This window comes from Gavia stellata, chromosome 13 (genome assembly GCF_030936135.1).
Source record: "Gavia stellata isolate bGavSte3 chromosome 13, bGavSte3.hap2, whole genome shotgun sequence".
NCBI lineage: Eukaryota > Metazoa > Chordata > Aves > Gaviiformes > Gaviidae > Gavia > Gavia stellata.
Window position 1 is genome coordinate 10,799,333 of NC_082606.1, and position 71,819 is coordinate 10,871,151.

At 41.5% G+C, this 71,819-nt stretch overlaps 2 protein-coding genes across 2 annotated transcripts in view; both read left to right on the forward strand.

Annotated features, from left to right (window-relative positions):
- The first annotated feature begins 10,259 nt into the window (after positions 1-10,259).
- Positions 10,260-58,819, forward strand: ATOSA (atos homolog A). Its single transcript, XM_059823948.1, has 12 exons — positions 10,260-10,317; positions 42,558-42,742; positions 43,587-43,789; positions 44,222-44,347; positions 44,618-46,469; positions 46,952-47,068; positions 48,026-48,105; positions 48,890-48,998; positions 49,854-50,012; positions 51,830-51,898; positions 52,745-52,944; positions 58,304-58,819. The coding sequence occupies exons 1-12, from the start codon at positions 10,302-10,304 to the stop codon at positions 58,455-58,457; spliced, it is 3,270 nt and encodes a 1,089-aa protein (XP_059679931.1). The 5' UTR covers positions 10,260-10,301; the 3' UTR covers positions 58,458-58,819.
- Positions 58,820-64,132: 5,313 nt separating this feature from the next.
- ARPP19 (cAMP regulated phosphoprotein 19) overlaps positions 64,133-71,819 on the forward strand; it is a 12,151-nt gene continuing 4,464 nt past the window's right edge. Inside the window, exons 1-2 of the mRNA XM_059823730.1 lie at positions 64,133-64,222; positions 69,201-69,323. Coding sequence (XP_059679713.1) covers positions 64,178-64,222; positions 69,201-69,323 — 168 coding nt within the window. The 5' untranslated portion in view covers positions 64,133-64,177. The remainder of the gene's footprint in view (positions 64,223-69,200; positions 69,324-71,819) is intronic.

Consider the following 71,819-nt stretch of genomic DNA (forward strand, 5'->3'; position numbering starts at 1 on the left):
GCTCTGTGAATGCATCCTCTTTCCAGCTCTGCCACTCAGTCCCTTTCACAAGCAATATATTTAAAGGGGGTAAGGGGTGCGGGGGGAAGATTGCAAATCTTGGTATGATGTTTCTTTCATTTGCCAAGCAAAAATCTGAAAGCATTAAATGTGCAGAACTATTGACTTGGTGAAGCAAAGCTGAGGAATGGCTTTAAATGGGCCACGTGTTTGTTGCTGGAGCTTTATTGCTGATAGCTGATGACAGTTTGCTACTGGCTCCAGACAGTGGAAAAAGTCGTCTCAATGACAGCAAATAAACAGGGACAAAACCTTCCCCTTCCTTAAAATCAGGGCAAGGAAATGGACTCTTAGCATGATGGGTTGTGACTAGGGCCCTGTTTTTGAAACGTGATCCATGTGTGCAAATCCCACACAGATCGGATGCCAACGCTGCAGCGCTTCTTTGACATTTCAGTTGAGAAGGAGAACAAATGTGTTCTGTACTCATCTTTTCTTTTTTTAAGCAAAACAATTAACTTTGAAACAAGGGCTTTGATTGCTATCTCTCTGACGTCAGCTTTACATTGATGTAATTCTATAGACTGGTGGGATCATTGCTGATTTGCACTGGTGTAAGCAGGAGAACAATCAGGCTCTGTGTTTTCCAGGCAGTGAAGCTGCTTACGTTTTGTGCAAAGAAAGAAACTCAGTTAACTTAAAGGGAAAATAAATTAACCAAGAAATTCAGAAGGAGCCAAAAGCAATAGAAGCACAGATACAGCTACAATGTTCTAACTGTATCGCTAGTTTTAAAAAAATACCTAGCCTAATTAAGTAAAGATTGAGTTTGCTATAAATATGTACAGCGATCTTTTTCATTTTCAAGTTTTAATTGACATCCAAAGGTGAGAAATTTAATAACGTACTGCAGTTGTGTTTATTTTTTTAGAATACATACTGTACTTTATTGCTTTTGTTTGAGATCCCTGAACAAATGTCAACTTCCCTTCCCCTTCAAATAATGTTATACAACATGAGAATAAACCAAGTGTAAGGACTAAAATTATAATTGATCTAGTGTGAAAGTAGCAAAGAAAGCAGTACCCCATATAGCCTGAGTTGAAATCCTAGCGCTCTCTGTATGAAGGGGAGTTGACCTTTGCATATGGGCCAAGGATTTCGCCATTGATGACATTTGCCAGGAATGGTTATATATTTTTTTTTTTTACACAGTGAAGTACAATCAGGCCTTTCAGTGTTTAGCTTTTAATGCTTATTTTTTTGCTATAGTTGCTATTATGCTCTCACTTTCAGAGGACATCAGACTCCTGAAAAGAAAAATTGTTTTGGTTTAGGTACAGTAAAGCTTACAAACCCTACGCTTGGGGCGAGAGATGTAGGCTTGGTCTTTATCAAGAAAATTTTGGTGTATGAAGAGAATGGAGCTGGGCCCATGACTGATATAACCAACCCTGCCAACGAGCGTTCTTCACTATGAGCTATACAATTACAGGACAGCAGCTAATGAGTGGAATTTTAGGGAGTACTTTTTTTATCTAAAAAAGAAAAACAAGAAACAAAACTGGGAAGCAGCAAAACTTGAATCTGGGTAATTTTCACATTTCTGTATTGAAAAATCAGTCCTGATGACTATGTGCAACCCTTTCTGTTCAGTGCTGTTTCCATTCGGTCTTTACTGTTAACATGTAGTATATGCCACTAAATAGCCATGAATATATTAGAAGGTCTCTGGCTAATAACTATGCATCTAAAAATTTTAGAACGAGGCCATGGCAGCTTTGCAACAGCTCTGGCATTTACCTAATAAGCCCCAACTCACTGACTACTTTAGTAAATGATATTCAACTTCTCTTGTAAACCATGCATGTGGTTACATTAAATACTGCCCTGTATTTAACAATGTGCTACTTTCCTGCCCTACTGTCTTGTAAGTCTAGTAGGAGTTGTGGTGTTAATTTAGCCTGGGTGGAACTATAGGCTGGGCTTGTTGTTCCAGCAAGGTAATCGCTTCTCTACATAAACGAATTATCCTTTTCATTTATGGTGCCTGTGGAAAGTTGTCTGTAATTTCAATAGACTCAGCAGTGTAGCTGTAGCAATTCTTGAAAGTGTTGCGAACGTGCTCACTGTGTCAGCTTTCTCCTAGGTGCAACAGCTACGCTTGCAGGGTGAGACATACGACAAGATGGCTCTTTGGAGGGATGCTGGCTCTGCTTCACCTGTGACCGCCAGATTTTTCTATGAAATGGGTACTAATGTGACAGAGGATGAGTGCTGCCTGAAACTGGCAAGTCCAAAGGCTGCCTGACAGAGGCTGAATGGGATGGCAAGCCTGCAGACAGCCATGCAGAAAAACTTGGCAAAAGGTGGTGGTGGTACAGACTCCGGATGAGGAGCCAGTAGCAGTGGAGGCACGTGAGGGCAAAGACTGTGAACGTCAGTGCCGCTGTAGATGAGAGCTTGCCCGAGCCAGGAGAAGCTGGCTGGGCTGTGCCACCGACTTGTTTGTTCAGTGCTAAACCATGACCCAGCTGCTGCAGTGGGAGAGCGAAAGTAAACAGGGCTGGCGGAGGCATCAGAAGTTGAACTTCACGAACTCCCACCAGATGGAGTTACACCAGCAATTAATTTGGTGCAATGACTTGTGCAGAACTGTGCTGGAAATCATTGCAAGATAGATCAAGCCATTAGCAATAGGAAACCAGCATTGCAAAACTCTGAACACCTCCTTCCAAGTGTTATGCACTCACTTTCCACTGAAATGAATAGAAATAACATAAATGGAGTGCTTGGATTCCTGCCGGATCACTGCAATGAGTAATTGGGGTATAGCTTCTGGATATACCTGTTCAAAAGTAAACTGAGAGTGCTGAGGGGTGAGAGGTGACCTAGGCTGGAAACAGTTCTTGTGCTTCTGTTTTCCCAAAACCTTCCTCTGTTGGCAACATCTTGCTGTTTCTCTTGGCAAACATCTATCTCTAGCTTCTGCTCAGGGAATGTCAGGGCTTGCTGTTGCTACAAAACCTTCAACTTTAATATGGAAACCTATATATTTTCTGATTAATATTTCCATCTAGCTTAGTTCTGGGTAAACATTGTGTAAGGTTAGCATTCATCAGTGAACTTGCACAATCCCCTTGTAAAAATATTGGAAAAAAACATACTCTTTCCAGTCTAGAATGAACATTACAGTCACGAAAAGATCTTCTATGTAAAAGATAATAATTTCCCTCTCTTTCAGAAATGAATGATCTATTCACAAGTAGATTGTTTACTTTTCCGTGCATCACTGCCTGATTAGTTAAGTGCTGATGCAATGAAACTTAACTGTTGTGATCTTACTGAGTACGTATCCGCTTAGATTGACATTTATACAGAACGGGTGGTTAGCCTTTTTGTAAAACAGAACCTTTACGTGTCTTTATCTTCATACTTCTGTATTTCCATTACTACTAGTCACCACTTCAGATGAGACAGCACTATTCTCTTTTGGAGCTGGTATGTAATTACGCATCGCAGATCAGTTACTAAAGAAGCACACAGCATTTACAAAACATCATTTTAGGAGCTGCTTCAACAAGAGAAGAGATTATACAAGTTACTGTTTCCAAAGTGAATTATGGAAACGCAGGAAGGGCTTAACTTCTGTTGGCAAGAAGACCTGACTGCTAGACCTCAGTCTCTGGAAGTGCGGCAGAAGAAGAGATTACATCCTGAGAGGTGCTAAGCTCCTGTTGCTGCTGCCAGAAGAGTGAAGGCAGCACAGGGCATCCCATGTGATCGGGGGAACTTGAGGAGCAGCACAGGACAGGGACCAGGTTGCTTCCAACTAGAGGAATCTCCTGTATGTAAACAACGTTTAGTAGCAAAGTGTCGAGTCCAGGAAATTATTTCTGGTGAGGAGGATAAGCTTTCCTTTTGAGAGGAGTGCAATTACTGCTCTGTTGTTCTCATAGTTCCCTCTCAACTTAGTCTTGGCTGTGTCTCCAGTGAGAAAGTACTCCTTGGAAAATAAAGGAATTTGAGAGCACGCAGGGAAAAAAACCCAAACCCATGTCATTTTACTAATTTCAAAAAGTGAATTTAGGAGGCAAGAACATGATAATAGCTATATATTTTCACTTTGAAAGGGCCAATTAGTAGTGAAATTAAGCAAGGGAGGTTTTTGGTAGGAACTGTATGAAAAGGTAAATCCCTGTAAGCTGGCAAACACCAGGGTCTAACAGTAGAGCACCTGTTGATTTACACTTGTTATGTTTGTTTACTCTCTTTGAAATATTTAGCACCAGGACCATGATTTGTGTATTTCTAGGAAAGAAAACTAAAATATTGCTGTTCCTACGCTGTCACAGATCCTGATTTTCCAGTCATGAGACAGGTTTCCTGTAGAAGCAACTCCATTGACTTAATTGACGCGTTTATACCAGGGAGAGCTAATGTAACAAGATGAGAATCAAGCCCATTGGCCAAAATTTTCAAAAATAAGTATCTAAAATTAGGTGCCTAATTCCGTGATTAGGAACCTGAGTAGAGGTGGGCTTGTTTCTAAAAACGCTGTGGATTGACAAATTCTGCTGAAGTCAATGGGAGCTGGAGGTGACTTTTTCCTTTGAAAATCAGGCTGTTTTATTTAAATGCCTAAATATTGTTATGGGCTAACGTTGGACATCCTGGGTTGACCGTTTTCATTTCCTATCCCGATGTATAACTGTAGCAGCACGTACCCAGAGTTCTCATCATGTAGTACTCTGTAGAACATGAGTATAGCCCATCTTGCCAGACTTTCTGATATGACAGTCTGTGTTTGGGGACTCAAAATGAAAAGATGAAATGAATTTACTTTCCTTTCTTTGATCCTGAGGCAAGCCCTAAACGTAACTGAGAGAGGCCTAAGGGCTGTTCAAAATTACACTGGTGAGAAGCTTTGTGGAGGAACTTCTGCACGGGCTGGAGATGAATACAGAACAAAACCTCCTCTGTGGCTCCCACCATCAAGGTCTTCCTGCCTCTCAGATCAGCGTGAAATGAAGCAAGTGAGGGAACTCTAGAAGCACTGCCTTAATGCCATTCAGATACCTCTGCATGACATAATGAACCACACTACCTGGAAATTGTAAGGATGGGAAATGCAGTTTGGGCATTTTTAATCTATTTTTGAATCTGGTTGGGTTGATGCTACTAAAATACCTAAATCTAGCTGTTAAATAAAGATGAATGGGGCTAAAACATACTGAGAAGTATTGGAGGCTGAAGCGAACAGCAGTAACATGAAGGTAGGCATACATACAGAAGACAATTTTCTTGAGCTATCTTTGCTATTGTGGTTGTAGGTATCTTAAGAAGAGAATTCATCATAATTCTTTCCATTCAACTAGGCCCACTTATCTGTATACATTAATGAATTAAAAACCAATCCCAAAATGGTTATAACCCCTAAAACTAAACTTTTAGAACATATTGACATTTTAATTATATTTGTTTATAATTCTCTCAGTTTCAGTAACAGCTGGCTCTTCTGTTCTTGCGGACTAATAAATTCCTACAAGCACGTAACTCGTTTCTATTTTAATGCTCCTTCCAAAGTGGTTACTACTGGTGACAATTAAATTACAGTTGACTCTTCATAGGCTTTTTAGCACATTTCAGATTTGTTTCATTGCATACTGTATCTTCTAGTCTATTTCTGATTGTCTTCATCCTTTGGCTATAATATTCCCCCAAGTGTGGTGGCTTTATACCACAGTGGTGGCAGCCGTGTCAAAAGCAGTTGTGCCACATCACTTAAATGACAGTAATTGTCTCCAAGAATCACAGGAATCTTGATCTGCTGCATCAGACATCACTTCTTTGACAGCTAAAGCTGAAAAGACACTTGGGGATATAATCGAAAATACACTCTGTTCCAGGTTGCAGGGACCATGCCAAAAGCTTAAAGTGCTGAAGTTCTGAAAAAAAGCATAGCTGTACATTTATCTTGATTTTTTTTAAAAACACCACCTTCATTTCTGTATGAACAAGGCTTATGTGACAACACTGTGCCATGCTGCCCCAAATAGGTTTTTTTTAAAAATCCAATGGCCCCTTTCAGCCAAGCTTCACACGTAGGTAGTCTTCATAAGAAGAGAAAGGTTTGAAGCATTTCAGGAAAAGAAGGAGGTACAGCAGCTCTGTTTAGGTTTCCACCGTGAAAAAGGCTGCCACCGAAACACACTTTTCAACACTGGAGACTATATGTATGAGAGCCACTGTGACTGCGTGGATGCTGCAGCTTAAGCTCTCACCTGTCTAGACACCAAAGTTAATCAACCATGAGACACAAACTGGTAAGAAACCTGGTTTTGTCCCTGCTTGTGCTCCCAGAAGTACGTGTTGGTCTAGACTTGGCAGTGGAAAGGCAGTTAAAGTTCTATTAGTGTTTCTAAGCTAATCCTGCTTTTGCGTGATGTGTAATGCAGCCATATGCTTTTCAGATGTTTTAACTTGATGTTCAGCTTCTGAGGTCAGAAATACATTTCAGTACTGTCATTGTTCTCTAAAAATTTCCAAGTATGTGTAAGCAAATTCCCATGGTTGAAGCCCCTTATGCCATATTTTCTCTGTGTATTCATGCAGCGCTCATCGTTTGGTTGGTGACTGGGAGGAAAATTATGAGTTCAAGGCCACTTTTAGCCATTTTAGCCAAACTAAGTCCACAAATTTGTTTGGGATTTTTATCCTTATTTTGCTTTTAATATTATACATGAAATATCGTATAATTAGATCTCTCTAATAATTCTCAATTTTCTGTTCTGCTTTTTTCAGATCTGTTATATGTCTATGCGGTCAAAAAGGAAACTGTTCTTTGTCTGAAGTGAAGCAGGACCTGAAGCACGTATCTCAGACACACCTGTTGCTCTCTGGGTCCAGAAATGGTCTGACTCAAGAAGGAAAGCTGACCCTGAAATCTCCTATGCAGTCACGTAGAACAGGACCCTGCACACCAGACCTGGCTTACTCTTGTCATATCCCTTAGAAATTTCTTTTTTTTTTAATGATAAGCGGTTTTCAGGCTGGCACCTACATTTCCCATTGGCTTGAAATCCTAAGAAAAACCATGAAGTAATGGGAAACTGTGCACTTAATGTTTGGCTCATTAATTAAGAAAACATTATGGGAAAAGTGCTCTGAGAGAGCATTTTCTCGGAAGTTGGGCCTATTTGTGTCTGGTGAGCTGTTTAAAAAAAAGTGCCAAAGTGAGATTAAGACTTTAAAGACTATTAAAAAATACTACGTGAAGCATAACAGTTAAATAGCTACAGTTGTAGTTAAACATTAGAAAGGCAGACTTGATTTTGACTGTAAAACCAATATTAGAACAAGCTACGAACTAATTTGCAATGTCTTACAGCAACAATTAGTGGCCTAAAGGATGTGACTTTTTATTAGGATGACTGTCACTGGTAGGAGGATCTGACAGGTGGCTGAATCATGCCCAGCGTAGTCATGCTGAAATTCAGATATACATACATCTACAGTATTTATTGCTCAGTCAAATTCCTCCTTTTATAATTCTGGATTGCCACATTTGCAATTATATTGCATCCGGCAGAGAGCTCTGAGATCTGTAATTACCAAACATGTCTACAGCAGTCACACAGCAACAGAAATTACACTCATGTACTTATGAGTGTAATATCAAAGCACTGTATGTGATACCCTCCTACTTGCCTAAGTATTTTGGGGTATGACTGAAATCACAGATGTTTACTGGACAGTTTATTCTGTGAAGCACCCTCCCAGTATAATGATGTACAACTGATAAACGAGAGGGGGAAATAGGTGCAGTTCATATGAGCCAAACAGCATGGAATTGAGTTGATCTGGAATTTTACGTTCTTTGTAATATTTTCAGTGGTTGAGTGGCTACGCAGATCCTAGGTGTATATGCATCTGCAGGGACTCTGGCACACCAGAAAGGATGGGGAGCTGGCTGACCCGTGCACATTGTTTCTCTACAGAAAGGGCAGAAGACGTGCATATTTATAAATCATCTTGTCGTAGGGAGTGAGTGTCCCCCATAGGGCTCAGTCTATGAGATGGAAGTGTTTGTAAACAATAATCACAGTGGCAGGGAATTGCCAATGTGATGACTGGAGGTGCGGCAGTGTCTGTGTATATCCCAACTACAGGGCCACATTAAAGTAAGCAAGGCCTGTATCATCCCATCTGTCTTTTCTGACTGAGTCCAACTCAGAGTAATAGGGCTGTCTGTGGGGCTTTCCTGGCCCTGGTATGGTCTCCAGGTGAGCTTTCAGGGGAAGACCCATTCCCTCTACTGTCCGAGGCCACGATACCACAGCCACTTTGGCCTGCAAGTATCTGGGCCCCTGGTGAAAGAGGGAGCCCTATCACCACAGCAGCTCGTTCCCTCATTTTCTGCGGTGGCATTAGCAGCGTGCCTGCACCCCGATGGAACAGGCTCAGGGCACCGAAAGGGCCGCAGCCGCAGGGAGCTTCGCCTTCGGCAGCCCCAGTTCCTGACCTGCTTTGCCAGGCAGCCACGCAGGCCTCGAAAAGACGGAGAGCAACAGGCCCGTCCCTTTCGGAGAAACTTGGATTTCTGCTGGATTAAGGGGGTTGTGTAACCACAGCCCAGGTGACTCCATTGTTCCTCTGCACAAATAGTTATCAGCGTAAAATGAGCGTCAAGCACAGCGCTGCCAGGCAGGGCTGTTCAATGGGCTGCGAGGGGAAGGCACCAGGGCAGCGGCCTACCCCGGGGCCAGGGACACAGACAAGGCCCCCTCCCCTACTTCGCAGTTCCTCTGGCCGGGCGGTGTGCGCGGGCGGGGTCACCACCTGCCGCGGACCGGGCAGTTCACACTCGGAATCGCCGCTCGGCGGGCGCCTGTACGGACGTATAAAAACCCCTACAGCGGTGGGCACGCGCTCGTGTGGAAGTACGGGGGCCCAGCGTGAGAGCACCTGCCTGGCTGTTCAGGGCGAAGAAGGAGAGCCGGCGGGCGGCTGACGGCGGTGCGGGAAAGGCCCTTCGCGTGAGCGGGCTGAGGGGCCGCGCCAGCCTCCGCCGGAGCCGGGTGAGTGAGGGGCCGCGCTTCTCCACGGGGCGGGAACGCGCCTGCTAAAATACTTGGGAGGGGGAAGGATGCCTTTTGGGTAAACCGATAAACCGCAGCGGTGCCGTTGCAGTGCAGCGGGGCGGCGTGCCGTCAGGGTAGCGGCGGCCGCGCTCCCCACCGCGGGGCCGGGCCCGCCACCACCGGCAGGCCCCAGCCGGGCCGGCGCTCTGTTGCCCTGACAACCGAGTTGCTCGGCGGGCGCGTAGCCAGACAGGAAGTGAGGGCAGGGGATTGGCCGCCGTGGGGCACGTGAGGCGGGCGAGGGGCGGGGCGGTTGGTCCCGGCCCAGGGCGGTCGGGGAGCGGAGCGGGGCCTCGCCGTCCCGGTGGGCGGCTGCTGTGTTCCTCCCGGTCGGGGGCTGGCGAGGCGGCCGAGCGTGGCGGGTCCCCCGCGGCCGAGCAGCCCTGCCCTGCCCGCCGCCGGGCTGTGATGTGTGTGCCCCGCTCGGCGGGAGGCGGGGAGTGCCCGGCGGAGAGGAGGGGAGTTAGTCAGCGGCGAGGAGGAGGAGGAGGAGGAGGAGGAGGAGGAGGAGGAGGAAGGGCAGGAGGCAGAGCCATGGAGAGCAGCGCTCCGCGGCGGCGGGAGGCGCGGGCTGTCTGACCGGGCCGAAGCGCGGGGGGCACGGCCCGGCAGCCCGGGCGGCAGCGGCGAGGCCGGGGATGAAGGTGCCGGGCAGCCCCCCGCCGCCAGCCGCCGGCCGGTGACGGGGCGGGGGCCGCGGGCTGGGGGCCCGGCGGGGCAGGGGGCCGCTCGCTGCCCTCCTCGGGGCGGGCGGGAGGGAGGGGACTCGGCCGGGGCTGCCGTCGCCGGGGGCCGCGGTGACTCAGAGCCGGCGCGGCCGGGGGTGAGCCGAGGTCTGTTGTTGTGGGATTCTTTCCCCGGCAGGTTATAAATAGCCCCGCTCGGCGCCGTGTCACGGAAGGACACCCTGGCCGGGCGCGGGGAGAGGCCGCCGGCGCTCAGCCTCCCCCGGCCGCCGCCACAGCCTCCCTGCCGGCGGGCCCAGCTGCGAGCGGCGGGGTCGGGCGAGCCCCCGGCGGCGCGGCCGGCCTCGGCTCCTTGTTTTTACACGCGAAAAATAATTAATATCGCTAGCTGGAGGCAGCGACAGCCAGTCGTCTCGGGGAGAGCAGCAGAGCACTTCGGCTCCTTTCAGACCTCTCTGAGGAAACAGAGAAAATGAAGCCGGAACGAGGTAAACGGTCTATCAAGATATTTCTGGTTTTGTTTTGTTTCTAGGATTAGAAGTAGCCTGGTGTTTTGTTCCGGTGTTACCGCTCTGTTTCCTGATCCCCTTCCCTGACGTTTTGGGGGGATGGGAGAGAATCCAGTTACTCGGGTTCAACCCGGGAAATGCTAATGATACTGTGAAGGTACCCTCCGAAGGTGATTAACAGCCCCATGTCCTGCCTGCCCTTCGGCTCTCCATTGTCTTGGTTGGATGGAAGGGAGCCAGACACCGTAGCAAACTCCTTTTGCTCTGGGAATGCTGCAGTTTGCGTGTCAAATACAGTCGGCTGGTTAGCACGGAACTGCAGTGCTGAGGCAAGAGTCGGTCAAAGGCAAATCGGGCATCGGCAGACAATGCCAGCACATGCACAAAAGTGTCAAAATGTAGCTGAAAAACACCCTGAAAATAACCCTAACTTCCATCTGTGGTGTTTTATAACCTGACAGTGGTTTCTGTTCCAGTTGTAAAGGAGACGTATCATAACAAGCATGCTGAAATACTAATTTTTCACGATCATTTGGTTACTATCTTATCTGGATTACTGGCACCTGGTTTTACAGAGAAATAAAGCCGACTGCCTGCGTATATGCTTATAACACTTCAGCTCTTTTGCAGTATAGCAACAGCTGCTGATGCCCCTAGAGTTGAAAATATGTCACGACTTCTATTTTGATCCGCATGAGCAGTGATTATTGATTCCTGTTAGTTAAAGCAAGATTATTTTTTTAAACAAATCTTATGAGTGCTCATCGTAGCATTTTGAGTGTTAATTAAAAAGAATTCCTTGCTTACATATTTGGGTTTCTTAAAGTTTTGATGATTCTATTGTTTATCTGGTTGCTTTCAATTTTAAAAACACATTCTTTTTGTGTTATAATCACTTTGGTGTTTTGAGAAACACTTTAATATAGCTTAGATATCCGTGTATTAAATACTAACACTTACATGACATACACATCTTAATTAGGTTTGTTAATGACATGTTTGCTAATAGCAACACCGCATAAATGACCACTCTTAGGTGGATTTCTTGTATGTGTATGCTGAAAGGATTACATGCTGTGTTGATAGTACAGAAATGATAGCAAACATATGCATGAATTAATGGCGTTTAAGGAGTAGGGATTTGAAATGGGCTTTTTGCTTTCCTCCTTGTTTCTTAATTGCTTAAACCTTCACCTGATTGATTGCAGTGAGGCAGGTTGTTTTTAAAATATCTTTAGATTTTAATACTAGACCCTGAAGTTTGAAAACTATTTACTGTCAAGGTGAAATAAAATTTCAAAATAGCCAGGTAAACCCCAAGTCAATATTTGCAGCTTTAAAATGTTCTGCTGTAGCAGTTCAAAACCTCTGTATGACCTTTGTCTATTCTTTTCTTTAATTTTTAGGCAGAAAAAGTTTGAATGTTGGGAACATCTTTAGTTGCTGTATGATAAATGATCAGATGCCTTTTTTTAACCTGTCTGGTGTAAAGGGAACCAAATTTATAAAGCAAGCAGGTTTTTAGGTTGTTGGGTTGTTGTGGTTGTTTTTTTCCTAAACTGACAGTGAATAAATTGAGATTCCTATCCATTGTAAAATGTCTATCACACACTGGGTGAAACCCTTCAGAAGTATTGTCTTGAAATTCTTTTAAGATAATTAACAAAAATCTTGAAATAAAGCAGGGCTCTTGCCAAACATTGGAGAGTATCTCCAGCCATTTTGGTAAATACCTCTAGCTTAACTGTGGTGCTAACGTAATAGAGCAATACCATGCACAAAGGGGGTTGTGAAAGTGCTGCCTAAATGCCACATGCAGCCCACAGAGACTCTTAGGAGGCACGAATCATGCAAATGTTTACATGTGCTGCTTTCTGCATAGCAGCTGCACTACAGGATACAAGCAGTCAAGTGTGCAGTCACCTGCTTCCAATTGTCGCAAGTTAATAGCAAAGGACAGGGGAGAAGCAGACCACTCAGCTTGCGCAGTCTCCACTTTTCTACAGACTCTCAAAATCCTGAGAAGATTGCAAATCCACACACCAGGTGAAACATAAAGAAACAGACTTAAAAAGACTTGAAGTGTTTTGTTTTTTTTAATTCTTACAAATAATTACATCAGAATCCATTTGGAGCAGAGAGTTGTAGTTCTTGTAGTTAGAATTGGGCTTAAAACTATACTTAATAAGACTGTAATGCTGAGGTGTGTTGGGAGAAGGTATGGTTTAGCCCTTGTCATACTACCAATAAGATTCTTGTTATCACCAGCAAAAATGGGTGGTGCAGAAGAAGAAAGGGGAGATCTAAATGTGCAACCACTTTTTTAACAGTGGGAAATGTTACAGAATATTTTAAGGAGGTGAGAGGGATGAGCAGAAATGAAGAAAAAGGGGAAATTTGGCCCTAAGGTACTTACCTCTCTTTAAAGTAAGAAAAGTTTGAAAATTACAGATATAAACTTGCAATATGAGAGCAGTATGGAAGAGATGGAATGTGGAATGTTGCATAGCAAATCTATGGAGCAGTTTTGCAAGTGAGGAAGAGAGGTTTCAAAGTGTGGATAAAATGGACTTACTCCTTTGCCATGCAAAGGCACAGGGCATTCACAGGACATGTCTCATGAGCATCACTCAGGACTTACCCATCAGGTGGGGTGTCAGTGTGGAAGGGCAGTGGTTGCTCTAAGCATATGCACATAACTTCCTCTATACTGGGTCTAGAGAATGCAGTAACTAAAATACTTCTCCTTGGCTTTACCTTTCCTATGCTGCCATTCTTAAAGTGAAGTGTTGAAGCATCTCAAAATACAGTGGTCACGTTGCTTCAGCTGAGGCTTCACCAGTGCCAGTGAGAAGGATGATTTATCCCCCTTTCTTACATACAATGTCTTTGGAGTGATGATTGAGTTCTGGAGGTTTTTCCCCCTCTTTTTGCAGTAACAACGTATCAGCTTACCTAGCTTTGATCCATGATATCATCACGATTTAGCTTCTGCAGTACAGCTGCCTAGTCAGCTGCTTCATGTTCCATGTTTGGACCGCTGTTTCCTTTCTCAAGTACAGAGCTTTGCTCTTGTTTCTATTGAACTTCGTTCTAATGACTTGTGATCACTTTGCCAGTTTATGGAGTTTGGAAGACAGAACTAGCAGAGTGCTTGCAAACTCTTCCAGTTCAGCTTTGTTCATAAACTGTATAAACACACTGTTTCACCATCAGAGTTAATGAAAACATTGCATAATGTCAGGGTGATAGCTTACTGCCAAACTCAGGAGGCTTGTTATGTGCTCTTAGAGTACACTCGGTGCAGAAATGGAAAAAATCTTGTGGTTTCGATGAATCTATGGTATAGTCATATTTTGCTGTGGGGATGTTACAAGACATCAAAAGTCTTACTATAGTCTAAATAGCTCAGAGTTACTGCTCCTTCCTCCCTCCCCCTCACTGCATGAATGATCAGTTAAAGGAGGAAGACAGGCTTGTTTGTCTCTAAATGCATGCTGGCTGTTTTTTATCACCTTATTCTAGTCTTTTCTTACTTCTTTATTACCTTGCTTTGTTTATTCCTCTGCTGTGTGTTCTCTGTGTAGAGACTGTTCTGTTTTCACTTACAAATTGGGCAAAAAGCAGTTGTCTCTTACTTTCTGAAGCATCAATTCCCTCCTTGAGATTATCCTAATTTGAAGAAATGGCTTTCTGTCTACAAGAGAGGAACAATCAATCTGAAGATTGCTTTTTCTCTTCTCCTTCCTTCTTTGCAAGTCAAACTCGGATGTGTGCCTCTGGGTCTGTTTGTAGTAACTGGGTTAAGAGACTTTCTTCTACCTTATTTGGTAGTTTGGTATGGAAAGAGCTAACTCCTTAGGTTCAACAAAAGCCTGTTTACTACCTCCTGTTGGAAACGTAGCTGAAGGATTTCTGGATGTATCTGTGAGGAAAGCTGGAGGAGAGATTAATGAAGATGAACAGTTGATTGAATGCTTTTCCTCAAATTGTTATGAGGAAGGATGAGGAGGCATGTGATTGGGGGGAAGCGAGCTGAACTAGTGTGGTTAGGAGTTGTGAAGGTAGTTGTTAAGTTAGGAGACTGGGTTAAGGTCCTTGTTTTTAAAAACAAGACTTAGTTTTATGCCCTATACTAACTCCGTGAAAAATTTTGTGGAAAACTTTTTAGCAAAGATGATTTGCTACAAAGTATGCAGATCAGGAAGTGCACCTCGAATGCTGTGTTCAGTTTTGGGCCCCTCACTCCAAGAAGGACATTGAGGTGCTGGAGCGTGTCCAGAGAAGGGCGACGAAGCTGGTGAGGGGTCTGGAGCACAAGTCTGATGAGGAGTGGCTGAGGGAGCTGGGGTTGTTCAGTCTGGAGAAGAGGAGGCTCGGGGGAGACCTTATTGCCCTCTACAACTACCTGAAAGGGGGTTGCAGAGAGGTGGGTGTTGGTCTCTTCTCCCAAGTGACAAGTGACAGGACTAGAGGAAATGGCCTCAAGTTGCGCCAGGGCGGGCTTAAGCTAGATATTAGGAAAAATTTCTTTACTGAGAGAGTGGTGAAATACTGGAACAGGCTGCCCAGGGAGGTGGTGGAGTCACCATCACTGGAAGAGTTCAAGGAATGTGCGGACGTGGCATTGTGGGACATGGTTTAGTGGGCATGGTGGGGTTAGTTGATGGTTGGACTTGATGATCTTACAGGTCTTTTCCAACCTTAGTGATTCTGTGTGTGAAATATCTTCTGAAAAAGGATGAGTGGTGTTTTAGTGTCCTATATTGCACTGTGATACAGACACTTTAATTTTATAATATCTTCTCAGTGAAATGTCATGAAGCACTTAAACTTTTCCATGGTAGAACGATGTAGCCAGTAAACAAAGTAATAAACGGGAAATGAGGTGCTTCCTGCTTAGTGGAGCTGTCACTCCAAAAGTGTTTGGGCAATGCTTCGGGCTTGGTTGCCACAGGTAAGTGCAGGTTGGGTGACAATGAGCTGGAGGTGACGCTGCTCCCTGGGCCGGGAGGAAGCCGTGCTGGCAAACACGCTCCGCCACGCAGGGGCACGTGCGAGAGGTGCGTGTGGCAAGGGAGGCTAGCTCTGACCGGCGTGAAAGGGTGTGTGTGGGGGGTGTCTGCTTTTCCTCTGTGGATTACTTTTAAAGAATAAGCTGGTTTTATTTGAAAGAAAGAATAGCTAAAACTGTTCAGGGTAAAAAACCCAACCAAACCGACAGGTGGTCAGGATATTACACTCAGATTCCATTTATAAGGCGTGAAGCCATCTAGCCCTAATCTTTGGGGAAAGCAGATTTATCCTGATAACACATAATAAATATATAGATGCAGTGGATGAGGATGAGTGAACAGGAATATAAGCCTTTTTGTTTTTAATTGAGGGTAGAGTCTAATTCTTTCAATACAACTCTGTTCTTGCACCCAAGAAATGGGAATATATGCTCTTTTATTAAATTTCTACTACAAAAATTTAACTTGTAAGAATTCTTAGCTTTTAGGTGCTTAACTTCCCCCCCCCCAAAAAAAAAAAAAATCTAAGGATATTCATTTGTAGAATTGGAAAATCTTAAGTTTTGCTTTGAAATACCTGCTTATGTTAAAGTTTTCCTACCTGTTCTGCAACTCGCACCTCGTGTGGACAGCGAGGCAAGTCCTCCCGTTGTAGAAGTAGCCCTAGGGTTGGAAGAGTGCTTTTAGCCATGTTCAGCAGTGAGAGTTCTTCACTGCGTGCCTGTTCCTCAGAGAGAACAAACCATACTAGTAACAACTTTGCCATTTTCTTTTTGTTTGGTTGGAGTTGTCCATACTAGCTGCCTTCGGAGGGGCTCTTGTTGCTAAAACAGATGCTGCTGGAGTGGCATTTAGGTGGATATTTTGGGGCTTGTGGATATGCCAAGCCCATGGGCTTGGGCTCTATAACTGACCCTTCTGACCGTATTCTTGCTGAAGTGAGAAACTTTGGCGTGCCTGATCAGATCCCTGGGCTGAAGCATATTACATTGGACTTAGTTGTTAAGAGCAGTGTTGAAACTATTATTGGATCCGAGGTCTGCCAGCTTCTAAATGTTTTTAAAAATAAGCTAACATTTATAAATACAGATTCTCATGAGAGATGTGAGTTTGTTGCCAAATGAAATTCTGCTTATTAAAATTAGAAATCTTCTGTGAAAACAGAGTAACTGACGGGAACAAACCAGCTATATGACATTTGTTAAAAGAACTTGTTCTGTCTACTTCACTGCTTATAAAATGTTTCTTTGTTATTTTGACAAAGGTCTACTAATAGCAACTGTTAAATGGTGGTGAAATAGTCTTAGCCTTTTATCCTACCAGCAACAAGTTTAGGATAACAGTCTGGCAGTTACTAGCTGTTCTTTTAGTCAATAAGGTCTTGCTGTTTAACCATAATTACAGCTAAAATAACTACTTTCTTCATTCTGATGTGATTCTTGGTAAACTATGTTTTTTAGATTTTTGAAGGTGTCTCACATCATTGTCTTTCAAGGTCGTAGTAAATTGTTCAGTCTGTGCAGGTTATTTGTATTTAATGTTTAGACAGAAGCTAGTTTTTAAGTTTAAATTGTTTTAGAAGTACACGTACAATTGCATGGTTACCTTTGTACTACTGAGTACAGAAACTTCATGTATAAGTAGGCAATTAAGGATGTCTATAAACCTGGGTGAATGCAAATACAGAAGAGTGCTTGTTGGACTTTGGAAGACTTCACATTCATTACATATTCCTTTTTCTGTTTGTCTGGTGCAGGGTGGGATGAACATAGCTATAAGCACACAGCTGAAGCCATGTGCAATTATTCTTGATATGCATGCATAACTGTACCAGGATTGGAAGAGAGATTTTTATAAAGGCTACTTGTAAACAGTATAATTGAGTTGTAAAAGCCATGAAAATTCTCCAGCTGTTCTTAACGATTCAGTGTTATTCTGACCAAATAAAATGTTTATACTTAACTTGCTTGTATTAATATATATTCTTCCTTGTTAAATGGGCCTGACTAGTTCTTCTCACTAGTGATTGTTGCATTACCTTTTAATGTTAGCTTTGGGACCAAAACTAGTTAAAGTTGCTGTCTGGGATGGTATTATTACATTATGTTGACTCAAAATGCAAAGATGTAATGGGATAGTATGAGGACGTTCTCAGGGATAATTTGGAGAAGAGCTGGGTATGAATCAGTGGAGGCAGATGGAGCAAGGAAGCACTCCACATATGGGAAATACTGATGACACTTCCATGGGTGTTCTGAAAGGAAGAACCCTTATTAAGAACAAAGGTGAACAAAATAGTCTTACTGAGAAGTCTTCTGGACAACTTGGTTTCTTTAAGAGCAGTAAGAAGAGTCCTTCAGCTCTGCCATAGACATTTATTTTGATTTGACGGTTTTTCATTTTGTGGGAAGGCATCCAATCTCTCTCTGTCCAGGTATGTAGTACCCAGTAACCACGGGCCACTTACACTTGTCTCTTAGCAGTGATCAATGCATTTCCTAAACCCATTGCTAAGTATGACTTTTTTTGTTCCTAGGGAAAAAAACAAGTTGGATTTTCTTCTGAGGTATAATAAAAAAAGAGAATGTATCTGAAATAAAGAATCTCTGGTTGCACATGTGCCATGTCATCTGTTTTACATTCTGCATCCTGTGAAGTTTGTGATTATTTTTTTTTTCCCCCCATTAAGATCCCTGGGAACCAGGTTGGCAAGTAAGTCCATTTTAGACTGTGAACTTTAGTGAGACTAGAAGCAGGTGACTCCTTATGCTAGTTTAACCTCTTAATGGTGCTGTGCATGCAGGGATTCCTTTTGCCTACTGATGAGCCTTCAGGATTTCTAGGGCATGTTTCACACTTCTCTGTGCTGCAATAAATTAAGCTTCTTTCTCAGGGTGCTGTGCAAGTATCATCTTGTTGTTGGGTATAATGGGGGAGGGAAGGGCAGAGAGAGAACTTAAGCAAAGAGTTGAGGATGGTGAGTATTAGCCCGTATCCTCAGTACTGTCAGTACCCCACGGTGGGAGGTGGTGGGGTGGTGGTGGTTTCTTCTGAGGGTCAGGGGAAGGAGAAGTGGAGGAAGAGCTGCTGTGGTCAGCACACTCTTTTTTCAGAGTGGTGGGACGCCCTTCTCCCCTGCCAGGTATTGTTCTCCTTGGTTCCCTGCCAGGGCACTAGCCCAACAACGTAAGTGAAACAAACCGTGGCTCACTCACGCTTTCAGGCAGGTCAGCAAGTTTGGTAGAAAGCTTTGCCTGCAGACTTGGAGGGACAGAGAGGGTGGTTAATATCGGAGGAAATGTCTGTGATGACTAGTTGCTGAAGGCATAACTTCTGCGTTAGCAGAGTGGATTTTTGGTACATTGTGTTGATGCTTTGTGCAGTTTTCTGTAAAGTCACAAGTATCAGTGCATTTTCTTTGCATGTTAGCTCTGAATATTTACAATACAGCCCCAGTAAGACATCCTATTTACTTGCTCTTTTTTGTTACAGCTTCTTTTAGTCAGGCTTTTAATTCTGGTGAAGTAGTTGGACTTGAGGGTAGGGGGGAAGAGAACAGATGCATCAGGAAGAGAAGAGCTTTAGTAAATATTCCAGTGACGTGGGGTAAAGGAGGAGGAGTTTCCTACCAGCAGGAACTGAACAGGGACAAAATCATCAAGATCAGTATGGACTGGGAATACATGGTTAGGGGAAGGGGATTAATATCAACATTCATGCTGCTCAAAGGTAAATCCTTTTTTCTCCGCTGTCTAATTCTTTAAACATGACTCTTGAAGCATGTTTCCTATGCAAGGTTTCCCACTTCAGATGCCTTTTAATGAAAAGTATGGCTTTGTTTTGCTTTATTTTGAAAGGGGAAACAATTTCATCCTTCTGAAGCACATGCTATTCAAACGGCCAAAGAAATTTTGTTTACCATGGAGAAGCCGTGAGAAACAATGTATTTGGAGGACTAGAATTGGAGGAGAGGGCTGAGTAATGATTGCAGCCCTAAGTACACCAGTGGCAGTACTCCCTATGTAGGACGTTCAGGCAGCGTAACTGCTTACACCACGTTAGCGCAAGGCAGGTATGGAAGACCCCTTTTAGAAGTGTGCATGCTGTTAAAAAGTGAACGAGTAGAACCAAGTAGCTAGCTTATGGAGCTGAAATGGGAGGAATAGTTGATAATCCTAGAAAAATCTGAAGGTAAAGATCAGGAGATCGGTGTAAAACTGCTAGAATACACATCTGCCTCATCTTACATCGAGTGATTAGGTTCACTAAAATTGGCATACCTGGCTTTTATTGTACTGCCTTTGGGTGTTTCCTGCTGATAGTCTCACTGATTTAACGAGTTTCTGTGAGAAAGTATTTTGGCTCTGTTAGAGAGAAAAGGTTAAGTGATGCTGCTTGATATGCATTGTATGTTCTTTCATCCCATCTTCATTTTGAGAATATATAATGGCCTTCAGTTTCATAAATGTTTTAGGACACTTTTTTATAAGCTGGTTGTATTCATTCTCAGTTAAGCTTCTAGCATGAAATGTTAAGCAGCTTTAGGATCGGCACTGATTTTGTTTTAAAATCATAGTGGAACTGTTAGCATCTGATACTTTCAACTTTTCTAGGTGTGCTATAGACTACATGTAGTCTTTCTCACTCATGAAATTTGACTTTAAACGTCAGAAGAAGGAAGGCTATACATAAATTATTAAGACTGGATAGTATACCTTATCAGCTCTTTAACATGCATTGCAAGCATCGAGAACTGACCTCAACTATGTTCTGAGGAACTGAGTGTCTGAGAGGGAAGAAAGGGAATAGGGTTGTCTATATGAATGCTTAGTGCTTTTATATTCTGCAAATCAATGACTCAGTCCAAAATGATTGTTTCAGGCAAGGGATGCATTAGTAGAAATGTGCTTTTGTTTTTAGCTTGTCTCTACAACTAGGCTGTGTAAACATAAAGTGCCATGAAGTCACTTCTGCTTCACTCCTTAGGGGTCACATGCACACCTCACTTTTCCAGCACAAGGCAGAGCTGGAATCTGAACTAGAGTGTTTTTCTGAACTAGCTCCTTACTAGACGTCCTGTGCTTTGGCATGGCCCTCCAAAGGCTGAAGTTGGGTGTGTTTTTGTAATGTAGGGATGATGCCAATTATGTCTGCTGGCAGGTGCTGCTGAATTGATGCATAGTTGACTTGATACTGAGATGAGCCACACTTGGCTGGGATTTCCTGCTTTGTGAAATGAGTAGGACTACTTATTCCTAAAATTTGTGTTGGATAAAGTCCATTCTTATCAAGACCTCATCTTTTGTTATTTTAATAGGTGTTATCCTGTTTGTGGCAGAAGGTGGGTTAAAATTCAATCTGTTTATCTTGCCTATTATTGGTCGTTTCGCACAGTATTAAAACTGCAAGGGTATTAGTAGTATTTTAAATGCAGCTACTTTATGATGGTGGCATATGCAGCTTAGGATAAAGTCCTATGTGTATTTCTATCTGTTAATGTATTCTCTTACGTCCAGTCACGTGAGCAATGTCCTATTATCATATGTATGTTGTGCCTCTACTGGAATTTGTGGAAGAATACAAGATCAAACTGATAAATGAGTAGCATGCTTCAAGGTGAGTTTTGTTTGGTGGAATTTCTAATACTGTAATTTCTAAATTTAGCATTTTATTAGGCCAAATGCATACATTTCTGGGGTGTTCTTCCACAAATATGCACGGAGCTCAACTGTGTATATCTATGGCTGGCTTAGTAAGCTTAAAAGCTGGAGAGTCAACATGCTGTCCTACTTTTACTGTATTTGAAGAATATCATGTGTGAAAAGGATCTTTGTGGTTGCACTCCAGTAGCCCAATGTGGGGAGACTGTTCAGGAGCATGATGGTGGGTGGGTATGCCTGTCATCTAGAGGCAGCTGCTCCTCACTAAAGCATTGTTATTTGGCCTGTAAAAACAACTGGTGGCTCCTGAATGCTGTCTCTGCCGGCCCCCATGGGAGTTGACTCGGGGCTGTTGCTTCTGCCTCTTGTTAGCAAAACTTTTAAGCATACTGTGTTTACCAGTGTGCTAAATATCCCTCTTACCCCTCCCATAGATACTGAATAACCATTTCATAGAAAATCATCTGAGTACTTTTTTCCAAAGGCTAGGTTGTGGCTTGATTAAGAAAACTTGAAACTGCTTTTTCAGACAACTATGTAAACTACGGTGTTTTTGTAGAAGCAAATGTTCCATGAAAGAAAAATACTTGGAAAGCAAACCGAGATAAAATATACAGGAACCTTGAATGTCAGTGACTAATGAAATGGTATGTTTTGTGTATAACTTTCTGTAAGGCACTATCTGTATCTACAATCTTTAAATGGGCCAACTACTAAAAGGTATCCAACCTTCCTCGGATAAAATGTCTACTTAAAAATCTGGTATAGGCTGTTTTCTCGCACCCACGGCTAAATGACACTACTATATAAAATGTGAGTGGGGCAAAGTCATTGTTATGTGAAGTAAGTAGTGTGTTTTCCACGCTCTTGAATGGGTTAGTGAGTGCTGCTGGATTTTGAATGTGGTTGTGAAGTCTAGTTTGATCTGGACTGCTTGTAGTTTCATGGCATCTAGTTACAGAACAAGAGTTTTAGTCTTGTTTTGTGACGTGGTTAGGCTGAGAGTAAGATTTTTCTTTTGTGTGCTGATTATGTTAATACGGTGAATGTCATCTGACTTTAGTCCTTGTAAATAGGTAAGAACTGGATGAAATTGTTTAATGTGGACAACATGTTTAGACTGCGCTGAGAATAATACGTGCAGTTTTGAGACTGCTCTCTTGAAACAACTTCATAAATTAGTCTCCAGAAGTGCCCCCCAAAAGAATTGAGGAGGGGGCCGGGAAAAATGCTGGAGTAGGCAGCTCATCAGGTAGGGTTAAGAGCGACAGTAAGGCAAGGAGAGCTAGTGACTGGATTTTCCTCCCCGCTGCGTACGCCCTAAGGATCGGAGGGACGAGGCGGCGGAGCCGCTTCCGAGGGGCCCGAGCAGAGCAGTGGAGGGGCGCTGTGGGCAGTCCCTCAGCCCGCGGTGGCTGCGGGGAGGACGGCCCCTTGTCTCTTGCCACTCCGGATGCGCGTACTCATCCCCTGGCGTACGCGGCTGCTCGGGGCTGATGCTTCCAAACTGGCGCTGTGTGTGGGCATCGAGCGTGCCGTGCCAGCGCACTTGGAAGCTCTTCTGAGCCTCGAGTTATTTGCTGGTGCGGGTGGCAGTGTGCCGGCGCGGCCCCTGCGCGGCCCGCCTTCTCCTCCTGCCGCGGCCGTGCCGCGCTGCTGCTGGCGGCGGCTGGGGCAGCCAGCCGCCCTTCAACGGCTCCAAAGCCCCGCGCCGAGGGGGAGGTGGGACCAGCTGCCGGCGTTCGGGGTCAGCGGCTCCGTCCTCTGCCGGCTCAGCGTTTGCCCCCGCGGGGGCTGCGGAGGGGCAGGGCGGTGGGGCCCGGCCCGGCGGGAGGTCGCGCTCCCCGACGCCCCACGCGTGTCGGCAGTTCCGCCACAGCCTATTCCCTAGGCAGGGGCGCGCCTGGCAGTGACGCTCGGTTTTGTCAACAGCAGCGCTTTAGTACCAATTTTAGTGGTTTAGTTTCGGGTTTAGCGGCTGCTGTGGGTCCTTTCGGCTCCCCCCGCCGCTCACCTGCCCCGGCAGGGCGGCGGCGCCGGCCGGGGGCGGGGGGGGGCCGGGCCGGGCCGCCGAGGAGGCCGGCGCTCGCCCGGCGGGGCCAATCGGCGCCCGGCCCTGTTGCTATGCGCGCCCCTACTCTGCCTCCTTTGTGGAAGATGCCGTGGGCACCCACCCGCGCCGGCGCGCCGGCGGGGCTCGCTGCGGGAGCACAGGGCCGCGCGGAGAAGGTGTGTACCGGCAGGGAACCGGCCCCCCCGGGCTGCTCCCGCTCCCCCCGGGCTTGGCGGGCTGCGGGAGCCGGCTGCCGCGCTCCCAGACTTGGGGTGCCCTTGGATGGTGTGGCTGAGGACGGAATTTGAACAGGCGACTGGGGGGCGAGGGGGCTCCGGGAGGCGGGGAGGAGCGGCGGGGGGGCCGTGAAGGCCGGCAGCACCGGGCCGGGCAGTCTTCCCGGGCCTGAAACGGGTTCAAGCGGTGTAACTGCCGAGTGATCGGCAGTTTTTGGTGGAGTTTTTCTGTGAAAGGTGGTTTAAAATCCGTCCGTGCTAATGTTTGCCTCTCCGGTTGAGCCGAAGGAGTGTGCTGTCCTTCGTCTGTAAATAGTTCCTTTAAAAAACCAAACAGTTGCACCATAGGTTCTTCCTTTCCTTCTGTAAACTGAGCCTACGAAAGGTTGGATTTCTGTGATATTTTTTTTTCTGTTGGTTTTTTTCAGCCTCCCTTTAGGTCAAAGGAAAGTAATGGAAAGCCTAAAAATTAACTCTGTTAATTCGTTACCCTGTTAGGGCAAGAGTATGAAACGGCCTGGAGTAGGAGGGGGATATTTCTAAGCCTTAAAAGTGAGCCATGTAGTTTAAATGTCAAATCTGCTAACAGTTGTAGTTAGTGTAGCCATATGTAACTGCTTGACTCTTCATTGTTAGGGAGAAAAAACCTCTCCCCCCTCCCCAAAACACCCTGAAGCTTAACTGGGTTTCTTCTGTGCCTTATTATGTAGGTCAAGTTTCTCTCTCCTTTTTTTTTTCTCTCCAGCAGGAGGAAGCTATTACAGTGTTTTGATTTCTGCTAGAAACAATGCATGAAAGCATTATCAGCCCTTTGCCACTACTTGTTTGTCTTGGGGCAAATGAAGCTGATGCAAATATGTCAGCTTTGGGGGCAACTAAAAATACGTATTTTTAATTAGCAACTTACTGGTTGCTCAACTATATGCTATGTTTAAAGCCAATTAAGTAGCATACTGAACTCAATGCTGAATTGAGGATTATCCATTCCTTTTTGTGCAAACTCGTTCTCCAAAAACAAAATGTTGTTCCAACCAAGTACTTGCATATATTTTCAGCCTGCGTCTAGAGCTTCTTGGTATTCCTCTGAAAGGTACCGGAGTTCTAGCTTAAGTGAGCCTGCTGACATTAGATGCTCACCTCCTGATACAGGAGAGGGAACAATTCCCCTAGTGTACTCTTGTGGTTTGTGTGGGAATATTGGTTTTGAATCACTGAGGCATTGCTTCATAAAGTAGTAAGGAATTTTTGAGAGGACAAAGTGGAATTTCATAATTGCGTATATTAAATTTTAAATGTGTTAATTTAGTGTCTGCCATTTTGCTGTGTAGAAAATTACCATATATTAGGAGAGAGGGAGGCAAACTGGATTCTTGGCTGAAATTCTGTTAAGCCTTTGAATTTTGACCCTATGTAACATTTTATTCTTTTGAGTGCCAGAAGACTATTAAAGCTTAATAACATGACTTACAATGTGGAAACTTGTAAGTAGCTGAATCGTGCTGTGTGACACAGTTCAGTTCTAAAACTATCAAAAATGTTCTTTTGTTTTATGCATTCGAAATTCCATAGTAGGCTCTGGTGTCCATTTTGAAATGAGCAGTCTTTTACACAGCTTGAGAGTTGTAATGTCCTCATTTATCCTCCCAAATAAAGTTTAAAAACAATTTTATGGGCCTGGCCGTTCTCCCAGAATTTTTTTAAATAAGAAGCATATATTGTCGCTCTTGTAACTTTTTTACTTTCGCAGGTTACTGTTTAACTGCTTAAGGGCAGGCCTTGTAGGTGAAGGTTAATAGCATTGGAAAAATTACTCGAGGAGCTTCATGCTGCTCCACCATCATCAATTTCATCTCGGTTCTTTCAGAGCTCCTTGCATTTCTGATGAAGAAGTACAGTCTCTGCCTTTGGTCTGCTAGCCTTACTCCTTTCCCTCCACCCCACCCTCTAAATAATCTGGACTGCAAATAACTGAAACAAACCTGCTGAAGCTGGAGGTAGCCTCGCTAGCTAGGAGGAGGTTTTTGGGTGGTCAAACATGTTCTGACAAAGTTCCACAAGATAAATTACCCACCACTTAGATGACAATGAACAGCTTGTAACATCAAAGTTTTGAGAGATGAAGTAAGAAAGCACAAAGAGAAGATGAATACAGAAAGAAACTGCAGTAGAAGAGGTCAGATGTCATGAAAATAGTTTGCTCTGGGCTTTTTGTTTTGTCTTTTTCTTTATTTCAGATAAAATAAAGGGATTCTTAATTTACATTCCTCACCTGAGGGCACTTCCTAATAAGTCCTATGGTTTTTTCCTGTGTGCTTTTTTAAGTACCCTGATAGCTAGTTCTGTTCTAGCAGCAGTGCTGTAGAAGTTTCCAGCTTGTAGGTGTGATTTCTAACTGACATCGTATTGTAATAAAGTTATAAGAGTATCAACTCCTAATTAACCTGCATACTATATATCTAATGTTTAATGTGTTGTCTGTTAAAATAAAATTCTTGACTTCTTGAGTGTTTTTATCTCTTCTCCTTGTGAATGTTCTTTAAAAGCTTTATTATTAACAGTGCATTTGTACTGTTTGGTTTGTTTTACATTTTCTTGTTTTTCAGTTATTCTGGGGAAATTAAAAAAAAAAAAAGGCAGCTCAGTGGCATTAGTAGGTGCCTCACATGTAGGTAGAAAATGTGCTTAACAGTTCTTCCCCAGTGTGACTGTATTTATCTTGGGCTTAGGTGTGCCATCAGTGTTTGCATAGCTTCTTGGAGTTGACCCAAGTCTCTGGAGTTGACATGGTTTGATAGTCAGAAAGCTGCCCTGGATGTAATTCACGTTCAAGCCTTCACATGTGAATCTGTAATGGAGACTTTTCCTGAACATGCTGAAAGAAAAACCTTTTCAGACACTTCTGGACTGTTTAGTTGCATTGTTCTCATTGGAACCAGAAGTAATGAAACTGTCTGGGTTCTTATTTTGATATAGTATCATGTGAGTCTCTAAACCATTGCATTATATCAGATCTATCCTATGCATGTGTGGCTGTATCTACCAAATCTTTCATCTTAGTAGAATCTGAGAAGGCATCTTAGCCAGTGCTGTCTCTGCACCAGGTCTTGCCACACTGAGATTGCTAGTGCATGTTATAGGCTGGTGGTCTGCTTGTCATCTGAATGAAAGACTAGTCTGGAAAATACTGTCTTGTTATTTGGATGTGTGAATTAGTCTTCTGATGCTCTGCAACTCTTTATCCATATTCCCACATAAATACTTTTCAAATTTTTCTTCCACTTCATAAGTTTAGAGGATCTGAGCTTTACTGGCTGTACCTGTGAACAGAGTGCTCTTAGCATATGTGATGCAGTTTTTAAGGTGTTAAAAAGCTGAAACAAGGACTTCTTGCTGAAGGCCGCTTACTTGCTCCTAATAGTACTGATTTTTTTTTTTTGTGAAGTAAAAACAGTCATGTTCTTCCCTTTTTGTCATTGTATAGCCTCCCCCTTTCTTCTGAGAGCATGATGAGTGAGGAGCAACAAGACTGGCCTGCTCTCCTAGGACTAGATTCAGAAAAAGTCAGTATTTTGCTTTAGGTCATACAGATTTGAATGAAAATAGTGAAGTCAACATAAGGTGAAAGATTTTTAACTCCAAAATTCTAACCTTCGAAATGTGAGAACTAAGTTTTTGTTTTGGCAATGTATACAGCTAGTAGACAAATGTATTTTGGATTCTCTTAGAGAATAAAAGGCAGTATTTCCTTGCTAGTAACACATCGTTGAGTCTATGCTGTTCATACTCTGAAATAAAATTACAAAACTGTTTTCTTCTGCAATATTGAGAAGATGGGATATAGGAGATCGAGGGATGCTGTGGAACTTGGGCATATAACATCCGGTGGAGTATGCTTAAATGGGAGGGATATATATAGCCTGTCTTGCAGTTCAGCCACATCATCTACTGTCTGATGAAATTCTTTTCAAATTAGTGTCTCTAGCAATAAAGCTGCTGCTTCCAGAGGATGATGTCTGCCCCAAAAAGTGTATGCTTTTTCCTGGGTGAGAAAGGAGAATATTGACCAAGTTTGAGTAATGGTGGTCATCCTACCTGAAAGATAACTGAGCCCTCAGATGCATTTCCGTGTTAATTAGGAGCTTTATGAAAGGGCTTGAAGGTGGGGAGATATATTCTGCAAACTTAAATAGCAAGCACTACTGCCGACACGGAAGACTGTTGTTAAACAGTTAATAACAGATGGCTGAACTTCTGATGCAAATGATCAGACAGAACAAGAGAAGTTTTCTGTATCCTGACCCAGCGACTCCTCACTGCTGCTGTGGCAACTAACACTTTTTTTCTCTCCAGTTTTAGCAAAGTTTATGAAACTGAAGATAACTTGTTGGGTTTATGACTTTAAAATAAATTTTAAAAGGCAAAGCAGACCAGCTGGAGGAGGAGAAAACATAAACTAAGAGAATGTGGATATGAATTCCTAGAGGCCTTGCATATTTTAGTTCCTATAAGATCTTTCTAAAAAGATGTTTGAAGGACTGTATACTTTAAAATGCCTGGCAGTTAAAGCATTAGTTTGAATAAGAAAGCTTATAATCTGAGCAGGTCTATCTGAATCCTTTTCATTTAACTTAACATGAAAATTACCTACTGCAACTAGGACAGCATTGCAAGAGGGAAAGGGAGGAGGAGGTAGGAAGCTCCGTGTATTTGGCCTGGGCATGGTACAGAGGAGGAACCTGTAGCTCGTGGGGTGGATGTGGCCTTTTGTCTGACTTGCCCTTGCAGCCAGGCGTTTCTCCTCGGTGGGAGTAGGGGGATGTCACCGCAGGACAGTGGAGGCCTGTGGCGGGGGCCACGGAGGGGGTTGAAGCTGTTTGCCGCTGCACAGGGTGGGACCTTCTCTGCCCCTTTGGTTCAGTTGTTAAAGACTGGGAGAGTATTCCAGAGAAATACCGCTACAGCCCTACTTTATCCGTGCTCTTTTTGCTAAGGTGCTTGCCTTTGGCTGCTGGAAGGATGCTAGAAAGATCCTGAGTGCTCTTTTTCTTATTTTTATAGCAAAGTTATTTTACAGTTCCTGTACCTACTGTAGTTAAATTCAAAATAGAAGGTTCAATCTCTCTTTCTAGGGTAGGCCACCTGAAGGAGTGTTGGTACAGACTAAACTCCATGGCACTGAAACTACTGGAGGGAAGTGCTTCTGAGGCAGGTTTTGATCTGCCCCGGGAAAGCCACGAACAAGACCTGTGTTTATTACTGAACACAAGTCAATTCTCGTGAAGCATAAACAACCTGTTGTAAGTCTGTTTTATCAATGCTGTTAAGAAGACGTAGTTTCTTCAGCTCCTGCTGTTTCTGTGAGGTACATCTATGCCTGTGGGTCTTACACTACAAGAGTGGCTGCTTTACAGAATGAAGGTCCTTCATGTAGATGTGTACCAAGCCACTATATTCTCAAACCGTATTTCCAGAGTGTATCATGTTGCTGTGTTTGATTGTCTAGATGGATCAAGGAATTCTTCAGCCTCCAGGTGTATAACTCAGTCATAATATTACTTCTAAAGAGAAGGGAAACAAATTCCTAGAGTTACTACCTGAAGATTATTATTTGTTATCTGTGATAAAAATTAAGAGGCACATGCAGGTATCACATTTTGCCAGGTATTATACAAGCATGGAACAAAAGACCATCCTCACCTCAGACCTTATGCAAGTATCAAACACAAGATCAATGACTTCCAACAAAGGGCTGTAAGGAAACAAAGGGATAATAGTGATGAGGCAGATAAACCGTGTGCTCCCAGCGTGCAGGCTAACAAGCCTTTCTCACTGTTACACAGAAGCTGGAAGGCAGAGTCATTTTGTGTCAAGTGTGTTCTTCCCGACTCTAGGACAACACAGGGCTGAGGAAGTACAAGTGATTAAAGCAATCAGAGGCTAATTGGAAGTTTACTGCGATAGTAAGTGGGAGACAACAGGAATGGTGTTAAGCCATGGAAGATCTTGAAAATTTAAAAAAAAAGTCATTTGCTTGTTATGAAAGATGATGTTTTGAGAGGCAAAAAAGACAACAGGAAAATAGGGTTTCCTGTTAGACACTGACCAGACGTACCTTCCTCACAAGGCTGGATGCTGGTGAGGCAAAAATCTTTTCTATGTCTTTTTCGCACTCGTTTTCGGTGATGAATTCCATGAGAAACCCTGCGGGCACCGCTGGCGCTTCCCTGAGCAGGCAGATAAGGCACTGCCATCTGCTAGCTGAAGCCGGGGTGGGACTGACGTGGGCTGTGCCTGGCCCACTGCTCCCCACTGGCAGGGCGAGTTCCAGCTCCGTCACAGCTTGGGCTGTGAAGAATCTCTCTCGGGAAAATCAGACCGTGTTTTTCCATAGTCAAGAGTAAAACCAACTCCTGCTGAAAGCAGTTCTCTAAATGATATTTCCTAGGGATCCAACCTGGCAATAAGGGTGTCGTGAACCCAATTTGCATGTTTTTCTGGGGATAAGGAGGGCAGGTTGCTTGTTGTCTGGATTGCCATGCCAGATTCCGGTCCTTTCGAGATCAGCCACTAATTCAGATGGTAAGAATAAAATGTTCTGTGCTAAAAATCTCTCAGATATGTTTTTTATTAGTTCTTATAGATAAGTGATTGCAAAACCCAGCTCTTTATAGTAACAGCCAATGTAGTCATATGTAAATTTAAAATCTTTTTGACTATACTATTCTACACTTACTTTTTTGTTATCTCTTAAAAAAAAAAAATCCTCTTCCTCCCAACAAAATTTTGTGTTGTTGCCACTTGATAGTAATGAAATTTGTTTTCTTTATTGCTTTCTAACAAAATCTCTGTATAATCTTTTTGGTAACTGAAGGGGTTGACTGAACAAGTACATCTATCAGGCACTTGAATTCTGCAACGTTTGTGGGGCTTTTTTTCTCTGATGCTCAACTTGAGCATTAACAATAACTTATTAAATCTATTAAACCTGACAAGTGGGCAAAGCCTTAACGTTGCCTGAGCTATGCTAGTAGCTGGTGTATAGCAGATAGTTACTTTTTGGCATTTCTGAGCTGAAGGCAGCTTGGAGCAATTTTCTCTGAAAGTCATTTTGACATCTTCTGATTTAGATTTCATTGAATATTTACTTTGGACATTAACACCTTTTCTGCTGGTCCCAAATTCAACATTTTTTTCCCCCCTGCTGTGTGCTTTTGGCTAAATATATATTTGGAAGTTATCAGGGAGGAACTAAAATTGGGTTTTATTTGTTTATCTGTCTTTGCTTACGTCAGTTGTTTTTGCATAGAATACGAAAGAGGCTGTGGAGGGCCTTGAGCTCTGACTGGATAAGAACTGTTGTTCTTCGTATGCTGCTAGTGTACACTATTTTTAGTGTTTTGTTTTTCCTAATAATTTATTGCTTTGTCTCTTGACTCACAGGTCACCTGATTTTAGAGCACACAAACATAGAGGTTGGATCCTTTACTATTCTATAAACTGCTAGTTTATCTTGAGGAGCAGGATGCTGCTGCTGCTGGTGAGATTGGTTTGGAAGTGGTCGTGGAGGGGTGAGCCCTGTCCCTTCGGTTCTCTGGAAAGTATGTTCTAAGAATACACAGTACAGGGTGTTACGAAACACACGTGCAACCAATAAAGTTGGAGCGGAGGCCAGGGATGATGGGTGACTCGAGGTCAGCGCTGTGCGGGGAGACTTTTGCCTGCTGGCCCTCACCGTGCCTGTCTTCGCTCTGTGCCAGCAACGGTGCAGTCATCCATGGACTCACTTTTTCCCTTGAGAAGGGAGAATTGTTTTGAACAGATATGTTATGAATACACCACTATTATTCTTGCTCTAGTTGTGTTAATTTTGGCACTTTGGATGAATGTCTTGCATCTAGGATTGTCATAAACTTGTTTTGTTCAACGAGGTGCCCGGTGGCTGGGTGTTTCTGGTAGCCTTCAAAGCTGCAATGCAAGCCTGGCAGGATGGTTAAATGAAGGGGAGAGGGAAAGCAGACACTTAAATTTTGTAAGCAAACAAGTATGTTGTTTGAAATTTCAGTGTTCAAGTGGGCCCAGTTTTTAAAAAGGTACTTTCCAACATGTGCGTATGTGTGGAGGAAAAAACTAACAAGGTCTGAATGCTCCAGAGTTTCATTAGTCTGATTGCTTTTTTTAAATCTTAAAGCAAATCTGAACTGTAACAAGATACATGTCATTCAGCTAGATCCTGGCAATTCTTCAAATTGCGTGAAAACAAAGAGGAACAAAACCTACATCCATGAAGCTATTCAGTACTTGCGCAGATGAGAGAGATCTAGACATGTAAAATGACTATTCTGATGGTTTGGATTGAACTAAAAGTTTATTACTGCCCAGGCAGTTTCAGATCTTTAATTCCTGGCCCATGAGCTCTTTTCAGCCTTGTGGAAAACTGCACAGACTGTGATCTTCTCTAGAATTTAAAAATAAAGCAGATTGACTTTCACCTGTCTGTGAAACAGGGATATCAGCTGACCTGGGTAACAGTGCTGGCGTTCTCAGGGGTTTCTTTTCATTCACAATATTATAGTTTTTATAGGTTCCTCTAAGACAACAGAATATTTGAAATGGAGTGTTGTGTGCCCTTGAGGGAGAGGGGTTGCTTTTTGGGTGGGTGCAGGGCTTATCGCTGCGCTGGTGAGTTACTGATAGCACCTCTTTTGCACTCTTACCAAATTTGTAATGCTAGTAACGAAACCAAAACTTTTTGAAAATGTGATATATCTAGATGATGATCAAAATTCTTGCCCCTGAATAAATGACATACTAATCATGCACATGGGAGGCCTCAGTTTGGTTTTTTTAATAGAGTAGACTACTTTCACTAAGAAGTGGACTAGGTCATGGATGTGTTTTTGGTTTTGTTTTTTTTTTTTCCCCAAACACCTAGACTTCTGCCCACCCCCATCCCACAGCCTTCTCTGGCTTACTGTTGTTTTTGGGGTTTTTTGTTACCACAGTAAAACTGAGTAATTGCAATATCTATTAAAAATAGATACTGATAGGTTGCTTTGAGGAGATTTTCAACATACAAGAGGTTCCTCAGTAGTCTTTACAAATAGTCGTATTGTATCTTTCCGTACATTGAAAAAAGATACTTTTCAAGAGATTAAAAGCAGGGAGGAATTACCAGGGATGTCTGATTTGTGCAAGTTTAAATTAGCTTATTACAGTCAGTAGTTCCCAACTTCAGAGTCTGAGGATCACAGCTATCAAAAACCATGGGTTGGGCTTGTTGGCACCTGACTGTAGCGTGAAGATGAGAATGTTTGGCTGCTGGTTGTTGAAAGTTTTAAGACTGTGTGGAAGGCTGTGTGCTTTAGTACTTACAAAACTTCACTTGCTTTGACAACCATATTATGTTGATGGCTGAACCCTTCACATTGCTTAGTGAAGGGTGTCCATAATGTGCGATGCCGTAAGTCAACATGGTACTTTTTTCAGGGGGTTTCCCTGACTCCAGCGGCTGTGGCATCCCTGCTGATTCCACCCAAAAATGAGTCAGTGCTTTCACATTGCACTTTTCAAATTCACTCTGGTTTATTTTCAAGAGGTCTGACTACAGTCTGAAGCAAATGGCACATGATGTAACCGTTCTTTTTCTTAGGATGATCTTGGGGAAGAAGAATACCAGTTTGTGCCTGGTGATGATAAACCAAAGTGGAACCTGTGCTCCCCCAGGGCATAGCTGGCCTTCCTTTCCCAGCAGGAGTTTTGTGTGCTCCCATTACAGTTTTGTTCAGGCCCTTAATGACTCTTCCAAATAGTTCACTCAAAATCTTTCTGAGAGCTGAAGGCTACTTTACATTCCTCCTCATAAAAGACGTGCCATTTTATCAGCATTAACAGGAAAATGAGCACAAGAACACTTGAAAGTATATTAAAGTTTCTAAGCACAATAAATATTTAAGGTGATGAGATAAAGAATGAAATACCCCAAAGAGATTAATTTTTAGTGTTAGTGGGGAAATCTTAAAAAACAGTGGTTTTTGGCAAGTGTAACCCTACATCACTATGAATGCTGTTCCCAAAGATACTTGCATATATTGTGAAGATGATAAGCTACAGAGGAATAAACTGAGTAACACTTGAGCAAAAATGCGGTCAGCACAAGATGCAAACATGTTGTGTTTTAAGTGGAGGGCTGCTCTCTCTGGCAGCTCTCATAAGCATTGAAATACCTACTGTAGGATTTTTAAACAGTCCTGTGTTGTTTTCCAGTAACATCTGAGAGTGATTTATTATCACAAATTACTGCTTTCCATCTTTAAACCAATCTCTGTATAAAATATTGCAGAAGTCTGCAAATAGTTGACTCTTTGTCAAGCTGGATTGTTAAACAAATTAAAGAGGAAACTTATGTCTGTCGTCCTGAATTGTATTGCGTTTAAGGCCTCAAATAAAACTTCTGGTATGCGTTTTTATTTATGTATTACAAAAATGCTATCACAGCTGGTATTTAATGCATAGCTGCTGTCAACCTGTTTAATGGGAGGGATGTCTTGGCTTCCACGTGGAGTTAGACCTGCCAGTACTCAATTGCTGCAACTGTCATATGGATGACATGCCTTCAGAAAGAGATAAGGCTTAGCCAAATACATGTGCTTTTTCATTGTTAATTCGTGTTGGGCTTCCTTTGAAAAGAAAGCAACATCTATGGAGCCACTGGAGTATGATATTTACAGCTAACATAAAGTTGAGTAAGTCGATGAAAGCCTTCTGTCTGTACGTCTTCAGCCATGTGGTTGCTGCTAAGCTGGTTCTTGAATTAGTGAGTAACTGTAGTGAAAGGTGATCATCAGCCGTCATCATCCTCATTTCCAAACACAGTTCCCTTGGCTGGGGAAGCCTTGATGAAAGATGAAACAGTCATCATCAGCAACATCAGTGAAGGAAGCGTGGAAAAAAAAAAAAAGATTGACTATATATTTAGAAATCTCATATTGGAAAATCTGTATTTTAATATAAAAGCACTTTTAGGAAGAAATTTTCACATATTCTGTAAGCTTAAGTGCACTCTGTTTTCTGTTCTAGGGTGGCACGCAGCTCCTTCAGCATCCCAAACGAAGCATGTTGGATGCAGTTTCGTATTATGGTGGCAGCGACTGTGAAGCTAGCCTAGGTCTGACCTTCATATTGCTCTTGCTTCCTCCTGTGAACTAGGGTGGAATTTAAAACAGGAGCATTTCAGTAACTTATTTTCAATATAATTCTGCAAAATTTATATCAGCATATTTATGAAGGTGGTAAATCACAGTATTGATAGTGAGAGTGAAGGGTAGATATAAACCCTTTATTTCCTTCCAATTACAGCTGAGTGTCTATTCTATACTTAGTGCCACATACTTATTCTAAAAGAGATGTTTTCTTTTATGAACTAACAGAAATAACCTGAAAAAATAGTTTTGAGTTGCCGAATTAGAAATCCTATTGTTTGTCAGGTTTTTTAAGGGTTTTTTTGTTCTGGTAGCTTTATCGAGTCACATAGTTTGTTCTAACAATCTAATTTAGGCAGAGCATCAGCTGATCAAGGGAAAAATGTAAAAAGCTAGAGAAGAATGGATGGAAAACTCAGAGATTACTTAGTCTGCTCCTGATAGGCCTGTTTGTTTCATTATAATATAACTTCAGAGTTTTTTGTGTAGTCACATTTAACAAAATCACAATCTAGGAAACAGTAATATAAAGGAAAACACAAATTGATGTGTGTGCTTAAGTAAGTGCGTTAGCTGAGACAAGCCCCCTTTGCCTTCAGTACCTGTCCGGTTATAGCATGTTGGTACAAGTAGCATCTTTTGTAACCCGTTCTGTAAACTAGTAAGTTTAGGGATCAGCAAAAAATGTATGTTCTGTTCTTTCAACTGGCGTATGTTTAAAATGCTAAACATGGCAGCACTGAAAATCTTACAGCTTTACACTGACACTTCAGCACTTATTTACCCATGTCAGGGCACAGTGGAACAACTGTATTTTAGAATGTACAAGTTCTCCTGCAACTTTTGGGGAACTGAGGTTTGAAAGAAGCCTCAAACTTCACGTTTTCGGGTACTGCTTTCCTTCCTCTAAATACAGACGATGAAATCATAATGATTGACCTACTTCACAATTTGTCATTTCCTTGTGGAGCAAGAAACAATTCCGCTTACATCATTTGTTCTTAAGTATTCCTTTTCTTTGTCCAGTTAAGAGAAAATAAAACCAGTTTTCCTGATCAAAATGCAAATATCGGATCTAGAATTTGGTTTAATGCCAAAAAACCAGAAGAAGCATGTTAAACTGTTGTTGCTTAGGTAAAAATAGAAAGCTACAGTTGAAAGAAGAGAAGTGACTCAGTAGGCATTATGGTGATGGCAAAATCGGATGTCAGCCAAAACACAGGAAGCAAGATGGGAACACCCAGATCAGTTTAACAGTCTGCATTTTACACTGTCAAAGAGCAGTAGTTTCTGAGATTATTGCAGGAAATTTAAGCTTTATATGAATTTAACTGGATTTTATTTCTGTACTCATTAAGCTGTTTGAAACTAAATAAGTTTTAGTCAAATGTGAATTGTACGTTTGTAGGTGGGGTTTTTTTCTAGCCCAATTTTAAGACCAGTTTCCTTTTGGTAACTTTATTTACAGTAAAGCTGCCTTGAGATTTGCTCTGGATGCTGTGAGAGGCATCCAGCAGAAGCATGCCGTAGATGGGCAGTGATGCACATACCAGGGGAGTTACTGCGGCACTGCAGTCTGGTGTGGAGCTGATGGCACTGATTGGTACTGATTGATTTTTATTGCTCTGGAGCTCTGGAGTAACTTTATCAGCTGCCATGTAGCTGTGTCTTGAGTTTTAACGATATTCCCTTACTCATAAGATTCCCTTACTCATAAGGTGTGCTTTGTTTTGTTTTTATAAACTGGCATAACAACACAAAAGCAGGTGAATTTCTTCCTATTCTCCTACACAAAACTAAGTAGATCCAGCTATTTTTTATAGCTTATACTCTTATTTTCTTTGAATAGCAGGTATGCATCAATCCTAATATAACATTCCTATGCTGTCATTTCCTGCCTACAGCTGAACTGCTTTGATAATCAGGTAGTGGTTCAATTTGGTACCCTGGAAAAAGTACGGAGACAGCAAGAGTAAGATGAGGTACTGTGCTGTTCTCCTCATGTTTTCATAATGGCTGTCACTGAGCTCAAAGATCTTAAGCCCTAAGAATCTAAGATAGGAGTCAATGTGGAGAGGAAAAAAAAAAACCTGTATAGAGGTATTCCTAAGATAAGGTGAGTAACCAGTTCATTGCATTTGCTTAAATTTAAGTAAACTTAACTAATAGCTTGTTTCTTGAAGCAAGTAGACCATCTCATGACTTTAACTCTTGATAGCTTAAAGTATCCTTAAACTCTTAATATTGCAAGGCTTTTGAAGCATGTGACTTCAGCTGTAATTACACGTTTGTAGTATGCAGACACAACATGACTGCTTGTTCAGAGAATCATGGATTTGGGGGGTTCAAGGGCAACTTTCTTTTGAAGTGAAGCACAACGTGGAATTAGTTAACCGAAGCATCCGTAGGTGTTTCTAATTCCAGAAGAGAAGCTGTTAGTCAAATGTTTACATTGTGTTTCATTTCCTTTACAGTAGTTTCTTGAATCCCTGCCTTACTCTTAGAACATGGCACTACCTTTAACCTACTTTTTGGAATAGCGAGATAATAAAACTTATTCAGAGCTGACTGTTTTGGGGGAAGGGCCAGAGAGCTTTTGCTGTAGTTCTGTAAATGCAGAGCGATGCCTTTGCTAGGAGGTGATGGGTTCTGAACAGACAGTGCAGCCGCTTTTTCTCCAGTGTACCTGACTCTCCTGCCACGGGACTCTTAGACTGAAGCGTCTCCTTATGGACTGCCTGTCCTAAAAGTACAAAAAAAAATATCCAAGTACTTAAGCAATATTTTTAGTCTTTCAGAAAAATTGTAGCAGATGAAGGAAGCAGAGAGCAGAGGTGGGCAATGTGCGATGGTGCCCGCTGGAGAGCTGGGGTAGGGCAGGAGCAGGGCTTGCATCAGCTGGGAATCTGAACAGCCTACACCATGTGCTCCCCGTTTTCTTTAGTGTTTTGCTCACTGTGTTTCAACTTTTGAAGAAGTGAATTAGAAATCTGAGTACTTTAAATTGGTGGCCTTCAAAATCCCATTATGGATGCCTAAAGATTTTCCAGGGAAGGTCTGGACTGTTACAGAGCATCCTTAAAGGCAATTAGTTGTTTCATGGACTCTCTAAGAAAGTAGCCCTCCAAATCAGTGGAGGTCAAGGCTAATGGATACTTCAAGTTGAACAAATTTGTCTTTCTTTGAAGAAAGGCACTTTACCAGAATGAGCTTTTCTCTTGAGAAGAGGAGGGCAAGCTTGGTAGATATTTGTGGTGTCCAGTGCAGTATGAAAGGTGCTAGGACAATAAAATAAGCCTGGACTAAGAGAGATGGTGGTTGTAGCACTGCCTGGTTGTGCTAGGAGGAGGGCAGAGGGCAGGAGGAGCTCTGCTGGGGCCGTTCTCTGCCTCACTGTCTCTGGGCAGGACAGGGCAGCGGCTTGCCATGCATCTTCTGGTGGCCCCTGGAGCACAACGGGTTACGTGGTACCAAATGTCTTTGTTTCCTGTCTAAGCCTAGCAAATGGAGTAAATGCTCTTCTAATACAGACATTTCAGGAAAACATTTTCTGTAATTACTACAGAAAATGCTGCGATAGGAAGGGGAAGGGAGTTGGTCCACACAAGCCTGACCTAGTTGGGAAAGGAGTCAGCTGGGCAGAACTGGATTAACTGAAGTTTTGGTAGAGTCCTTGGGTTACAGTTAAGTGGATTTGTGACTCATTAGTACCACATACCTAACCTCCATAGATGTTTTAGGATGTGAGCCAATTTAACTTTTTGGGCAGGTTTTGTGTTCTTATTTTTTATTCCAGTGCTCCAGTGATTGTGGTTAAATGGGCTTTTCTGGTTGTCCAGAAGGTGGAGAAAATCAGTCTTTGTTGAGGTTGGTATATGCAGGAGACAAAGGAAGACAAAATCATGTGCCTCCAGGTTTCAGTTCTCCAGTACTGTATGTTTTGGTTTATGTGTAGTAGCTTCAGTCCAAATCTATATTTTTCTCTTTTTCTCTCCTAGAGTAGTCCGACATCTGCTGCTGTCTTGTGGCCACCTGGTCAACCAACTTTAGTTTCAATGTATTGATCAAAGGGCTGTAGTGCCTTTACTTTAATTCCTATGTACTTGTGTCAACTAACTGGATTTTTTGCTATTTTAAGAGGAGTAAAATCCAGACACTGTTGGGATGCATATTTTATGCTATATACTTGCATGTTCCATTGCTAGAGATGAAGCAGAATAGTAATCATATTCACATAGTCAGATTATAGGATTGAGGTTATTCTATGCACAATATATGATGTGTGTCTTGAACAAGGCTGATTGATTTATGCACAAAAGCAAAGAGTTACAGCACACACACAGTAAGACTTTTTTAAACTAAACACTGAGTTTGCTGTTTCTATGTCTTTCCACCCTTGTCCTCAATTATATCAACTTGCATCATCTGTGTCTGCTGTATAGGAACAATTACCATGCTTTTCAATATTTGTATAGTTTTTTTCCTTTGTGACAACTCTTAAAGTTGCTAAATGCTATAGAAATCTAGTGGAGCTACAAAAAGTCAATATGCCACATGAACTTTGTAGGAAAACATGTTTCTCAATATCCATTGCTATTCATGCTTTAATTTTTTTTTTAAAAGTCCAGATCAAATACCTGGTTTGTTACATTGCTGACATAATTTTAAAGTGTTGGCCCTGTCTTTATAATGCTCTTAGGAAAACAGCAGCATTTCCTAGTTCAATACTTGCTGTTTATCATCCTTTAACGAGACACAATTTTTATTTTGAAACAACATCATGTTTTTGTAACTGCAGCCAATACAAATATGTCTCTAGTTAGTTGGGTCTCCTCTTCCATCCTTAAGGCAAGAAACTGGTTGCTTCTGAAATAATAGGTCTGATACAGGGACAGAGGCAGTGTTTGCAAATTGAACTTAAAAGTAAGTTTTATCTGTTTACATAAAGTAATATCGTGTATGTATTCTGAATCCTCAGTAATGATTATTTCAGATTTATTTACCTTGCTTTATTCACTAGATCTTGCTTATTTACTAGATTCACTGGATCTTGCATTTGGATAGGCTTAAACTGTCTATGGCTTGTTATGTCAATGTGTGATACACATCTGTGAAGACACTGAGCACTTTAAGTATAAAATATAAGCTTTGGTATCAGATTTTTTTAATGCAAAAAGGGGGTTGGCTTTTTATCTGAATCTAATCAGCTCAGCAGAAGCACTCAGGCCATAGGATTTATCTCTTAATTTGTGTCAAGTCCAGAAGCTTTTGATCAAATATGGATTCTTTCTAAAGAAGAGAGCCAAATAATAGAAGGTCTACCGCTTTACATGGTAAGCTGCTGATGTTAATTAAAGGGCATGTCTGTTTTACTGCTGCTTGCCATTTAAAATTCTCTAGTGTAAATTTTCAGGTATCGCATCTTACTGTGCATGTTTCTGTTACAATAAGGAGGTGTTTTGAGATAAGATCCGTCTGCATAAGCACATGCAGATCTTGATCAAGCTCTTTAATTTTTTCTTTAAAACCATACTTGTTTTTACATATTTTAACTAAACAGAATTCCTCTTACACATTTTCTTAAAGCCAAATTCCCCTTCTCTTTAGTCCGCTAAGCATGAGGCACATCTTGTATAAATTAATGTCACTTCTGCTGAACACTTTCTAGATTTTTCAAACTTCTATGTCAGAGTAGGAAAAATACTCCAGTAGTGATCCTTCCTGCTGTGGCTTTCTTAACATCGCCATGGCCTTTGGACATAAAAAGATGAGCGTGATGCTTGTGTTAGTAGAAAGATGCTGCTGCAATTATTTTTTTTTTTTGTCAGCTGTAATACCCAAATCCTTTTCAGAGTCTTTCCAAATCTCATTTCCCTATCCCTAAGTATGCCTTGCCTATTGTTGACCAGACTTTCAGCTGAAAATAACCAATAAATTGCAGGTGCCTAATTTTGTAGGTGACTCATCTCACTACCTAAGTGTCTTGTCCTCTCTGTTATTTACCATTCCTATAATCCTTCATGCACTCTTTATTAGTCATTTTCTGCCATCCGTCAGATGAATGGCCATTTTAACTCATGCCAGAGGATTTAATGCATCATTCACGTGCCATATGGGGTCCTCCAGGGTAATTCATCTGTCCTCTGGCTTTTCTTCTGCCTGAGGGCAGGCGGTGGCCGGATGAATTGTCCTGGCAGCACCCTGTTCTTCCAGGGCCTGCTGTCCCTTCCTGGTCAGGGTGCTCCCCAGGGTGGGGGGCAGGCAGCCGGCATGGGTGGCTGTTTCGGACAGGCCCCTTCCCCGCTCCCCCCGGAGAATGGAGCCCCAGGACTTGTGCTGGTTGTGGCAGTCCAGCCCCTGGCACCTTTCCATAGACGTGTGCATGCAGATGTGGCATGTACAGCACAGGTCAGGGGTGCTGTACCACTGGCCGTGTGTGCCATAGACAGATGTGGGTGCACGGTGGGAAGAGGGTCCCAGTTGTAGCCTGTCCCCACCACCCGAAGCAGCTGTGCAAGTGCATTCCTTTAAGAAGGGGGAAAAAAGAGTCAGTAAAGATGAGGGCTCCTGTGCAGTGAACTGGGCTCCCTGGCAGTGGGCTGACTTCTCTTATTTACCTTACCTAGATCCTTCAAAATAGGCTGTAAGCCCTGGGGTCCGTGGAGTACAAGCCTGGGCTAGGCAAATAAGTACATGCAAAAGCTAGTTTTACACACTGTACAATTTGCATATACAGGTAATTGCACATTTAATTGGAGCTTTTGTTTCATGCCTCCCTTCTTGTATGGATCTCCCAAGTCTGACTTGCCATGTTTGCCAAATGCTCTGCTATTAGGGAATGAAGACAATGAAGACTTCTGACTTACTTTTTTTTTTCCCAAGTGGAAAGGTATTTTATTCATGGTAATCAAAACATGAATAGAAATTAACTCTGTCCCTGTGGCAGTTTTGTTTTGGTGCGTGACATAGGACATTCAAGCTAAAGTTGTGAAGACGCCATGTGCTTTTGTTCCCCTAAAGCATAAGGGTAAAGAACTGCTGGCAGCCTTGCCTCCACCTGCTTTTCTTTGCTGCTCTTAAAATAGACTTTGAAGTGAATGTATTTTAGCTTTCTCAGAAAAGAGATTTTTCTGTAACCTCTTCAGTAACTAAATCATTTTCAAACTTACATGTTTCCAAGCAGAGAGGGGAATGACATGATCTGGTTGTACTTAAATCTGTTTGAATGATGTGTGACATCCTTGTGATGAGGCAGGAGGAGGAGAAGGGTGCTCTACAAAACACCATACAATCAGGGGACTGGTGCATCCTACCTCCGCAGGAATCGAGCCTGCCAGGGTAATTCATGGAGAGCAATGCCAGCTGCTGCTTTGTCTACGGAGACTTGTTGAGTTTTAATTCTTTGCACAAGTTTAGACTGACTATGGTACAAAACAATGAATACTCTGTATGTTCCTTGGGAACCTTTCCTATGTGTTAATGGTAACTAAAAATGGATCTCTCAAGTAAGCCTTGCTCTCAGCAGGAGGGACTCGCAATAAAAATCTTAAAGAACATTGTGTCCCACTTTTTCTAATAGAAGTAAATCTTTCTATTTTTTTTCTTATTCAATTTTTAATGTGTTTTATGATGTATTGTGGCTTATCTTTCTGTCACATGATACTAACAATGCCAAGTCATGCTGCCATCAGACTTCTCCCACTAGAGCCCAGGAAACTTTTTTTCTTCTAGAGAAGCTGTAATCCAGCTGTGGTTCGCAAGACAAACAGTTGTTTCTCAGCACTGCTGAAATCTGGTGCATTGACCAGTTACTACGTGAAGTTCTCTTTAGAGTATATCTAATCTTGTCTGCTTGTGGTGACAACGTTACGAGACGAGGAAAGATGTTTTGTGGTGATGCAGTAACTTGGGCCTTACAGGGAGTGCAGCCAGTCTGATACAAAGATCCCTTTCCCATAGCTCTTAAGTGTAAATTGAAACAAACTGCAGCATCAGACAACAGTTGAAAGCTTGTTGTACAGCAGATGTCATTATTTTTTGTCTTGTTGAAATGACAGATACTTTGGATGAATACTTTGAGTATGAAGCTGAGGAGTTCCTGGTCTCCTTGGCCTTGTTGATCACTGAAGGTCGAACACCCGAGTATTCGATCAAGGGCAGAACTGAGGGCTTTCATTGCCCGCCGGCACAATCAAGTCAGCCGCCGACAACTAAGCATGAATGCAGCGACAAACTGGCTCAGGTATGATGGTACCCATTTCATTTGAAGTGCCGCAGTGTGCAGCCTTGCTACCATGATTAAAGTCAGCCGAGAACCCCACGGTAGATTCACAGTTAAGCGTGAATAACAATTGCTTTCTGTCAGTCCTGCATTTAAATGAGTATGTAATTCAGTATCGTACTAATAATAGATCTGTCCTTAAAATGAGAGATCATTAAGCCTTTTATCCTTGAACATGAAATTCTGCACGACTACCTGAATGCAGTACCTATTTGAGTCTTTATTATGCAAATGGCGAGCGCTATACTTAGCATTCTTGGTCTGTTTTTTCTTTTGAGAAATGTAGGCTGACTTGCCTAACGTTTTGCTTTTCCAGCTATTCTTGAAAAGTTAGTGATCCAAAAAACATGAGCACATCAAATCTAGCTAGTCTATTTGGGAGTAAGGTTGGAACACCCCATCTCTCAAGTAAAAGTTCCTAAGTACTGTGTGAATTTAAGTTATTATTCACGCAGAAGTTAGCCAGCTTCAACACACGGGATTTATAAATGTGCTGCTTGTGTCTATCCAAGAGGATGACTTGTAGAGAGAGAAGTACGAGGTAGCAAAGTATAGTGGTTGGGGAAATGTATTTTTATGAGCTCCTTTAATTTTCTACAGAAGTTGCTCAAACAGCAACCATAAAAGATTTGTTAATTATTTTTCATTTAATAGCTCTGGAATCTTATCTCTGGTTTGGTGAAACCTAGTTTGCAGAATTTGACCTTTACCCTTTTCCGGTACTTTGGAACATGTTTTTAAAGTAGTTTGAATCTGGCTAGTATTTTTATGGCTTGCATATGTTGACATTTTTTCTTTCCCTCAGTGTCGTCAAGCCAGGCGAACCAGATCTGAGGTTATGCTACTGTGGAAGAACAATATTCCCATCATGGTAGAAGTGATGCTACTGCCAGACTGTTGCTATAGTGATGAAGGGCCCACCACCGAGGGGAATGATTTAAATGATCCTGCAATCAAACAAGATGCATTGCTGTTAGAAAGGTGGATTTTGGAGCCAGTTCCTCGACAGTAAGTTGGATATTAGGATTAGCTGATAGTTGCAAGAATCTTGTCATATTAAATCCTTAAAGTAATAGGTTAGTGGTTTTGAACTCGCCCTTTGCCATGAGGACTAATCTAAGAAAACCACTATTTACCAGTGAAATCTAAGCATCTTTTAGTCTTAGTCTTCCTGTACCCATACTTTCTGCAGTGCACATTGTGGAATGCAGAATATGAAATGCTCCTAGCTGAAAAAGGTCATTTTTATACATTATTTATTATGTTCAATTTTATAAATTATGTGGATAAAAACAAATCATGCTCGGTAATGTTTGAGGAGTTTCATTGTTTTGGTTGCTTCAGCTGTGTTTTATTTTCAGAATTAAGATCTAAAAAATGTCCTAGTTCTAATAGTCCTCTGTATATATTCTTACATGTGTTTCTCTTAATACATTTTAGGAGCGGAGATAGATTTATTGAAGAGAAGACCCTTTTATTGGCTGTTCGCTCTTTTGTTTTCTTCTCTCAGCTAAGCGCATGGCTGAGTGTTTCACATGGTGCTGTTCCCCGAAACATTCTGTACAGGTAGGTCTGGGATGGAAAAAAACCTCGTTCGCTGTTTGCAGGTTGTTGCAACTTGTCTTAAAACGATTCTTTCCTCCTGTTTTCCTGTTTGCTTTCAGAAGGTGCCATGTTGTCGGCCCAGTACTTTGGCAGTTTTATGGGATTCGTATACGTCGCAAAGTACAGCAGTTGCTGGTGTCTCTAGTGCTTTTTCTTAGACATTTATGTTATGAAGCAGATAATTAAAGACTCTTCAGGTATTTCTGTAAATGCCCTTCTGTATTGTTTCAGGGTGAGCGCTGCAGATGTGGACTTGCAATGGACGTTCTCCCAGACACCAACTGAGCATGTCTTTCCTGTTCCTAATGTTTCTCACAATGTGGCCTTGAGAGTCAGTGTCCAGTCCTTGCCCAGACAGTCGAACTACCCAGTTTTGACCTGTAGTATTCACACCAACCTTAGCTTTTACGAAAAGCGAATGCAAGAGCGTAAGTTACATCAGCACAGCAATTCCAGTGCAGCACAGCAATGCAGTACCTCCAGTCCGCAGCGCTTCTGTGGGAAACAGACGTGGACAATGACACCTGAAGGCCTACTTAATGGAAAAAAGACACCTGAATTTACTACATCTATCAGAAATTTAAACCTTTATCCATCTACCGGACTTGGATCTGACTTCGGGGCATCGCAGCCTAAAGTTCAGTGCTATAATGCTACAGCAGACAATAAGACACAATCTCATGAAACACCTGTCAGAACTTTTAAATCCTTTTCTCTAGTTGATTCCCGTGTTTCAAATGGTCATTGCTCTCATCAGCCCACAGGAGAAACCAATCCTTTGATAGGCTCTTTACTTCAAGAGCGACAAGAAGTCATTGCAAGGATTGCTCAGCACTTGATTCACTGTGATCCAGCTACTTCACCAGTTGTTGCTGGACGTCCATTCAACACACATGAAAACAGCTCAGCTACACCGAAAGCTTTTCGGAGTACTTGTGAAGACAAAAACTTGCCAAGGAAAGGCAAGGAAACCTCCCCTGTTTCTATTGCCAACTTAGACAATGCAATACAAGAAGATAGTGGTGAAGGCAAAACTCGAACAACACCAGAGGTCCCACTGCTCGATGCCCGTGTTCCAGTGAACCATTGTGGCCGTCAGTCGGCAGGAGAGACTAATCCCCTGATCGATTCTCTGCTGCAGGAGCGGCAGGAGGTGATAGCAAGGATTGCCCAACACTTGATTCATTGTGATCCAGCTACTTCTCATGTTACTAGACGTCCATTCAAAGTGCATGAGACTAGCCCAGTTACTTCAAAAATTTTCCGAAGTACGTATGAAGATGAAAATTTGCTGAAGAAAGGCAAGGAACTGTCTTCTGTTTCTTTTGCTAAATCTGATTTTTCTTTGTTGGAAGACAGCAGTAAATCAAGGACAAAGACACCTGATACTCCTGTCGGTCCTTCTAGGTTTGATGGAGAATTGAAGGCTTCTCTGAAACTCCAAGCAAGAAGAAAACTGGTTTTAGCAAAACCCAGTGATGCTGTCCGAAATGCATTTCATCAGACTTCAAATAAAACTTCTCATGCATTTACTAACATTCACCCATCATCATCGTGTATTAAAGAAAATAAATCTGAATTGCCAGATAAATTGGAAATGATACATTCTGGTTATGCACAGAAAGAACAGATAACCAATAGAATTAAACAGTGTTCAAATTTCAGCAGCATTGATGAACAGATTTGCACAAATAAACTTAAAGAAAGAACAGTTGTTAGTGAGAACAATGGCATGGACAGTGTTAACAATTTACAGATAGATAAATGCAGAATACTTGAAGGTACAAAAAAAGCAACCGTGATGCAGGTATCTGACTCTTTGCACAAAAATGAGCTCAAGTGTTTAGATAAAGACTCAAAACCCCCAAATATTTATGAGCAAAATACTCAACTTATTAGTATTGAAAATTATTTAAATAAAGACCATGACAGTTGCAAAACCAAAACCAAACAAGATAAAACGAAAACTGCACATGATGAGAATGAAGACCCGATAGGTCTCGATTTCCAAAGCACTTCTCAGAAGAAACATACAGAAGACGGCGTAGTTAAGTGCGAGCGGCTGAGGAACCCAGATGTACAGGTAAATACTATAGCTGCTCTTAGTCAGATAGCTTGTACCCTATGTCTGCTAAGGACCAATATGAAGAGGGATTTAAGTCTGACTTCGTAGGAAGCAGTATGTTACTATTGTCTTCTTGGTCTGAAGTAACATTTGACCGGTATTGCCTCCCCCATACCTTCTTAATTATAAGTTTAAGACTGAGAAGAACATTGTCTTATTCTGCTCACAGTGATAGCATTATGAATGACAGTTCCTACAGGCAGTTAGGCATCTTTTTATAAATATACCAGTGGCTGAATATGGTATGTGATCTTTAATGAGCAGTCTGTGTGACTCTAGATTGAGTCAAGGGGAATTTATACCGAATATTTCATAATATGCTAGTGTGATGCAGATCCATCTGGTTCAGAAGTCTTCTCCGTTACAGCAAGCGAAGTATTACCATGATAGGCCATTGAAATATCCCATTGATATCTTGAGTAAATTTGTTTTGCTGACAGAAAGCACCATCTCTAAAACATACAAATATATGGCGGAAACATAATTTTCGATCCTTGGATGGAACGTCAACCAAGGCTTTTCATCCCAGAACTGGATTGCCTCTGCTTTCAAGTCCCGTAAGTGATTATTGAAATTATAACTTATCTTCTAAATGAGAAAGGAACTATTTTGTTCTTTTAATATCTGTGTATGGTAGAAAATCTGACAAATGACCTAGGTGAAGTGTGTGTTTACTTTCAGTGTCAGAGTGAATACTCTTGCAAGTGGATATTTGAGAGTTAACACTCAAATGAAGTTGAACAATAATTCTGGAAAAGAAAATAAAATATTAAAGAGGTAGTTGTTGAGATCCTATCAAGATTAACAAGAGGTAACATTAGAAAATTCTATGGCAAAAAAAATGCTTTGGTGCTATTTTAGAGCACCAAAGAAAGCATTTTGAAGATTAGTGTTTTAAGTGTAAGCTAATATATTTTGTCATTTAAAAGTTTTTGTGTGAGTTATTAATACCTGATTGCCTGTTATTCCAAAGCTTTTGTTTCTATGAACACTTTGTACTTTATATTCTTCAGCAATCAGAGATGTCATTGAATGACTAAGTGATACAAAGCTGCTGTGATAAGACAGAAACGCAGTGGGGAAGTGTTACAGTTCTTGGTAGGTTGTTGGGAGTTTTAAAGAAAAAGGCAGTCCCGATTAAAACTACGGAAGTAGTGATGTTCTGTTATCAACACGATATGTTTTATTCTTCAGTGAGTGTAAAGGCTATCATATTTTCAGGGAACTTGGATGGAAATTTTTACAGCCTGTTTATTAGTAATGTTCTGTACCGTTCCAGAGACGTCAGCCTCTTGATATTTAAGTACTTCCTGTTAATCAGAATTTACAGTCTTGTCATTAGTAATTATAGAATTTTCTTCACTAAGTTTAGACTGCATAGGAGTTACTGTCTTCTGCTCTGTTTTTATAGTTTTGTAATGTCATGAAAATTCTTGGCAAACTTGTGCTTATTTGGCAAAATCGTCCTTACTAGAGGTACGGTTTTCAAATTAGCGTCTTTGTTCTCTCTTGAGGTTCCTCAAAGAAAAACACAGTCTGGGTGCTTTGATCTGGATTCATCACTGCTGCAGTTGAAATGTCTGTCTGCGGGAAGGTATGCTTTATTTGCTAGAAACATTAGGAATTTTGGCGGAGACATAATGTATATACATACCTGTATGCAACAACAAAGCATGTTAGCAAAGACAAAAAATGTGTGCCTTTCAAAAGACTCCTTATTTTGAAAGAAGGCTGGGCGGCCGAGTTGCCCCAGGGGTCTCCAGGTTAGCACGGCTCTGGGACGTACCCATGGTACGAGTGCTGCTGCCGGGACAAACTCTGTCCTGTGCAGCGGGAGGTATGCTGTAAGATGCACTTGAATTTTCAAACAGAAAAGATAGTAATTGTTGATGGTTCTTCAAATCAGTGTAATTTTTGTGTTATGTTTTGTTCTTAGAGTTGAACGAGTTGAACATTTTGCCTTAACTTGTTCAGAGAACTTAACTTTTAAAAGGGACCAACCATGACCTTTTATACATTAATACACGTAACATAAACAGCTCTTAGTGTGATAGCTTGATGTTGGAAACTTCAGGGTATGCAACAGAAATATCTGCGTACAAGAGAAGATAATCTGATACTTTGGTTCCTGCTAATGGAGTTAATGAACAACCTAAATTTTTATTGTCTTTATGCCTTGTAATGTAAAACTTGTGCAAGTATTTTTTCAGTTAACTAGCAAAAGTATTAACAGGCAATGTTCAACTGTTACTTCTTTAGGACAACATTTTGTAACACAGTAAGTAAATGATTCTTTCTAGAGCTGTTTATACCCAGAAGACAAAAGCAAATGTGTTTATCCTTTGTATTTATTCTGTCTTTTTTTTTCTTTTTAATAGCCCACAACAATGCATAAACAGAGACAGTGATCCAGAGAGCCATGGGAAACCATTTCTAAGTTCTAGTGCTCCACCAGTAACAAGTCTTAGCCTTCTGGGAAACTTTGAGGTATTGCATATTCTACAGAATTCTTGTGGTATTTTTAATATTCTTCTGTACTGCTTTTAAAAGTGCATTACTGTGAATAATTCTGGCCTGATTACAATGTAAAAGTTCATAATTAAATTGAATAAAATTTGTTTTAATTCTCAGCTGTAAAGGCACATTATTTCACTCCCCGGACATCTTCTGTCTCAGAGATTCAGATACAATCAGTTGCTTATAACTTTTATTTCCCGCTGTCATCAAGTTAGGAGGTGTTCTGTTGACTTAAATGAGCTTTAACAACTTGTAATTGTTCATGTTTCTAACGTAATACCTGGAAAAAAGGATTTACATTTTCACTTTTAAAGTCTACTTAATATGTCACAAAAGCTGTTTTAAATCAGTGCAGGAAACAGAATGTATTTGAAGAGTAGCCTCCAGCTTTTCACTTCATGTAGCATATCAAATATCAACAACTAATAGCTAGTGCATTAACGGGTTGTATCATACTCCATGTTTGTGAAATATGGAGTGAATATGTTGAGGAAGGTTACAGATTCTAGATTTTTTTTTTTTTCAGATAGTATATGTCAAGGAAAATCATGCATAGATCCTGCTGCAATAAAATTCTTTGTGGGCTTTTGCACCAGTTTCAGTAGGATGAAGACTGGATTTGGATGATGCTTTCTCTTAAGCCACTGCCATCTTGCTGAATGTTCTGCTGTTCATCGTAATTTTTGCCTCAGTGTTGATTTTTGGCAGATCACCTTACGAAAGACCCAAATTCTTCTCTAAACTTGTTTTCTTGTTTGCTGCTTAGTTTTGCTATATTTTATTTGAGGCGTTCCCAACCTAAGCTGTATGTGTTTTGTTTTTCAGGAATCTGTCCTGAATTTTCGCTTAGACCCGCTCGGCATTGTGGAGGGTTTCACAGCAGAAGTGGGAGCAAGTGGAGTCTTTTGTCCCACGCACATGACTCTGCCAGTTGAAGTGTCATTCTACAGCGTTTCAGATGATAATGCACCCTCTCCTTACATGGCAAGTGTGTGGTTGGATTTATTTTAAATTAATTCTGATAGATGGAGGTGAAGAACAAGAGCAGAGTGAGTACAGGGTTCAGGAAGTGGGGCTTTGCAGGGACCTGGGTTATTTTCAGCTGCTTATGATGGAGTTCTCCTGTCCCTTCTTCCTTTCCCTAGCTAGTGCTTTTCCTCCCATTGCTCTGCCCCACCATCCAACTGCTCTCATCTTGGGATATTGAACGTATTTGTCTCCCTCCACACTGGAGTGATCAACCCCCACCATGTCTCTTTATCCATCTAACTTAAAATAGGCAGTGAGGCAATAGCTGGAATTAATGGGATACATTTTGTTGTCCCAACAAGCAGCTGCCCTGGGCAACTAACCACTCTGCTAGCAAGTGGCTTAGGTGCAGGCCAAGGTGCAATTGCTGATTGAGACCTTAAACTCAGTTGTTCAGCCCAAATATTGTCTGATCTAGCGTGACACGTGGCACTCTTGCAAGCTGCTTGGTTTGCTGATACTTGCACCAACACGGTATTAGTGTTCTTGGTATCTGTGTCCTAATTCTGTTCCACATTTCTAGAATGGCAGCACGATTTTTGTAAAAAGCAAAAGATGTCTTGTATGCTAGCATTGAATCAGATGGCTAGATTTGTTCTGAATGCCTTTTAAGGATCCTCAATTTTACCTGGTTGACAGGTTTTAGAGGTTTTTGTATGTGTATATCTGTCTAAAAATATGGTAAATAGTCTGATTAAACATCTAAGTAAAGCATCAAACATCTGATTATCCCCATATTTAGAATTTAAATTCATAGCACTTACCATATTTCTGACCTTCTGTTTTTAAAAGTATTCGGAAAATGAAGTGGCTTTGCAAGTTAAGTTTGAGTAATTGAGAGTTTAAACTCGTATATATCTTCTCTTAAACACTGCAAAGAAGCATCTATTGTTTTGCTTTCATCTTTCTAGATTATTTCATGTGATTTTTCCAGGAGGTGAGGGGATTCTGATGTTCCTCAAATGGTTAAGGCAGCATTGCTTATTTTCCTAGCTGGGTTTCATTGTTTCAGGCTATTCCACATGCTTTAAACACGCTATTATGGCTGAGTCTCCCAGGATTAATGCAACGTTTGTATAGTGCCTCCCTCATCAGAAACATTGTTCCTGTTTGTATAGCTAGTTTCTCTGCTCTGGGGTCTTTTTTGTTTGTTTGTTTGTTTGGGGTTTTTTTTGTTAAGCCCAGTGCAGTGGGGTACAGCAGTTGTGCACTGCAGGTTAACCCAACGTGTGCTCTAGGGCAGTAGCCTAAGGGTGGCCTCAGCCGTGTAACAGCACCCTGTAGATCACAGCTGGTACACAAGCAGATGTCATCGATGCTGAAGTTTTGGATTGGAATGGAAGATTAAGTGCATCTGCTGCCTTTGAAAAGCAGAAATTAGTTCTGTGAGATCTGAAGTATTACTGGTGCAATTGTAGGTGATATAAAAACAGAAAGGAGGAGACAAATCTTCCATTTTAACTTACAAGCCGTTTTGAAAAGAAAGCTCTATTTTGCAATAGCTCCCTGACTGCTGGTTTGAAGATGTGGAAACTTGGATCTAGTTTCAAGAGGAGAATGTACCCCTTATTGCACAGCTTTTAGTGATCTGCCAAAGTATCTGTAAGGCCCCTACTGTTGACTTTTAACTGCACCTTAAATGCATTGCTTTCTCTACTTTTAGTTTTTATATATTATTGATTGTTTTTCGAATAAATACAATTACATGAATAGAATATTTTGATTTGTTTGTATCTCTCCCTGTGAAGTAAATCTGTGTCTCTTTTTTCTAGGGTGTAATTACTTTAGAGTCCCTTGGTAAAAGGGGTTATCGGGTACCGCCTTCAGGAACAATACAAGTGGTATGTACTCAGCAGATACGGGTACCTTGAAACCACTAATATCAAGACAGTCATGCAGAGGAGATGAGGTTATTGGAGATGAGCATGAAGCTAGCAGTGGAAATGTGCATCTCTGTAGGTACTGTAGTTATTCAAAGTAGAAATCTGTGTGTAATTTGTGGGACAAGAAAGACTCCCAACCTTTGAACCCATCTGTGCTGTGAAGAGAGTTAAAATCAGTTACTGAAGGTTCAGAATTGTTGGGGACACCGTGGCTTTGAAGAAGTAATGGAGAAGTAATTAGGCCACAGTCCAAATTCTGAAATCCTTCTAAAGGGATTAAGATGAAATTCTCAGTTGTATCTAAATTTTGTAACATTTTAACACCACCTATTTTTTGTAATAAAATCAGAAAGTAAATCACAGTCACTGCTTAGAACCAACAGTCTGCCTCCTTCTTTTAAGAGCCCAGGCCAGGGTAACACATTGGTAATTGTAGATTTAAAGGCAGAGCCCACCACTGTGCTTCTTGTGAGCGTATTCTGTCTAGAAAACAGTGTAGACAAAAAGCTGACTGGAAAAATAAACAAAAATGGGGATGCAGATTAGCAAAGTAATAGTAGTCACATACTAGTGTTTCATTCAGATTAGGTTGTGTTTAGTATTATACTCAAAACTGAGAATTGCTAGTAGCTTAACTGTTGAAAAACAGAAAAACTGCACAATGTTTTTACACAAAAGTTTCTGTATGGCACCCGAACAAAGTGCATAGAGGACGGTGACTATTTTGGCAGCTAGAGTTTTTGTTCTTTTTTTTTAAATTTGTCATCTCTAAAGGGTATTGTATTGAACTGTTTGTCTTTTCAGACCTTATTTAACCCTAACAAAACTGTGGTGAAGATGTTTGTGGTGATCTATGACTTGAGAGAAATGCCAGCTAATCATCAAACATTCCTACGGCAAAGAACTTTTTCTGTTCCTGTGAGACGAGATATCAAGAGAACTGTCAATAAAGAAAATAGTCAACAGACTGAAGAAAGGCTACTACGCTACCTCATACATCTGAGGTAAGCTCCTCGGAGTTAAAAAAAAAACCCAACAAAACAAAAAAACCCAAAACCAACCAACCAAAAACAAACCACAAAAAACAAGTACCTGCCAAAATTTATCTCATGATTTCTTTCCCAGCCAGCTTTTCTGTATACAGACTTATTTTAAGATTGCTTTTAACTTGGTCTTTAAGCTAGACAGTAGAGGAAGAAGAGCTAATAAATAATTTCAATTCTGCATGGGAGAAACAAAGTTAAAATACAAAGCTCTTTCTTGGCATTGAAGTATTTTGCATAGCCTTGTAAAGCTTAATTATTTTCTTAGCAAGAGAGATTTAGTTCTGGCAGGATCAAGGTTTTTTTTTTGAGGTTACAGGAAATATGTGTGTGGATGTTACATGGGCAAAAGCTAAAACTAAGGATCAATGTAGAGAAGGTGCCCAGTGTCCTACACACATGCCTCTTCACTCGAATAGCTTATAATGTGAAAAGCATTCTAAGTTACTGCTAAAAATACAGTGTTTTGTGGTAAAAATGTACATATCTGTTTGATGATGCAATACTGCTGATAATGCCTTTCACTTTATAAAATATTCACACAACCTTCCTTAAATGATTTACAAAGCACTGCCTGAAACCAGATACTGTGCTGCTGCTTTCGTGATGTTCTGGAGACTGTAGTTCGAAACAAAGGAGGAATGGTGGATGTACTCTGTCCTTCTGCAGTTTGCAGACTTTTGCCTGCATTATTGTAGTAAACAAACCACATACATGCAGACCCAGTGCTTTCATTGCAGCACTTGGAAACCCGATGGCGGCTGACATTCTGAAGCGAGCAAGCAGAAGAATATCGAATCTCTTACACTTTTCTCTTTAACTTATTGTGGAATTACTTCCAGTACACATTATTTTCCCTATTTAGTGGCATTGATTTCTACCCAGCAGACTTTTGAAACACGACTTTGTCTAGGGCAGTGATTCCAGGCCAAGCTTTCCCATAAAATCAAAGTTGACAGTCATAAAAAATGCGTGTTGGTTTACTGGAGTGTGAAAATAGCATCACGATGAGACTGTTGAACTGTGTTTTCATTCTGAATTTTTGCCTGCATTCAAATTCATCTTTTCAGGCCACACTAACTTGCCATGTGTAACTTAACCACCATCTAAAAATTTTCTTCTGGGGCAAATTCTGAAAAAGAGCGTGTAGCCCAAATAAAAGGCTGTATTCACTTGGAACATTGGTGCAGAAAAACTGGGGACAGGCATCAGCGGCAGAGGTGGGCAAAAATCTGTGGCCAACTGGGTCTGGCGTACAGGGATGAAGAGTACAGGACTTGTGTCCCTTTTCAGTTTCTGCTTTAGTGGAGTTACTAAAATTGTTGTAGACAGACCCAATAATTACTTCTATTTGAAAGCAAGCCTGCTTTCTTCTCTGTCATCTCCTACAGCTTCAGGGGCTTCCTATTTCTGATACCTGCTGAGAGATAGAAATGTAGCAGTTCTGATGCTTCTAGTTTTGAAATACCTGTACAATTCAGCTCAGCTTTCAGACCTCTGGCAGGGATCAACTCATGGATTTATAATGTGTAATTGGAAATGCATCCATTTCTGGCTGGAAAAACAGTCTATCTGATAATTGTGATGCTTAGCTGCGTACTCTGGAAAGTGAATACCTGCAGAGTATGCCAGAAGTTTTTTGCTTCAGAGGTGAACCCAAACAGTGGGAAGAACTGCAAAACTCCTTGAAATATTACAGTAGTTTATGTCTTGTGCTTTATTATACAGAGTACTTCAGATTGTACACAAGACTCAGTTGTCAATGTAGTAGCCTTCTTTACTAAAGATGGATTTTAATTAGGAGAGCTTAAAAAGTCTTAGTAGTATGTTAATTCATATGTAAGTTGGTTTTGAAACTTGTTTTTTTAAAGTAGCAATGTTTCCTCAAACCCGTTTTACTGAAAACTTGTAGACAAACCTGAAAAATTTAAACTGTAAGCTCAAGTTGGCTTAGAACAGCCTTTCAGTTTTAGTTGCAGTAGTTGTTGAAAACAAGCATCTTAAGCTTACATGTTGAAATTTTGCTCAAAAAAACAAATGAAGTCACCACCAGTAAGCTGCATTGTGGTTGCATCTGCTTGCGAGGCCTTAATCACAGTTGTCAGCACTCACATTATGAAAGCTTCTTTTCAAGTGGTAATTCAGCAAAAACGCTTGCATAGGACTGGAACTTAACACTGGCGGACAGATTTTCTACAACACTCTTTAAAGTGTCAGATTTATTGTGTAGGCAGCTTCTGCATGCAGTTTTGTATGTTTGAGATACTGTTCAATATGGCATTAGACTGTATTTGTACCCACAGCTACAGTACTGAGATATAAAATGTTGCTTGCATGGACAGCAGAGCTTTATTCACTATAAGAAAATCAAGAGTTTCACCTGCAGTTTAAGTTGTTTCTTGAAGATGCTTTGGGGTTAAATTTTTTGTTGCATGTGAAGCAATGATTTTTGCATTGTAATTAAATCTACATGAGCGTAAGAGCGGTGAGTCCAGCTCTGCTCACGCCTCCTTTGTGCCCAGTGTTGTGAGGGTGACGACCGTCCGTTGGTTTCTAGGTCACATTCTGGCACCCCTATAAAAGGCAATTAAATGGATAACCTGCCCACAGCTCAGCATTTTTCAATTTTTTAAAGCTTGGTCAACAGCTTTAGTTACTGACATATTACCTCTTTTAATTGTATGGAGCATAATTGTTGTTGCTTAACAGCTACACAGGGGTTGTTACTGAAGGCTAGGTGGAGGGTGAGCTTGAAACTGGTTGTTGAAAGTAGTGATTCCTCAAGGTGTTGAGAAACTTTTTTTAAAAAAAAATATTTCCTAATGCGGCATATGATACATTTGTTGGTGGAAGCTGAAGATACCTGCTGTTACTGATTTACTAGTTGCTTTTTGATCTTTCTGATCTCTCAGCATTTTTCCTGATCTAGAAATCTGTACCTTTGTCCTAATGATTTTTACTTACAGATTTTATAGATTGTGTTGTACAGTCTTTTCCACTTGCAAAACATGTCTTGTTACATATGTTTTTGTGATCATCCTGCTATATCCTGTTTCTGTGGCTTACTCTTGTGAGTTTTGATGGCCTATAAAATACATATAGGGGTTTTGTGCTTGTATTTGTCATTTCTTCAGTAATGTTTATCACTTTCTTTCCTCTGCTAGACTTCCTAGCTCATCTGATATTTGTGTGTTTAAGCCTTCCTGTATTTGTTTGTCGATACTGTTCCTAGGACACCATCTGTCAGAGACCTCTGTTGTGTTTTTCTCGATTCCTTTACACAAAAATACTGGAGCCGCCACAGCTCTAGAGCCGGTCCCGTGCTGGCCACTCCATCACCACCCCGCAAGGGTGTATGTATTGGTTGTCTCTTGATTATTCCAGTGTATTTGCATGTATGAGAAGCAACATTTCTAAATCCCAATTACTATGTTAAGCATTTCTAAAAGAAAAAAAATAGGTGATGGAAGCAGAGATGAGAAGAATCCCCCGAACTCTGTTGCTGTCCCCCACTCATCCTCCTTCAATCTTTGCGCAGTGTCGTGCTCAGAAAAGCCACGTTACAGGGAAGCGTTATTTACTGGGCAACGGGAGTCTTGCAGGATTCTCGCTAACAGAAAACAGTAAGCTTGAGAAGTTTAAAAAGAGACCTTGCTAATTGTTTTCTGATAGATCCATGTGTAAAATGGGAACTGAGCTCTGCTTTATGATGGTGCTTAGATAACTAGATCTATCTATTCTCTGTGAATTAACTTCAATCATACTTTTGCCGCGAAAGATCTTTCAATAACACTTTTCGTTTTAAAATGCCTTGTGCTGCATGCTGAATTAACTGTGGTGTTCAGTTTGTTGCTCGCCGCTTTCGCTCTTCCTTCTTGTGCTCTCCTCCAGAGTCTTCTCTTAAGATAGAATCTTCTCCCCTTTGCCTACCAGGTAAAGGGCTTTCACACTGACAGCACCGAGCAAATAAATAGTGACGGATGGGAGCTCTGTGGGAACCAGTAGGAGCATTCCGCTGGACCCTGCCACATTTAATGTCCTTGACAGCTGTATCTAGAAGAGCAGAATTTTCTTTTGTCTGGCTGTGGGGATAACTACAGGCTATTCCGCATCACTCATCTGAACCAAATGGTGGCACAGAATCCATTTCTACAACCTGCCTGCCCCAGATGATTAAACCTTGACGGATCTTCTGTAGTTGTCTTTCTCCTACCTCTCAGAATTTCAGTCTGATTATGGCTAGGTTTATTCTAGAGATACTGCTTTTGCTTCAGTGGGGTCAATGAGTAAATGCTTCTTAAAAATCTGTGCAAATTGTAGTACGTGTGATAATACAGTGTGCACTGCTCTCTCAGCACTTGTAATGGTATCATTTTGTCATTATAATAGCAATAGCTTTTCTGTTTCTATTTCTATTGCAGTGACAATAGCTTTTCTTCCTTACTGTGACATAGCAATAGTGACCTTAAGTTCAGTTGCCTCCTGTCTTTGCTGGTCAAAGGAAGGAAATTAAGGAGTTCTGCCAGATGAAGACTATAGAATACAGTTTTCTGAAATACAAATCTCGTCTCTCTCTCTATCTATAGTTGTTAAATCTCAGGGAAAGTGGAACTGGCACATTCCTGGCAGGTTTGAAGGGCCTCAATTAGGCTGTTTAGCTGCAGCATAAAAGATAAATGGGCCCAGGAATTGGCCACTGTTTACTTTGGTGGCTGGGCCAGTGAACTACAGTCTCTTGGAAACAGCTGTATATTCTGTGCAAAAAACTTTTTTTGGTATGCCTGCAGAGTTCCCCATACCTACTGCTTCTCAAGTTGGACTTACATTTGGCGTGTGGTATAAAGCAGTAGTAAACTTCTGGCTGGTACATTCATAAAGAGAGCAGTGACATCTGTCTGTATGATAGCTAGCACTGAAATATATGTATGCCTTTGCTGATATTTGAACCTTCCCTTTCGCGTGTGCTTAGGCCACCCTTTGGGCATTTTCAGGAGTGCTCACTGAAGAGCACTTTTTGCCTTTCTAGGTTGCTGAGAACCTTAATCTTCGACGTACATAATCGCAGTGTGAACTTCAAATATTCCGTGCCACTTTCAAAGCTGTGCGCTACACTGGTGATTAGGAACAGAACCTTTAAATGCTGGAGGAAACAAAGTAGATTGAAAATGTTAGGTTATTCTTCTTTCTTTCATTTTAACTGACTAATTTTGCATGTTTAAATGTTTTTTGGCCTTAATCTCTTAAAGGAATGCATTTAATTCAGTAATATTTAAAGATGAGTCTTTTGTTTTAGATAATACAGATATTTGTATCTTTTCAGGTTCCAGAGTTCTAAATCTGGAAAGATCTACCTCCACAGAGATGTAAGGCTCCTATTCTCTCGGAAATCCATGGAAGTTGATAGCGGCGCTGCATACGAACTCAAATCTTACACTGAATCTCCAACAAATCCTCAGTTTTCACCAAGATGCTAGCAAACAATGGCAAATTAAAGTATTCGTTTTACTGTTGATTACTCCTTACAAGCGAAGATTGGTAGAGATGACAGTATAAAGTTAAGTCTGTAAAGGAATGAAAATAGCGCTCAAGAGAGAGAAGGTTCTTATGTGATCCTGGACCAGTTTTTAACAGGTTTCTGGAATGAGCTTTGTGTATTCCAAGTAGACTGGAAACATACTTAAATCTAATCTTTTTGTACTGTTTAAAACCACTTCATTGGATGTGTTGCAATAGCAAATTCCCAAGTTAGTTTAGTGTTTACACTTTTTATTTTATTTTTCAGTTATTTAATATTTAATGTTTCATTTAATACTCAAGTGATGTTTGTCTTTAGTGTTCTAATGTAGCATAAATCCTATGTAAAATCATACTATGTATTTTTGCCATTAATATTGAAATCTGAAATATATACAGATGTCTTTAATCTGTGTGATGTTTTAAGTGATATTCATTTAAGTTATTGAAAATGGGGACAACAGGTGAATTTCCATAACATTTCATACTATGCAAGCAGGTAGCTTTCTTCTTTTTTCTCTTTAATGGTACCCGTCTCCTTTTTTTTTTCCTCACATACAGATTCAATAACACTAGTGACCGTAGTGCAGATTGTTTATTTACTTACTAATGCATTCAGATCATTGGTTCGACTCATATTTTGCTCCCTCAATTTCTTTCTTTCCTTAAGGGCCACTTTAATTTTGTTTTCTGTTATTAGTTTTTCTCACATAAAATTCCCACCCTCCCCCATTTGATTTCTCAGATTGTGTTAAAGGATGTACTGTGCAAACAAATCAGTACTTATATCTTAAATATATGCAAAAGCTATGAAACTTGTACTTTTTGTTTTATTTTTAGATAAGGAGGATCTTCATGTCATCCTAAATATTTCTAATAGGTCAATTGCATTTAGGCCACTAGGTGGCCATAGGAAGTTTTACTAGAAATGCTACACTGGGCATATAAATATTTTCCAATACATATGTGTATTCCTAAAACAAAACACAGTCAGATAAACAGTTTATGCTAACTGTTAAACTGTGTAACTGAGAGAAATAAAGTTAGAAGCATTTGATTATATTTGAGGTATATAATTAATAATGAAAATGAAGCTTTACAACATTTGCCAAAGACCTTGGAGTTTCTCAACTGTCTTACCTTGGTTTATATGTTTTTCTTTCTGAAAACCTACAGCGATGTAGTGTCAGTAATATGAAAGGTGACCTTCATATTTGGGAGTGTAACATGCTTCTCTGATGAAGACTCTGAAGAAAGAATGAATGTGTATCTTGTATATTCAGCACTGCCCTTAGATGAGAGGAGAAGTCAGTGTATCGTGAAATCTCCGGGAAGTCTGCCAGGGAAAGTAAGGGAGACCAGGCTTCCCAGATGACACTTAAACCAGCTACCTTGTATATTCACATGACTGTTGCTACAGAAGGGCAAAACTCAGATATTACTGAGGCCGTTCCCCACTTCAGCAGTATTTTCCCCTGTGTTACACTAGGTTATAAAATAAATGCTAGCTAACTTTTGAAAGAGACTTGGGAAAAACTGTACAGGAGGAGATTCTTTGCAGTTTCTAGTCATTTGGGTGCCCTGTAAAACTGAGAAAAGGTTTCTTGTGGTAGCAGAAGAGTCAGATACAACTGCAGTTGTACTGTGTACAGAACTAGGATCTAGACTAGTATAATGAGAATGTGTCCTAGTTTCTTTGTAGCTACTATTGAGTCATAAGCAAACAGGATGTATCCTCAAAGTACTTATTTGTGTCATGGTGCACATCTGCTTGCATACTTGATGAAAAAAGGGATGAGAAAAGGACACACTTTTAATGAAAAGTCACAATTCACCTGTAGTAGATTAACCATTTATTTTGCACTGACAATATGCAATGTTTGTATGCCTGTATCTTGATAACTTTAAATGACTTCTTCAAGCCATCCTTTTCTCCCTTCAGAGTAATATATTAATGTTTTGAACAGCGAAGAAGTGTGGATTTTGAATATGTGGTCACTACAAGTCATGTCTAGGAAATAAATTTGTATTGACTTAAACAGTCAAGCTACACTTAGTCCCTGTATGGATTCAGAAGGAAAGTGTCCTTAGATTATCCGTGCACAACTTTGATTTAACTAAGTCATTCTCCCTTTACAGCTTGATCTGAGTTAACACTTTCCATTAGGTACACACTTGGAGAAATGCTGAATGTTCATAAAATGTGAACTGAATTCCACATGACCTTCTATGCATGGGTTTAGAAATGAGACTAGACTAATTTCTGAGATGTCATTTGCTGCTTTATTCTGCAATAGGCTCAACCATATAGAATTATTTTTGACAAATGTTTCTGAGTGGTTTATGAGGGCCTCCAGTGATGGAGGCTCCAAGTAATCTCTTCCAGTGTTAAACTATACTTATAATGAGAAAGCTATTTATAATGTCCAACTAAATCTTGCTGCAGTTGAAGTCAAATACTATTTGGCCTCTCACTATAAGCAAACAATTTAGTTCTTGTATCTCCCTTCTCAGTCTTGTTTTCTGTATCTAAGACAACCCCAGACTGTTCAGTCAGCCTTGCCTCATAGATTTTATTTTCTGCACCTCTCATCATTCTGGTTCTTTGCTTTCTTCTTTTGGGCTGAATCTGTCTTGAAGTGCCTCGAGCTGGACACAGCATCCCAAGCAGGGCCTCTCTGTGCCAATTAGGCTGGAAGGATTGGTTGATAAGTCTTACAGATTAAAGTCCTCTTCGTACATCCCATTATAATACTGGATTTCTCAGTATCGGGAGATGTCAATTTGCATTCATCTTATTATCCAGTATAACAGAGGTGTCCTACCTGCTTGTTCCCAATATGGTAGCTTTCCTGCATGTGTCATTATTGAACTTCATTCTCCCACTACCCAAGATTTTGTATCTGATCTTCTGTTTGAATCTGAATTGGAATTATTTTCTACTGTTCTTGTAGCTTCTCTTACTCAATGTAATCTGCTAATATTAATAAAGTTTATAGTACATGATCTGGGTCACCCATGAAACTGATGAGCAATACTGGCCGTGGAAAGCCCTCTGTGAAACCCTGCTAAACATAGCATTGCTGTTTGAACAATTGGTAGCCATTTCCAACAAAACTTGCGCCCACCACGTTAAAGTTTCATGTAGTTAAGTGTCCCTAATTTGCATGGGCAAGTGTCGGAGGCCTTATTAATGCCAGAAGGCATCTGGAACTTCAGCTACCTTCACCCACTTCTCCACATGGTCTGTTTCCTTTTTGTTAAAGGAGATAAAATTGCGTGAAATCCTTGTTCTTAATTGTGAATTCATGTCTGACTTCTCAGTTTCTTTTGAGTGCTTATTTTAGATGATTTCTCAGGTAATTATTGATTAGACAGCTTAATTATGTAACTTGTATTCTGTTCTCCCCTTAACTCCTATTTAAATTCAGAAAAATGGCGAAGCTATCAGTCTCCTGGAAACCCATCCATTTTCTCCAGGTTCCCATATAATGACCACTAATTGATTGGAGATTGCTTCAGTCAGTTCTCTAAGCCCTCAAGGACAGTTTTTTATCCAAGCTGAAAATATTTACCAGATAAGGAAAAGAATAACTGATTCAGGTATCCTATAAACTGATCTTCCCTTGTTCCAGCTTGAGGTTATACTCTGTTTGTTACACTAGCTATCTTGATCACGCCAGACTGAACAAAAGAAACGTTAAATCCTTTGGTTGTTACAAGGTTTGTTCAGTAATTTTCGGTAATGATTCTGTGTCCCTTTGTCTTCATGATCTGCTTTAGATGCACATCCTTAAAAAATTGACCTAGTTTCTATATGCTGCTTTCTTGTATTTGAGGCCATTGAAGAACAACTGCTTTTCCTGAGGTTCTTAATTTACTTCCCACCCTTCCTCTGCACTGTATAGTTTACGCTTGTTCCCTTAAAGAAATAATTTTATTAAGGAACTGCTGAATCCTCAAAACTGTGTTTTCCCTCACATTAATTTCCTAAGAGATTTGAAAGAAATTCCTGAAGTTTGCATTCTTGTCTGCTGTCACTGCTTTGTTGTTCTGCTTCCTTTCAAAATCTATAAACTTCATCCTTTTTATAATCATTCTTCTATGTGTTGCTCTGTTTTTTACACCTTCAGATCATTTCTGCCTGGTTTTGCTAGAAGCAAATGTGGCACACCCACCGTTATCATTGCTTTTTCTATCATTAGGAAAAAAATACTTTCTAGGGCCTTCCATGATTTTCCTGTGCAATCTGCCCTGCTGTATCCCTTTGTGAATGAGGGATGCGCACATGCCTTGAGTTCCCTACTACTACACAATCCTGGCCTCTGAATAAATCTTTCAGTTGCTCAAAAAAACGCTTCCAATTATTGGTTTGGGGGGCTTTTAGTAAAATGCAACTGTGGCAAAATCGTTGACTTTACAGCTTCTGTTTTGATTGAGAGCCTTTTCTGACCTGCCTCAGTCCATCTTCTGGACCTTAAACACACAAAGCCTGGCCTTGCCCATCCTTCCTGAGCTGTGCTCAGACTGGTTTACCACATGTGCTGGGGCTGCAGGGTGGAGAGCATGTGCTGGTTCTCAGCCAGAGGACAGACTGAACTCGGGCGATACTCCGGGGTGGGAGGGTCGGAGGTCAAAATCACAGGGAAGCAGGGTAAGATAATCGGCAAAGACATTTTGTATAGGAAAAGTGGGAGTATACATTAATTTAACTGAGTATTAAGAAAAATCTATGCCTTATTGTTCACATAATCCCCATATTTAGGGACCCCTATTGATGTATTAACGGTAAGCTATTTAAACCCCTCCTTTATGTTCTTAAAGTCTAAGGGAGCTGTTCTGCCAAGAACCAGACAGTGAAAAGTAGATGGGGAGGGAAGAAAATACTGTCTATAACTCGATACCATGCTGTTAAGAAGTTTCAGTGGACTATCTGAGTCGGCCTATCCTGTCAGCTGGCGTCTGGGATTCAAAGAAGATCCTCAAGTAAAGCTCCTGAGGACTCAGCTCCTCCCGTTTTGATCTGTAAAAGTAACCAAAAGAACTCATTGTAGCCAAGCAGCAAAGGTCTTTTTTTCCCTTTACCCTGACGTCGGGCCGAGGAGGCCACGTAGGCCAGCCTGCAGGAGCAGTGCGCGGCAGGGCCGTGCTGGGGACCGAGCTGGGCCCCCGAGGCACCGGGGCTGTGGGGCCGGCCTCGGCCTCTCAAAGCTGCGCCCAAGTTGCCCGCCGGAGCTCGGGCAACCGCTGCTGCGGGCAGGTCTCCATGAATGGCTGTGACTTTGTGCTTTGAGCGAAGGCCTTGTGCTCTTCGGAGGGGCCTGGCGGGCGCCCGTCTCCGGGAAAGCCCGAGGGGCATGTCCGCAGGGTCCCTCGGGGCAGGGCCGGACGCGGCCCCGGGGGGCGAGAACCGCCGCCCGCCGGACTACACCTCCCAGCGTGCCCGGCAGCGGGCGTGACGTCAGGGGGCGGGGACGGAAGCGGCTCCTGCGCGGCGCTCGGAGCGTGGCCGTGCCGCCGGGGAGGCTGAGCGCGGAGGAAGTCTGGTTCCTCCGGCGCACCGTCGTGCAAGCGGCCGCCATCTTGTGCGGGAGGTGGTGGCAGCGCTGCGCTGCGCGGAGGAGCGGCGGTCGCGCCTCCCTCGCCTGCCCTTTCCCCGCCGTCCTGCTGCCGCGGCGCCATGTCTGCCGAGAGTCCCGAGCCCGCCTCGGCCGAGGAGCAGAAGGTGGGTGGCCGGGAGCCCGCGCGCAGCCCCGCCGAGGAGCAGAAGGAGACCCGCGGGGCTTCTTCCGCCTCCATCTGCGCGGCTGAGGCGGAGCGGGGTCGCCGCGGCCGGGCCTCTCCCTCCCTCAGCCGGAGGAGCCTCGCGGGCCGCCGCGGCCCTTCAGGCAGCGTCTCCCGGGCCTGTCCGCCTTCCTCGCTGCGGAGCAGCCGCGGCCCTTCCGCCGCCGCGCTGTAGGCCGGGGGAGCCGGGAGGCTCTCCCTAGGCGCCCGCCGCCGCCGGCTCGGGCGAGACGGGGACGGGGCCTGCGGCGGGAGCGGCGTCATGCTGCAGGCCGGGGCGGCTGGGAGGGCGCGGGCTCTGCCGCCCGCGGCTGGCGGAGGCTGCAGGCGGAGGAGCGGCACCACCATGTTGGCTTCTGCACTTGGGCATTTTTGTTCTCTGGTAAATCGTTGGCGTGCTCTGGCCTGGACGGGCTGATGGCGCTTCCTCGCTCCCTAGACCGGCCTCGGCCCCGCTCTCTGCCGGGTGTTCTGCCTGCCAGGGCGTCCTGGGGGAAAGAATTTCAGCTCGCAGTCGCAGCGGCTGGAGACCAGCGGTAATCCGGTGGCTAAACTTTTGTTTCGCTTTTAGAAAAATTTCAGCTTTTGATGTAAGCTATTTAGGAGGAGAAATATCGAAAACGCAATGGCTGCGGCCTGTTCTAGTTAAGGCTTTTAGAAAGAATAACTGGCTGGCTTCTCTTGTGATGGCACTATTATGTCATCTCTGTAACTAATAATTTTATAGTTTCTTAAGTGGGATTTGGCTTCATAGATGACTGTGTGCTGTTAGCAGTTTCCCTCTGTCGGCTGTGACTTTAAGAAGCCGTTTGTTTTATAGTCTTGTCATTGCTGTATGGACTCAGTTGCAATCTCCATAGCTGTTTCGGGTAGGGAGCAGTTATGAAACACAAGTAATGCTTTGAAGGACGCTAAAAGAAAAAGCTCAGTCTACCTCAGCTGTCAAGTTTTTGTTTAATAATTTACAATTTGTAATATGAGTTAGTCATACAAGTAGAGCTTTGGGGGTTAATATGGAATGATACCTTCTCAATAGGTGCAGTAATCAGAACCAGCTTCTATGGCAGGTCTGTAATCTACTCTTAAATGTGTGTGTTCTGCAGCTCGACTTCACATTCATGTTAGGTAGACAGACCACTGAAGGGATACTGTTCCTGTTCAAAGCTTATAAAAATAAATCCCTGGCCTATGCAGCACTCCCAGAATAGCTCTGTAATAAGAGCATAGTAAAACATGTGGTAACAAGTTTATTGTGATGCCTTCTAGTGTGTTCTGATGAAGGCAGGTGACTGGGGCTGATTTTGCTAACTGGGTTTCAGCCTGAAGTCTTGAAATGCAGTGCTTACGCACTGTTTTGAAAAATTGCCCTTTATTTGAGAGACAGGAGTCCTTTACTGATCTGCTAATTTACTATTAATCTGATGAGGTGTTCAAGACAAATTAATAATGTCAATAAAAGAAAACTTGGTTTTCTGTGAGTTTATATCCTGTTAGGATACTGTGATATCAGTGCTATTATGGCATTGCAATATTAACTTTCACTAAAACTGTCTGGGTAGGCAAAATTGAACATTGACTCAGTTAATGCTTAGCTCTGAAATACTTACACAAACAACCCATTTTGCAGTACTTACTTGTATGTATGCTTAAAAAAGATGAAGCCCCTAAATGAACAGACCTCTTCTGAACTTTTCTAACATGCTGTAAGAAGCTTATGCATGTGTTAGGCAAGAAAGGTGTTAAACAAGAGAGTGACATAAATTGAAAACTTGCCAAAGATAAGCTTTTCCTGTTCTTGGTGTGAAAACCCAGGATAGTGGCAGGGGGAAGTTCAATAACAAAAGAAACTTTAGATACTGGAGAACATATGCTGGGTTCACTGACTCTCTTTTTGCCTTAAAAGCCTATATTGTTCAGGAAGCTGTTAGAGGTTGTGCATTTTGTTTCTGGACTGGCTTTTGCCCCATCAGTTCACTGTAGAATTGCGCTGTTGTCATGTTTTTCTCATTTTCTACTTCACATTTTGTCTGATGTCATTTGCTAAAGAGGATGAGCTCTTCACACCAGAGTTTTAAAAGGCTGATGGCTCTTTTTTTAGCCATGCAGTTCAGTTGTCCAACAGATATGGAACTTTATGCTGCTAGCACCTCTGCAAAGATTAAAAGCAAAAGCTGTCTTTAAATGAGTTAGGTAACTACTGCCTTCCTGGTAGATCCTTTTAATGAAGTAAGCAGAATTCATTAGCTGTGTCAAATTCCTGTAGAGAACTAAAATTATACCTTTTGTGTGGTTGTCACTAGGAGGAAGAGCGTGGTATATCTTGATTTCCGCCCCCCCAATCATTTGTTAGTCACTTGGTTGTTGCTTCTGTAACTCAAGGGAGAATGTTATAAATGTATGAATGGCCTTGCTGGCTTGGGGTAAAGCCTTTGTGGCTCAACAACAGATCTCCATCTAGCTCAATACCATCTAGTCCACAGAAGAATATAAGGTCAGGACATGCATGCAGTGATCTTCCCCAGAAAATTATCCCAGGTCTGGGCAATCTGTTGTTTAAAAGCCTTCTGAGCTGCGAATGAACGCTTTCTGAATCCATCTAGATTCTTGGCACTCCCTATATCCTTCGGCAAGGAGTTTTGCAGCTTAACTATATTTTATATGAACTGTTGTCTTAAGTATTTTTCAAACCTGCTGTCAGCTGGTTTTGTTTGACACCCCAAGTCTTTGTATTGAAATTCTTTAATTTGTCTTCCATAGTTTCTTGAGTCTTAGTTGTTCTTGGTCATCAAGGGTAAGTGACCATAGTCTGTATCTTTTTCGGCTGCATTGATGCCTAACACAGTATTTTGTGTTTTGATTGCCTGCTGTGCCGTGATTTATCAGCCCTGTGAGTTTGCATAAATATCTCCTTTGATGCACCATGAATACATATTTATGTAAGCTATTTATTGTTGGCCCTCTGTTCTTAAAACCTATCTCCTTTTGGTTAGTATTGGCAAAACATGCTCCTTCAAATGCTTTGTCTGTTGGCTCAACAGTGAGTACCCAGTGATTCAGCATTAGATGTTGAAAGTGTTTAGCTGAAAGGATTGCTTTTGAGAAAATCCAGTCGGTGTCAGTATGATAGCAAAGCACAACAGGAAGAACAGCAGCTGAAGAATGGTCTTTATAACACAAAAACTGTGGTCTTGGCTGGTATGATATTATATAGTGAGAAACAGTTCTATGTTCGGTAGTGTCAGGGAAACTTTACCCTTTATATTTATTTGTATTTTGCGTTGTGTTTTCATCTAATTAAAAACATTGGTTCCTGTCCTCATAGAAGTTGCTCTTAAACTCTTTTGAGAATTTCTCTCTTTCTTTGGTAGAACTGTTAATTCAGATTCCCACTGTATTGTGCAAAGCTGTCTTTGAGACGTCTTGGCCTAATGGAGCAACTAGACAATGTTATGTTCTGAATCTGTTGTTATAACCTTTGCTTCTGAGGTTTCTTACCAGAAAGATGTTGAATATCATAGAATTTCGAGCTTTTATAAGAAATATAGGAAAGCACTGGGGTAGGCTAGTGTGGTGGCTCTAGTTCCTTGGCAGTTGTGGCTTAAGTAGCTCCCCGCTGTTGGTGTTATTCTGTCCTCCCTGCTGCTGTGCTAACATACCTGTTTGTGCAGCTGCTTGGTCATCCAAACTGTGGAGATTGATCCCAATGAAACACAGCCCAACAAGGAAAAAAAAATAGATGGTTATTTTTCTGTTGAATTAATTTCTGTGACCCATTCACGTGGAGTACACGCAGACATGGTGGCTGATGCAATGCAAAGGATGATGACAGGGATGTAAAAGAGTGTGAAGGATCTGCTTAAGCAGCTCTAAGTGGATATGAAACCTTAGTCACAGATGAATGTGAGGCTCTCCTGATTTCAATGGCAATTCTTTTTTTTCTGCCTAAAGTCTTTCTGTGACTTCAGATGGTAATAAGAATTCAAGAACTATGGCAATCAGTGCAAATCAATATATATTTCCCCTGAACTGGCAATGGTTTGCCTGCAAAAAAAAAAAGGGGGGGGGGGGGCCTTGGCCAAATACTGGAAAGTAGAAAACCAAGAATTTTGAGTGGAAGATATTTTAGAAATGATCTAATAGAAGAAATTGTACTTCATACATCAAATTGCTACATGGACTGGAACAGATGAGTGTAAAGTAGAGGTCATTGTTGAAAGGCTGGATGTACAAATTGCAGTTTTTGCCAAATGAGTATCTTCAAATTATTACTTTGAGCATGCATGTTTTACAGTATATTCATAAAATAGGCATTTTATTTTACACAAATGCACTATCCAACTCTCTTCATCCTCATAATTTTAGGATAATTATAGACGTGTAGAGAAATACAGTATTGTTGCTATTAATAATGATAGCAGGCATGTTTTTGAGACTGAGCTACTTTAACACTGATTCAGTTAGAGCAGTCATACAAACTAGATTGTGGCAATGCAAGTCTGCAACTTCATGATCAAGCATGGGCAGTTGAAAAAACGTTCTGTGACTCTTGACCAGCTTTCAATGTTTGTTTGTTCTTAGTGGAACCCTTGTTTTGGAAAAAAAAAAAAAAGTTTTTTGTTTGGGGGATTTTTTCTTCAAAATGAAATAATTTAATTTTAGTATAGACTTCTTTTATGTGAAAGAGAATTGTGTTGATTAGATTCAAACACGTCTCCAGGAAAGGCATCTAAGATGGGAGGATTAACTCCCACAGTTGCTGTCAGTATTTGAGAGAGAATGTATGAAAATGTCTATTCAGATAATTGATATGTTCACTTGGTAGCAGCAGTCGGCATGTTGGTGAATTACCTGCAAAGGTATTCTGCATAAATAGTTCGTTACTGTATATTTAATTTGCAGTATTGCTGTTTGTCTTTCAGGAAATGGAGGATAAGGTGATCAGCCCAGAAAAAGTTGAAGAAGCAAAATTGAAAGCAAGATATCCTCATTTGGGCCAGAAACCAGGAGGCTCAGACTTCTTGAGGAAGAGACTTCAAAAAGGAGTGAGTTCTTTATTGTCCACAGGGTATGGACAAGAAATTCCAAAATTCCTGTATCTGTGATGTTCTTTTTTTCACTCCACAGCCCGTTGCGTGAGTAAAAGTGCTAACAAATTTAAACTTTGTCTGTGAAAGCACAAGCAAGAGAAATTTGTTTCCACAAAAATGCCAAATTGGCAGGATAGCTGTTTACAACATCAATGGCTCAACTGCACTTTTTTACAAAAATTAAATTTAGAAGCTAGCTCAGTGCTGCTGTGATAGACTTCATAAAAATCATTATAGTAAACACTAAGGGTCAGAACGTCATCCCTGTTTTGTACTAATCTTATCTTACCCATTCTGACGTCCCCAAAACATATGTTGGCTCTTATTATCCATGTTTTTAGCACATGAAAGCTTAGTGTCTGCTGTGTTACACCAGGCACCATCTGACATCAGTGGCTTGAGAGTGGCGGTGTAATTCTGAATATACACCCTAGCAAAAAAATAATAGAAGAGTGAAGGGTGAGTTAGTACTTCAATATTGTTCCACATTTAACCAGTGTCTCTTATTTTCTTAGTTATTAACTTGCTTATTTTTTTAGTTTAATTATTCATAAAGTGATTATGTAATGCCTTTCAGCCATGCGAGAGCTCTGTTCTTGGAATAATCCTAGTACATCACTACTTCTGATGGTGCTTTTGTTGCTGTCACCCTGGGTTTTTTTACTATTGTCTAGGTCTTTTGAGTGCATGCGATGATTCAAAGTCTAAATACTTCACAAACCAGCTGTTGGAGTTCAGTGCTGATCTATTTCTGTGGTACCTGGTAACATCTCCTGGGAATTGTTACTGGTGGCAGGTTTTTTGGATAAGCTTTCTTTCATTAGTTGGAGCATATGCAGCATAGTTACTGGCTCCTGGGTATGGGCAGGTGGTAGATTAGGTGACTCCTTTTGTGAGTTATGCTGTTATGTGGTCAAAGGCAGCCTAAATGAGACTTCAGTGGGTTCAGTGTATGTGTAGACACAGAAGAGAGAAGGTAAGTGTGTGTTGTGATGATAATTCAGGAAAACAGACCAGCATCCACCCCCTAAGGATTGATGGCTATAAAGGAATTATGACCGCTTGCACTCAGTGCAAATGTGAGGAAAACTTACCACCACCAATAACAATCTGTATAGTAGCTTCATCTTGATTGTAGCCCTATTTAATGCAAAGGTTGTTGCAGCCTATATTTTCAAATTTGAGTAGAGGTAGACCAGTGGGCATCTTAATTGACTAAGTGTTTGGGATTTTGCTGCTTTGACAAAAGATGGCATAAAGTTGTGGATTCCAATTCGTAATCTGCCTTTTTCAGTTCTTCACTCCTGATGTGGTAGTAATAACTTTCTTCCATTTTATTTTTTATTATTTTTGTTTAGTGTGCTCAGTGTCTTAAATGAGGAGCATCTTTACTTGATATAGACACCTGGTGTACTTTGGGCTGCCTGGATTGCTGAAGTTTAAAATAGAGTGAGGATAGTGAGTATGCTTTCAGATAGTGTTTCTGACATGAAGACACCTGGACAAACATGGTCAGTTTGTAAGGGATGATCAAATACAGGCTATCTATGAGAAGCTAGAGTAAATCAGAGGAAAATACAGGAATAAGTTAAAGGAAGAAATGGGCTGATATTCTAATGCATGAAAGATGGTAGGTTTTTTCAGATATTCTGCTAAATATATATAGTCAACTGTAGCCCAGATTTTCTTTGATTTGGCAACTAAGACACACTCTGCCCATTGATATTGGTTCTCCAGATACGTTCTGCATTGGGTGTGCACACCGTTGTTAGCACACTTTCTCCAGAATAATAGTAGACGAGAACCATGCTACACCATGCTTCTGTAGAGGTATTCTATTTGGAGCTCTTACATGGACAGAAATAGGTATCTGTTAACACATCTAAAGATTGAGCGATTCTGTTATTACCTAGTTGATATTTAAAAGTTTCTTTTGGTTTCTTCAGTCTTGAAGGGCAAAATATGAAACCCTTTTTCCAAATCACATTATGTTATAACTTGAGGTCTAGTCTGCAGATGTAGTGCTAGAACATTGTGGTGTAAACAGGGATTACACTATCAAAAGGATTGAATTGGGAATGTTCATGAATGAAAGTGTGTGTTTCAGATGTACTACTGACTGTGTGGGAAGAACAGATTTGGTAACTTTAAGGCTGGGGCAGGGAACACTTAAAGCCTTCTTCAGGAGGCCTTGTATAAACAGCCTTCCCTGCCCCTGTAGGTAAGGGCCTGTTAAGTCAGGTGTTCAAATTACTTCTCTCTAACATTTTCTCTCTAACAGCTGCTACTGAACATTTTGCAGCTGGTTAGTACTAATGCAAAATAAAGAGTATGGTAGTAATATGCTGCCTGGAAGCACTTAAACATAGCAAGTAGTGATGGCTGTTGCTCAACTGGCTGAGGAATAAGCCTGCATAAAGCTAACTAAGGAGTGTTCTTTTCAGAGACGAT

Coding starts and splice junctions, on each gene's coding strand:
- ATOSA (XM_059823948.1), top strand. Junction 43,790..44,221: donor TTGGAGCCAGTTCCTCGACA/GTAAGTTGGATA, acceptor AATACATTTTAG/GAGCGGAGATAGATTTATTG. Junction 47,069..48,025: donor TGCCTCTGCTTTCAAGTCCC/GTAAGTGATTAT, acceptor TTCTCTCTTGAG/GTTCCTCAAAGAAAAACACA.